Genomic DNA, 72,089 nt, shown 5'->3' with positions numbered 1-72,089 from the left:
TATTTTGTTCTGTTATTTGAGGAAGCCAACATCTTGAGAGGCTTAAACATCAACATCAAAACCATGAACACCTGTACTGGAATTCATATCTACTGCAATTTAGCCCTTAAGAAATTAGGAGCTCAGTCTAAGTTCTATGTCTGGGATCTGACTATGCTCAATAAAGAGAGATACGCACTTCCACAGACTGACCCATCTAATGTACATTAAGTACAACAGGGAAGGATTCTTTCTGTGGATTAACTGCAATTTAGGTTTTTACATATCACTGATGACAAGTGGACCAAATGTCTAAATTCTCATTATAAACAATGGACATCATGTTAACGCAGTTAATGGAATAGAAAGAGCTATTCAGCTGACCCGGAAACAGGAATACTATCCAGTTCCCTAAACAGAGATGTCTAGTGCCATTCCGGTGCCCTAGAGAGATGTGTGGGCTGGCAAATATGACACAATCAGAGGAGATCTACCCCCTAATGAAGACTGTGTGGGATGTCCTATAATGCCTAGAACACCAGTAAATTCCCATGGTTGGAGAACTAAATGTGCCACAGATGTCTCTAGAGTGAAATCAGAGTTTTGTAACCCAATGCACATGAAGACATCCCCATTTAGGCATTTTCCCCTGGAGCTGATTTTCATCCTGGTTTACGATTGCATGAATGGAGTTCTGAAAGTGTTTCATTCCTTGCACCAGCTAAGACTTAGATGACTATCTTAGATTAGGTGTCTAATTTTTACATAGTTGAAATTAGGTGACATAAATTTCTCTTTTAATTTAGGGCTTAAGAGAAAAACTTTACTTTCAATGCTGGAAATACTGTAGAGCGATTACATTTTACGAGCCAGGCACTAAGCAAGGAAATGTGATGTACCCTTAATAGCAGTTTACATTTGCATGTTTAAAAGCCTCAAAAGCCTGGTTATACTTTCACAAGTTTTTGTGTGACCGGTGCAAAAACAGGCAGATGAATGAAATAATATGCAATTTTCAGGGTCACGGATGGAGAAAGATAGCAATTCGTTATGCCTTGAAACAAAGGGGTTTCACGAAGCAGTTTTTCAAATGTGACTTGGGTAAGAATTGTGACACTTGTTTGTAATACACAAAATCGTAGCAAGTTAAGAAACGATCCTCCTGAAATTTCTACCCTAACCCCAGCGTTGTGCTGAAGACCTTCTCTGAATTCATGCCAAAGGTTCAGATCTTTTCTGGATCTGCTTGTTGCTTCAACACAGCCATGCCCTGCAATAATAGCTTTACTCTGATTTGGTGATTATGTCCCTAATTCAGAATCCACTGAAGTCAGCAAGAACCTTTCCATCAAATACATACGATGACTACAGAGTAAGTGCAGGGTGCTTAGTCCCACTGTACATGCTGTTTTGGTGCTATTTCCATGGGGTTTGGTGTTTTTATTAACAACTTAAAATAGTCCAAGAGTTGCATTTGTAGGTGAAAACGATGGTGGCAGGGACCCTCAAGGTTCTTCAGACACTTTCATTTTGGGTTGGAATAATCATCTGCATCTTGTAGCAGAAAGCACCAAGCTCCATTTGACTTTGGAAGCAACGGAGTTAGCTGTGATTGGGCCATAGAGATTTGCATTAAATTTCTTATGGTGCCTAGTCTGGCTCGCTACCCAACTGCAGCCCCCTGTAAATGTGCTTGTTTGTTCTTTTTATTGCAGCCATCTCCTGCAGACACGTAAATGGCTGTTATCAAACACCCCATTGTATTCTTGCTGGCCAGATGGCTAAAGGGGCATTACTGTTCTCTCACCATAAACTGTATGCTTTGCTGCAGGCATTAACAAGGCAATATATTTTTTAGGAATCATTAAATACTTGAGATTTAGGTAGTAGCAGGTATTACAGTTGTGGGTTTAAAGATGCTTTTAAAGTCCTTCACTTTGTCCTTAAAAACTCTACTCAAATGAGGTTGCCTCAGGAGATGAATTAAAATAAAAATAACCCTCTAAACGCGAAGTTTGGTGGTGCTCCTGAGATCTGTGCGTCTGTTAGGAGTGGAATCTTGCAAGTTGCAAAATGCCTTTTAACTGTTCTTGAGAGACGCAGATCCAGATTTCCATGGGTGCAGTAATGATCTCTTTATTTTTAAATTGTTAGCCTGCTTCCTTTTCAGGTGTGTCTGTTCCTCAGAACCTCAGAAAGGAGCACCCTGAGCCTGGAAAATCCAATTAATGAAACAAAGCAAAGCAACCTGTGACCCTGTCATATTTCTTGTGAGAGGCCAGGCTGTCAAATCTTTAGTGAACATTTACTCTATCACATACTCTGTGCTGGGTAATAACAGAAGAGGACTCTCTGCTTGTAAAACTAAACTGCTCTGTAGTTAGGGAGCCATTTACAGCTGTACTGTAACCATCCGGCCATTCTCACACTTACTGTCAGCGCCAAAGTATTCCCCCCTTTTCCTCCTCCAGTATTTGCATTTTTCCTTCCAAGCGATGTGTTTCTCCAGCTGAGGTTCACTTCTGTGAGCGGTAAGGCCACAACCCATGAAGTGTTCAACCCCAAAGAGCCTACCTGATTTAATATGCATGGGCGAACAGATCTCCAAATAAAATGCTGCAAAATGTGGAGATTTCCTAAGCAGAGCTCTTTTTTCCTGGAAGCCAGTGAGTGAAGAGCCAAATACTAGTTTCTCTGGCCACCTCATCTTCTTCTGATTACTCACTTGTTAGTGTCCGGGCTTCCCACTCACAACATCCTTCTAAGGAAAATATCATTATCCCAATGGAACTAATGAGACTCTGGAGCAATTAAATTATTAGCTCTGTGGTACCTAACTCCTTTTTAATATACCTGTGAACGAGCCTTGGTTTTGCTTTCAAAATCTGTTAGGGCTGTTTCCAACCCCTCAGGTCTCAGAGCTATCAGGAAACTTCTGCTTTCCTTCGGTCTGTGAGATCAGTGTTGCTCCTGCTGCCTGTTTTTCAGGTTCCTTGAAGGCAATTTCATATCTTCTCCCAAATGTCTTGCCCTTGGAAGGAGATGTCTGTAAATGGACATGGAGCTACCTTGCTGATCTTTTCTGATCCTTCCTAGGTCTCTGCTGGACGAGGCCAGTGGTGCGCGGATTTGGCCAAGCCATGGTTATCACCTCCTCATTTCCATCCTTATGCACCCATCTGCTGGGGCTTCTATGTGAAGTTGCTTGAGGAAGACTCTATTCTTGACCTGGGCTTATACAGCTCATGACGCAGAAGGAATAAGGACTTTAGTCAGTGATGGGGTTCTGACACACAACAATAATAAAAATGCTAATCATCATGAATTTTTAATGCTGTGGCATCATCATTACTCCCCTAGCTCTGTTTGCCTTTGCAGACCACTGGTACCCTCACACTCTCAGTCTTGGGTGGAGATGATACCCTATATATTCCAACTGGAGGAGAATAAAGTGAATCTAGGGGTTTGGTCATCATCCTGTACCTTGATAGACCTGCACGCAGTTCACTAACAGACTTCTTGTGCTTCTTCTCACCACACCTTGCCTTACTGCACACCCTATTGGAATACTCGCACTGCCTTGCACTGGGGGAACGGGGTAAAATAGTAAAGCTTTTGGAATACATTAGTCAGGAAGCTAAAGAGAAGCTGCTTGTTCTTACTCTCAGTGCGTCACCTCCTTTATTCTAATGAGATGACAAGTCCATAAGCTGCTGTCCTCTGATAACACCTACCCTCTTTGCCCAATTTTCAACAATTTCTGTGCTATTTCTTTGTGCATATGAAGGTGCTAGCAGTAAGCAACCAAAAAAATTCCACACTGTTCTTCGTCACATCCTCGAAAATCCTTAAGATTTTCTTTATTACCTAGAACTACAGTCAGCTCCTTGGGATGACTTCTTACCATGTTTGTGACTGCGCTTTTCACTTTTCCTGTATTTGGAGTAGGCACTAAGGTGTTTTATTGTTTTTCTGTATTACGTAGAGGACACCAGAGTGAAGTCTTCATACCTCCTTTTTGACATAATAAATCAACCACAGTAATTAAGATTACATAGATACTATTGATATACCTGCTGTGCCTGCCCTGGTTGATCTCACATTTTATGAATGTCAATTTAGATGGAAAATATTTGCAAAACAAACCCGAAAGCTTCATGGCATCATAAGTATTGTTCCATAATGTATGTTGACCAAATACACAATGAAATAGGTAAATTTACAAACTACAAGGCCATTACTAATTTCTGAGAAGTATGCCAGAAACTGTTAGCCCATGTTTGCATCAAATAATTTCCAGTCATGATGGAATGTGAAAAAATCAAAAGCTGTTAAATGCATAGTTTGCACATATGAACAATAAGCTAAACCCTGTTAATAAATTACTCAAGAAATAGTTTGCTTGGCCTTTTACCAGAATCATAACAATGGGAACAGGAAAATTTGCAGGCAAATTTAATCAATTTCTCTAAGGTATAGTCATTCTATTTCAAGATTATGCAAATGCAAAATTATTTTTTCTTTTCAAAAACAAATTACTGCTTGGATTTTGATAGCTTCTATTGTCTTTGCTTTTCAGTGTGCCATTGATGTCACCTTATTTCATTTATATGGACGTTTTCTGTTCATTAGGGCAACTCAATCAAAATTCAGATTTTGGTCCTGGACTTTCTTTGAGCCTGACAACAGCCAGAAGGTCAAGTCAGGGCATCAGGGCATTAGAGTAGAGTCATAATTGTTGTCTGTAATGCTAAGAGTTCATTTTTCTCCAGAGAATCTGTTTTCATACTGCCTAATGATTTCTCAGTTCCATTATCTATTTCATCTAGTGTTTGTTGTTACAATGGTGATATTGCTTTTGGCTGATGATGTTTTAATATAATTTTTCTTTCAACCTGCTACTAATTTCCAGACTTATGCATCGCTTTTGTCCAAACCTTAATGAGTCAATATATTCATACTCATACAAATTTCTCCATCTGCCCTTAGAAGCGTTTCAGTCTGAAGGGCTGGCATTGACTGAAGGTGGCTTTTGAGTGTCATACACAATAAGGCATCTTTGTGGACTCTGACCCCACGAGCCTCCATCCCTAATGGGAATATCTTGTTCATGCACAAATCTCAAGCTCTTTCTTGGAGTCAGTAACTGTGAGCAGTTCGGGAGCACTCCTTGGTTTTTCCTGCTCAACACGAGTGGTCACTCTGAGGTTTTGTCTGCACTGCTGGTCTAATTTGGGGCTTTATCTGTCCATCCTATGTTACCTTTAGAGAAAAAGTGGTTTCCATAATGCAAAATGTTTTTATGTTTTTTATCCCACTCCATTTGAAGCTTTTATAGGGCAGAATGAAAGAGACAACAGAAGAAAAGAGGGTGCAGAAAAATGAACTAGCTTGGGCACACACCTCAGCATCCACCTCTATGTCCTGGTCCTGCTGAGCTAGCTCAGTCATTGCCAATCGTGTGGTGTTGCACTGTATGAGAGAGATAAACCTCCTTCTCCACCTCTGATCTCTCTCATAGATTTACTTCAGACCTTAAATAACTCACTTCATCACTGTTGGGCATAGTGCAACTATATTTCAACTTAAGGCTTTCACCTGAAGACCCTGTGCTTTGCCAGCAAAGAGAGGAAGGCTGAAGAACAGTCCCTAGCTATGTGTTCTTTAATACAGTAAAGACACAGCTTTTCCTACCCACACCATCTTCTACTGAGCATCCAAGTCAGCAGTGTACACAAGGGATGACTCAGAGAGCTACGGGATTTACTCATCCAGTTCGAGCAGTAAAAACTGCTCGTGCATTCAGCAGAAAAAGGGCTCCTGTGTCAAATTTTCCTCAAAGGAGACACACGTCCCCACTGTTTATATTTCAGAAAAATATCAGTTATTTGTCAAGCTTCATCCATACCTTTGCACCAAAAGTAACAGTGTGATGCAAGAGGAAATTAGGGAGAAATTCCAAGCAAGGCTGAAAAACAGATGCTCCCTCATTGTCTGTTTTTTCTAGGGTCACAATTTGCTTTTCCAAACGGGGCAGATCTAGGAGGATGCAATAAACTATTTCAGCACAGGAGCTGAACTCACTCGATGCTGTGAACTGACAAGAATATAGCTAATCCTTGAAAACAGGTATTTCTTGCGATAATGGAGGATTTTTTCCAATTAAATAAATTGGACTTGACTTTTTCTCAGCTATGGTGAATAGCAGAGTGCAGAAAACAAGCAACAGTAGAAAAGGTGTTCATATTTTAGTTTAAGCAGTAGTCCCCATATTAATAAATGCTACTAATTTCTTAATTCCTAGATGTTTTAGAAATAAATGAAGCTGTCTCTCCTGAAGGCACTAGGGGTTATGTCACTAATTTTTGATGTCTTGAGACTTACACTAGGGACGTGACTGATCTTCCCCAGCATGACATGTCAAGAGTGTTTTTTTTATATGAGAGTTAGCTGTCTAGACTGATGCTGCAGACAACAGAAATCTTGGCAGTGGAGTCAAAGGCATTTATATCTCAGTTCATCTGTCCAAATGTAGGCTTGCTTTAAAGCCCTTTGACTATGCTGAGTAGACTTCCTTGAGTTCTAAAAGCTCCACATAAAAGTCTCCTGTGTCTAGGGCATGGCATTGGATTCTATGCTGGTGCAACTGAAGTTAGCCTTGATGTGATATGTAATTTGAAATTGAAACTACCTAATTAAGTGCCTCTGTGCACTAAGCATCTCAGGTCCCCTAACAGTCAGTGAAGATAAGGCTTTCTTGAGCTGCCTAAGAGGAAGAATCCAGCGCACGCTGAGATGCTGTAAGGTATCCCACCTGCACCTCAGCTGCTGGTCCAAGCCAGCACTGGCCTCTTTTAGGCCCTGCATTGTACCTGCAAGCTGTGTGCAGATGTCTCAAACTGGGCTCCCAGTAAATACAAGAGGAACTAGGGTGCAGCTCAGTTCACAGAGAAGTAGACAACGAGGAGCTGAATATCTATGAATGAATAGCATGGCCAGCAGGTCAAGAGAGGTCATCCTTCCCCTCTATTCTGCCCTGGTGAGGCCGCATCTGGAGTACTGTGTCCAATTCTGGGCTCCCCAGTTCAAGAAGGACAGGGAACTGCTGGATATAGTCCAGCAAAGGGCTGCAAAGATGATCAAAGGAATGGAGCACCTCTCTTATGAGGAAAGGCTGAGAGACCTGGGGCTGTTCAGCCTGCAGAAGAGAAGGCTGAGAGGGGATCTCATCAATGTTTATCAATATCGAAAGGGCAGGTGTCAAGAGGATGGGGCCAGACTCTTTTCAGTGGTGCCCAGCGACAAGACGAGGTTCAACAGGCACAAACTGGAACACAGGAAATTCCATCAAAACATGAGGAAACACTTCCTTACTTTGAGGGTGGCAGAGCACTGGCACAGGCTGCCCAGAGAGGCTGTGGAGCCTCCTCTGAAGATAATCAAAACCCACCTGGATGCATTTCTGTCCAACCTGCTCTAGGTGACTCGGTTTTGGCAGGGTCCCTACCAACCCCTACTATACTGTGCTCTCTTTGTACTTTTTTAGGAGGGACTCAGTTGCCAACACAGAGAAATCTAGTTTGAATTTAGGAGCTGTGAGAAAATCTGTCTTTCTCAGGCAGCTGAAACCCATCTCACTGACTGTTAGCTAGATCTCTGTTGACTACATCAGGAGCTCAGGCACTCAAGGCTCAACCCTGTTGCACACACACAGACGTTATCTAACATCACTCCAGTTTTCATAGGGTGTCCAAAGCACCCTTATGGGGCTGCTTGATTTGTAGAGATTACCATGCCCTTCTGCAGCAACATCTGGAATTCAGAAAGGATAGTCGAGAACATCTTAATGTGCAGGCAGGTTATTAAACTGAGCATCTTGTGTACATATACACATCTACACGTGGATGCATAAATTCAGATTTGTCAGTTTAAATGTGTATGTCTACAGTAAATTGCTTTATAGCACAGGCCAGATGAGAGGAAATGCTTTCATTCCTTATATTAATACTGGATTGTATGTATGCTAGAGAAGTATATGGTAAGTAAATTGTAAGTATGTTAGAGAACACCCAACATCACTCTCTGTGATACTACTTTCTTTGCACCAGCCCAATTATTTTAAAACCAGCCTGACATCAAGAACTGCAAGATCCACATTTGAAACACTGTCTGCAGGATAACTCCGTAAAAGAAAAGGCCAATATTTTTCTCTCTGCTCCCAGAGAAATTTTGAAATGGCTGCTGGTGCGATTACTGAAACTTAATATTCCATAAAGTTTTTTAGTGACAGGGACTCATGATCTACAATTCAGATTAACAGAAGAAGATTGCAAATAGGGTCAGGTCAACTCAAACAGGTTAGAAGTATTTAGTATCAATTTAATGAATAAAAATATTTAAAAATATTTATATCTGAGAGTGGAGATATTTTTTTAATAAAAAAATTTCAAATAAGCAATTGTGAATAGCAATTACCAGAATTTCCATTGTTAAACAAATATTCCTTCTGTTCTAAGCCTCATGCTGAGGCAGAAAAATATTTCAAAATGTTCAGTACTGCAGAAATCTCATTTTTTATCTCTTCCAGTTATAAATCCTACTATCCACAGTTAGTCTCATAGTATATACACATTTTTCTTGCTCTTGGATGACTTGTCTATCTTCAGTGGTTTATTTACTTGCAGTCAAGTTAAGTAACTATCAGTCTAAAAAAGCTAGAAAAAATGGGTAAAACCTTCGTTTTTTTCCACATGTGGTTGCCAACAGCTTTGACAAAAGATAGTATTTTTTGTTGTGAGATGCCTAGAATGACACACGAGGTAGTCATCAGTGGTAATTATGATCAGGCATCTGTTTAGTGAACTTTTACTTTTCTAATCTTCCATGGAAGCTCCTTCAGTCAAGATCAAATTCCTCCCATCTTTTCATCTTCAAGGAGTGAAGGCACAATGCGCCTCCTCTCCCTCCCTGAATGTGCAAAGACAATTGGTATTGTCACTTTTCTGAGCAACCTTCTGAAATGTGTGCGTGTGGTGGAAGGAAACAACCACAAAGAAAAGAACTTTTACATTCAGAGGAGAACAACATGTCAAAATTCCTTAAACCATGATAAATGTACCAAAATCATCCAGCTCTTTCCAAACAGCAGTGAGTGATGGTGATTTATGAGTGTGGAGATTTTTCTTAAGCTAGTAGTTTTTGCAGAAGAAAGGTCACTGTAAGTTAGGGTGTACATAGCTTATCTTGTTCTCTGCAGTCTGCTATTCCCTTTGAACTAGCCCGTAGCAGATTAGAGACCCGCACTAGGGGGCTACCATTAATAATCATCATTATAGTCATAACCAAAAGAAAATAAAGGACACATACACACACACACACACACAAATACTTTACAAGTATTGTGTTTGTGAACCTTTTGACACCACCACAAAAATAAAGCCAGTAGTTCACAGATGAGAAAAACAAATCCTAACAGGAGAAAAAATAGCTAATCCCTAAATTGAGCAACAAAAACCAAAACAAAGAAGCTGAATGGAAAAAAATTCAGCAATTTGCGCTGTGTCAAAGAGACTGGCCAATCATTTATAGGTAACAGCAGTGCAATCCAACAAATGATGATGGAAACTATTGCATGGGTAGGAAAGTGGAAAAAATATTCTCCAGCAATTCCTGTCTCTTTGCTATAGGTAATATAACAGCAAGCCTTGCTTTTCCATTGTTCGCCTTAGAGATTGCCTAGTTGCAATAGGCAAAGGGATGAAAACACTTGCATAAAGTCTGAGACCAAGACTTTGTTTCACAAAGGTCTCTGGTAGAACACATCAAAGAAGGCCTTAAGCATCCTCAAAGTTGCTGGTACAGAAATTAAATATGTGAGTACCATCCACGCACCACGGGTCTGTCCACCCCTTGTTCTGCCTTTGATGGGACCGTAACAAGAAAAGGTGAGCAATCAGAAAAACCTGCAGTGAGACTTCCTGAGAACACTCACTTTCCAGTAACTTGTAACTTCCTAAGCAAGAGGTAATCTCATATGGAGGATTCAACCAGAATTCAGTGCAATTTTCTCTCTTGCCGTCTTAGTGCCAAATGGAAAGAGTAAAAATAGAGTTAGAAGGAAGGTATGACTGCGAAGAGATTTAACAGATGCCTTTATGAAGCCTGGGAGGGATGACTGGTTAGAAATCTATAAACCTCTGGCTAAGACCTGAGTACACAAATCCTGTTAGTTTTAAAGGTAAGTGAATAACCATGGCTTGGAGGTTATTTGGAGATGCTCAGCAGGAGGACTAAAGTCACTTCGTACAGCAGATAGTACAAGAAGCTGATAATAAAACTTAATTGGCACCTCCTTCTTGCTTTGATTTTTTGATGTGGTTTCTGTAAAGAAGTGGATTTCACCCAGCAGAATTAAACTGACTGATATTTCCTTGATGCTGGTTAAAAAATAAGCCAGCTGATCTCAGATGGCAGCAAGAGCAACGAGGCAGACAGAAGATACCAGGTGACATCCCACTGGTTAACCCACACTGTCTGTTAGTATGCCAGGTGAAAAAAACAGGAGTGTGTTTGGAGCTAAATAATTGGGCTAGGAAGACCTGGAAATGTAAGAAGTTTTTAGAGTGATCCTGACAGAAGTGTTGTCAGAACAATGTGCCGTGGAGACAAATAGTGGACACCAGGTCAGAATAGTGCAAAATAAGGCTGGCAGTTTATCTGTCTTAATCCCCTGACCCAAAATATTATCAAACCCACAAATATCACCTTCTGAATGATCTAATATTTTCTTTAAAATCTCCAGTGATGGAGATTCCACAGCCCCCTCAGGCACCTGGTTCCGGTTTCAGCTTGCACTGACAATCCTATAGCAGGTCTTACAGAAGATGGAAAGAGTAGGAAGATGCATCCCAGAGAACTGTGAATAAGTTAAGGAAAGAGCAGAATGTGAGAAGAGGTTGTAAACAATGCCCAGTGCACTGTTTTCAGAAAAACAAATGTCTGGGACAAACTCCTTGGAAAAAGAATGAGTGAGTTTGGATTCACACAAACAAGCAAGCAACTAGAAAGAAAATAAAAATACTTTCTAGATGATGAATTAAACCACCTAAAAAAACGTTGTACAGCATCTATTGGCCTAAGCTTTGTTACTGTCTTTTAGCTCACATACAAACCTAATTAAGACATTACACCGGATGAACCCAAAGTTTACTTCAGGACTTTTGGAATAAATTAAATTTCTTTGCCTCTGGACGCGTGTCTTGTAGTAGATTTGCTTTGGCTTTAAGCAAGGCTTACACTATGGCTGAAGCTTTTCTAGTGCTTGGGGCACCTGTAGAAGGCTCTCTCCCATGTGGATTTTCCCGTATATGCCAAGATTTATGCTTATTTATTTTCCTGTAATGTCAGTGTCTGTAAGATCTGCCTTGTGCATTCAGCATCCTATTTGCATGAAATGTAATTATCTATGAGGCTTCAGGCTTTTCTATTGTTTTGGTTAATGAGCTTAGAAGTTATTGACGGTGTACATGCAGACACGCACAAGGTGACTAAGACCACCTAGGCTTCATTTCCATGGGAAAGCAGCATAAAAATAGAACAGTTAACCAGAAACCAGATAGATGGTCATTGAGAAAAGCAAGGTCAGTTTGAGGAGGCGGGTTTAAAAGGATATTTTCAAAGACAAAGAGAGCACTTGAGGGCAGAGTTTGAGGCAAGGTATTTCATACTGTTCAGTCAACATGAAGCATGGGGTGATATATGAAAGAGAGTGAAAATGGAGGCAAAGGACAAGATACACGAGGTTTGTGGGGGCAGATGAAGAGCCATGGAGCATCCACCTGCCCCAGGAGACATATCTTCTGTGGAGACATTTTCTCTTCAATGTAATGTGTGCGTGGTGAGCTGTGCTGCACGTGGGCTCTCCCCCCATCACAGCACGGTGGCAGGGGCTTTGGATCAGCATATGGGTGAGCAGAAAGCACAAAGAGGGACCCATCCTGTTGTCCATCCTCAAATAGTAGAGCTGACACTTCAACAGCATTATACGTGGAGGATTAAAATAGGCAGCACTCAGGAGATTTAATTCTTTTTGTTGTGAGATTTTGGGTTTTCCCATGAAAGTCACAAATGAATAATGTTTGCTTCATTCCCTTTTCAAATCTTTGGCAGAAGAAACAAACAGATAAACAAAGAACCATGGGTTTATCACCTTCAGTTCCAATGTATTGGAGAATCTAACATACAGAAGCAGTATTTCCCTATCTTTTCACTGCTGTAAACAATTCTCATCGGTTCAGACATTTAGAAGCATATATGAAGACATCGAGACCCCTCCAAACTCATCCAATCTTTGTACATGAGAAGCCCGGCCACTCAAGTATAAATAAACTTACAAATTAGGATCTGAACTCCTGATCCTCACCAGGAGAGGGCAATGCTTGACATACATACATTATCCAGACACAATGGTGAATATAACAAAAATGTCCTCAGCTCCACAAATACATGTCCTTAATCAGCCTTGTGTAAGAGTAGGATCAAGACAAGCACTGTCCATGCCCAGAACCATGTTTTCATAGAAAAGGGCAGGATGAAATCTGTGTTATTTCAAGATTGGGATTTTCAAAGCAGTCTGCAGATGGTATGAACACAGAGGAATCAGTCAGTCTGCATTTAAATAGTTAATTACAGATACTAATGTCTACTTAGCTGCATTAGAAAAATAAATGTAACGGCTTTTCCTGCCAGGAGGGTGCTTCACATAATGGATCACTGCTGATGTGACTAAATACCTTTCTGATATTGATCCACACAGAGAAGGAGAGAAAACCTAAGAACACTCTTCAGGGTGCTATAAAACAGCCAGAGAGGCAGCTCAGGGATGTGGCAATGTAGAACAGAATTTGTGCCTTCAGAACTGACACAAAAAGCACTTCTGAAATTGCCATGTCTTTTTGGGAAGAGCTGACAGACAAAGAAAAGGAGCTGCTGCTTCATCTTGTAGGTGTCTGCAGCTGCACATGCCCTTCTGGAACAGACAGCTGATTCTTGACATGCTGAGACCAAGGAGAGACCTGCTCTAATATTTGGACGTTGGGTGCACGTGGCAGTTATCCCTCACCTGGACACTCTTGCTGTTAGGTGGTGCTAAGTCTCCAGTCTATATTCGCAGAAGAGGAGGCTGTAGCCTGGATGCACCCGCCTTTGCTCACACACCCCACCTGCACCCCAGGTAAGTCTTTTCTTGGCCTGTGTGATGGTCTGTTGGCAGGTAGGATGCAGGAGTGGGATTCATTCAGTTACGTTGGTTACTGCAACATAGTGGGTTTTCAGATGTGTTTCATCTCACTCTAAAATAGATAGGTACATTTTTACGCTCTAAAACTCCTCAACTTTATTAACTTGATCTTAATTAATTCCAAGGAAGTCCAGGGTCACTCACTAAGAAGTCTACCCTGAAGTCATCTTAAGTTAGATAAGGTGACTCCTGCCATAGACTTCAAATGTCTTTAGTGTTTCAGCAGATATTTAATAGCCTTGGTAACTCACTGGCCAGTGACTGAAAGCACAAAATTGAGTTGCAGGATAACCGGAGTGGGATAGAGTCAGGTACAGTTTCTAAGGAACTGAGGTTTTTTGGGTGGTTTTATTTATTTTTTTTTTTTTCAGGGGACATGGTTTCTGGTCCTGACTATGCCACTGCTTGAGAACATGGTCTGTTGCTGGTTGCTTTTCATCTTTATGCCTCAGTCTCCTCTCTTGACCACCTTGTCACTGTTTGGACTGTAAACCTGTTAAGCTAAGAACATTTTGTAGAGCAGGAGGTTCACTCATTATCTGATGCTATCATGACAAGCTTATTGCATACCTCCTTATGGCTTGTTTCTGGTGCATTGTTCTGCAGGTAAAGAGCTTCATGCTCCTTGTGACAAGCTGTGATGTCCTTAAAGCAAATCTTGCCCTAAGTGGTGGAAATAAGGCAGCACTGATTCCTATGAACTGCACAGAGAACAGGGGTGGGAGGTCCTGTTTGCGTTCTCAGGTAGTTAACATTAAGCTACAAGCTCTGAAGCTTTAGGGACATTTACATCTCTTTCTTGTATGGATTTCCAAGTGTCTGATAGGTGATGTGCTCAGATGCAGTTTCCATTAAACTTTTGAGAACTTGATATCTTTGAGATCTCTCTCTCTGTATCAAATTGGATTGATGCTGTTCAAGCAAGGGAAGGTCCAGCAGAGACATGGACCCACCGAGCGTGATAATGTAAGGTTTGCTTCCTCAAGAAACCATGCAAAAACTGTCAGTCCTATTCAGAGACATTACATTCTTGGGCAGTGCCTATCCCAGTCCTTTTTCTCTTTTGTACTTTTTCTGGTTTAAAACAGCATATCTTTATGAAAGTGCACTTAAGAGGTCTGGAAAAATCCACTACCCTGGGCAAAAGAAGTTGATATAATTTATAATCCTCTCAGGATCATAATTCTCATCTTTTAGATGAGTAGAAGAAGGTACCTTGCCTGTCAGGTGAAGAATGCATTAGCTATTATCATGCCTCTGGCTTTAGATCAAGCAGACTTCAAATAAAGCAAATGCGGTATATAGAAAGTACACTTCCTTTTTAGGTTGTTTTGGCTTCTATTAGGTAAAGCTCTCGGGAGCTGAGGGAATATTTGCCAAGATGTCTCTTGGGGACCAATTTGCAAATCAGTGAGGATGCTGGTGACATACTCCTGCATGCTTTTCTTATCCAAGACCTGGAGCACAGGTCTGCTCAGCAGAATGTAATTTGAGTGCCACAGGTTTGCAATGCATCAACAGAATAAAATAGATTGTTATGCACTAATTTTTCAAGTCCAAGTTATCTGACCCCAGTGGACTGAAAAAAAAAACAAAAAGAGACTGAGAAAGAGACACACAAAGAGGTATACAGAGAATAGATGAATATGCACAAAAATGTATTTTTATATAAGAGTATGAAATGAGGTGGTAGTAGGGGTGGGATTTGGAGGTTGGGGGCTTCTTTACCTTTAAGGGGATGATAGTAATGTGGCTTTCATCCACATAATGATTCAGGCAGCTGCCCATCATCTGAGAACATTGATTTCAGGGCTGAAATTATATTTTACAGTGAAAATGCTGCCTAAAAATTGTGTGGAAACGAAATCCTAAATCCCTCTGTTCTGTGTAAGTAGTAAGGGGATTGCGGCCTTTCAGTATGTACAGGAGGCTTATAAGAAAGATAGGGAAAACATTTTAGCATGGCCTGTTGCAATAGGACAAGGGGTAATGCTTTTAAACTAAAAGAGGGGAGATTTAGACTAGATATAAGGAAGAAATTTTTTACAATGAGGGTGGTGAAACACAGGAACAAGTTGCCCAGGGAGGTGGTAGGTGCCCCATCCCTGGAAACATTCCATGTGAAGTTAGACAGGGATCTGAGCAACCTGATCTAGTTGAAGATGTCCCTTCTCATTGCAGGGGGATTGGACTAGATGGCCTTTAAGGGTCCTTTCCAAACTAAACCATTCTATGATTCTACGATTTGCAGCCCCACCTGCCCTAGTATCCCTAAAATTTTGTAATACCTGGGAGGCCCAATATACAGTGGGAAAAAATGGGAGTAGAGTTTCACTGAGATCGCTGAACAGTGGAGGTGTCATGTGAGATCAGTTTTAATACTGTCCTTTTTCACCGAGGTTCACCATCTTGTCCCTCTGAATACCTTTTAAACGTGCTGGTGAATTTCAACCAAATTTGGGATATGCATAGAGGTAATTTCAGAGGTAATTAAATTCCTATGAGGTTCATAAAAGCCTGGTAGAGATGAGATATCCAAATGAATGTTTTGCCTGGAAGACTGGCAGGACTCCGTTGTCTGTCTTTTCCAACAGCAGCCAGGAGAGATGATCAGGGCATGTTGACTCACCAGCCTGCCAGCACATATGTAGCTATAACCACACTGTTTCCTTCTAGTGTGGGCGTCATGTAGGGTAGGATACGGGAGGGGGGGGGATCAAGGGAAAAGCGAACACATCAGAAAGACAGACTTCATTATTTCTACTGCTCACATAAAAGGTTGCTCATGCTGATGGTAGTGGTGGTCCATAGTGACCTTTTTATGGAGCAGCCAGGAAGGTGCAATCCATTTGGGTAATTACTGTGACTTCTTAAAAAAAATACCTTAATGGAATCCAGATGTCTTTCTTATCACCATCATTATTACTATTTATAGTGTGGGTTTATATTAATCTATTTTGGTTTGGGACCCAATTATTCTAGGCAGTATTTCAACACACAAAGCAGAGACAGACCCTAACCAAGACTCTTGAATTCACTGGCTTTGCCCATAAGTTTCAAAGCTGATGGGTACCCCACTTAACATATAACTTTCTTCTAAGATTGTGTTACTAACCCCTTTTGCAAATATAACGGTTGAGAGACCAAGGTTTTCTTAGGAGGATTAAAGAAAATTATATATAGATCTTAAACCCCCTTCTGACGTATCTGCTTATCACTACTCAGAGACCCACCGTCCACAAAAATAATTTTTGAGTGACTGAGAAATATTTTTGGTTTATAAAGAATAGCTGATTCTTGTTCTTTGCTTTATATTTCTATTGATCATAAAATGTCTGTGACCAGAGCTTATTAAAAAAATTCAGAAGTCTGCATTCACAGACACCAAGACTATTCTTTGTATTTTGAAGTCTCTGAATTACCTTCCCATGAAATTTGGATACAGGTCTACGTTTCTTTTGTTCCCATTCAAACGCTGGAACAACTGTTGTTCTTGGAGATATCTCATTTTACGCTCACAGATGAATAATCCACTCTAAATCAATGTGTTTGCTCTAAACCTGAAACCAAAGAGAGAAAGTGTCTTTCTATGAGACAACCCCAGCCACGTAGTGTGGCAGCCAAATGCCATTAGATGTGCTCTGTATGCCCTCTCCCATTAATCATGGCCAGCAGAATGGGAATTATCTCCTCAACTAACAGCTAAGACCTAGTATTGACCAAAGATTTACATCTAAGTCACTGTGCTTGAGAGCTTTTGGACACAGATTTTTATTTTTTTTTTTTTTCTCAGCCTTGCAGAGGAATGTAGTACTACCTTGGTTGCTAGGCTATGCAAGGACATGGTATTCTGCCCCTCTGCTCTGCTCTTGTGAGATCCCACCTGGAGTCCCATGTCCAGCTCTGGAACCCCCAACATAAGGAGGACATGGACCTGTTGGAATCAGTCCAGAGGAGGGCCATGAAGATGATCAGAGGACTGGAGCACCTATGAGGACAGACTGAGAGAGTTGGGGTTGTTCAGCCTGGAGAAGAGAAAGCTCCGGGGAGACCTTATAGCCCCTTCCAGTACCTAAAGGGTGCAGGAAAGATGGGGAGGGACTCTTGATCAGGGAGTGTAGCCATAGGATGAGGGGTAATGTTCTGAAACTGAAATAGAGTAGATTTAGATTAGATATTAGGAAGAAATTCTTTACTGTGAGGGTGGTGAGATATCGGCCCAGGTTGCCCAGGGAAGTTGTGGCTGCCCCATCCCTGGAGGTGTTCAAGGCCAGGTTGGAGGTGCTTTGGGCAACCAGGTCTAGTGGGAGGTGTCCCTGCCATGGCAGGGGGGTTGGAACTAGATGAGGTCCCTTCCAACCTAAACCATTCTATGATTTTATGATGTACAGATAGGACAGAAACAAACAGACTACATAGAGGATTCTGTTATAATTTGAAGCCCTTTGGAGGATCCATGCTAATCTTCAACTCCATGCACTAGATGCACTTAGTTGTTTAAGAGACCTGTGTGGACCTGCAGGTATGCTACAGGACATGTGGGAAACATGCTGTCTGGAATGGCAAGTGGAAGGAGGAAAAATCCCTTACAGCATCCGCAATGATGCTGCATGTATATGTTTAGGCCATTGAATTCCATCTATGAGGTCTGAGCCGGTCACTGTCTCTGGATCTAATTCCAAAGCCAAACTCCTCCAATGTGTGGCAGCTGTTTTTAGCTCAACTTTGCTGAAACTTTTCACCAGCCTGTGGTTTCAAGACCTCAGTAGGTGAAATATGTCTGCCTGTCTTCTGTAGGTAGTAGCCAGAAAAATCCCACCTGATTGTGGCATAAATTTTTAATTCCCTAAGCTCTCTAAAGATGACTTTTATTAACTTCCAAGATTACAAAGATTCTTGTTTTCTTTATAGGCTGATTCCTAATGGGTGATATAATGACAATAATACGGGCAGGCCTGATCTTATGCAACACAGACCGTAACAATAGATTGTGGCTGTGTTGGTAGTTGGCAAGAGTACCACCGGTCAACTGTAACTGAAATTAAAGAGCACCGATAGAAGCCCATATTATATTTAGAACAACAGATTATGAAGCTAAAGGATGTGCCTGCAAAAATGGTTTAAAATGCAAGTGAAATCTTAATATCTCAGCAATTCAGATACCGAGGTGATAAGCATGGCATAAAAATCAAACAAGAACACAACAAAGTGTAGCTTTGCGTGAATCACTGAAGTCTCCTATTAAACTTGCAAGCAAAACACATATTAAGCTGCATTACAAAAGCATCATTTGCAGTAAAAAGTACTTGATGAATTTGGCTGTGAGTTGTTCTAGATGCACTACCGTGTACCAATTTCCCTTATTTGTCGAAACTAAAAAAATGTTAATCTTTGAATCTCCTGGCATTTTTATTTTGTAGCCTGCAATGTGTGTTAACAAATACTTATTCTGTCGATTTTTACCCCCCAACGTAGAAACATCAACACCCAGCCATTAGGTTCTCAGATGAGAGTTATATATATTTTTTTTCTCTTTTTCTGCTGTAGAAGGATTTTTCTTGTTTTCCTTCCATGAAGGTTGTAGTTATAGCTTAGTCCTTTTATGCTTGTGCCGGCACTTCTAATGTGTGTCCTCTGGATTTATGTGGATCTAAATGAACAACTGCACTGAAGCATCTCATAAGCTTCTATATTTTCATTTTAGATTTACAACTTGTAATTACATGCTGTGCCTATAACAGAGGATCTAAAATCAATTGTGCACTTTACATTTTACTGGGTACTTATTAATTTCAATATCTATCTCAATTTAATCGACATTCCATGCATAAATAAAAGTAGCTTTTTTTCAGGATGCAGTGATAATCCATTAGTGACATTTATGAATACTTTTTAAATGGCTGGTGATGCTGTGACCTGAAAGAAATAAGAAAATATGAGATGATTGATGAGGCACTCCATCTTCTCCTTGGAGAAGTGACCTGTCACCTAAATTTGTTACTTCCACTTTTTTGCATTACAAGTCCCAGAAAAACGTGTTTGTGAAATGCACAGTTGATGTTACTTTATCGGATTTGCACGCCACAGCTTATACAGCAATGCTATTGCAGCAAGAGTACAGCCTTCTGTGGTGGACAGTCCCCTCTTTATTTTCCCTTCACCATGGCTGAAGAGTTTCATTTGTGAACATTGGTGCTACATGGGGATGGAGATTTCTCAAGGTCTTGATAAGTCAGGAGGAGGACAATGTGTTTCACCACATGTCCAGATGCTTTCCATAGCAGTGGGTAAGGGACATCTGAGGCATATCACACTGCTGACCACATGCATTTTGCTTGATTTCCAAAGTGTTCAAAGCTTGGACTGTCCTTCCTCTGAACCTGCACAAAGCTTTATATGGTGCTAACATCAGCTGGTAGCAGTAGATGAGAACAACATTTCCCATCTCATTGCTTAGCTATGTCCCTGTTTACTGTCTTTGGGGGGATGGATGAATCTATTTCAGCATAGGTTTGGATTCATCTTTAAAATAGAGTGAGGACATAAACGTGATCCTTTAAGTCCCAGTTAAAAGAGAAGTGTGACTTCTTGGGCAGTAGGCATTGTAAATCATGGATATCTGTGGACTCCAAGGACTCCTGCAGGAAAGTTCATGTTCCTATTTGGGCACATTTCTCCTAGGAACTCTTCAGCTATGGCCATGGATAGGTGTGACTCATCTTGCCAACGTCTTCCCCAAATCCCTCCTTTTTTGCATAGCTCGAGGCTAGTCCACAGCACTTCTGAAACACAGGCAGTGTCCAGCCATGTGGTGCGTGGGAGGGTTGTGTCTCATGGCAAACCACATTGTGCTTGTCACACTGTATGACCAATTGTCCCTTCCTTTCAAGAGTGGAGGTTTAGGAGCAAGAGATTTGGCTCATCTACTTTAACATGCGTACAGTGTAAAAATGCATGTTTTCTCAGACTCTCTTCCCAACCACAGGTGAGGGAAAGACTCTGCGAGGTATTATTAACCTGTCCCATTTTAGACAACCACTTCTGATAAAAAGCATTTCACACTGTGCTCCCCTGTGGGAGTTGGGTACCTGTTCCTTGTCTGCAAAGAGAGTCTGTGCAGATAAGTCAGTTGTAGATTTCTGTATTTGGTCAGATATACCCTAGTACAAATGATGTAAACAAGCATACCCATAAGTCTGTAGCAGAGTTAGGAACTGAAACCATTAGTGCTGGGGAGGAACAAAAATCACGAATTTATGTTTTATTCCCATGCCAGTAGTTAATAGATACATTGACTACGTAAATAATACTGGCATTTTTAGTTAAGCTGTCACAAATGGCCTTCCTCTGCCTTAACTCTGCCCTCTCTGCTCTCAGCAAGGTCAGTGACATGATCTTTAACTACTCTTTTCCAAAATCATTATTGCTTAGAAATGTTCCTGGTTACATGCTGTAACCAGGAGCGAGGTATAGAGCCTGTGATTTTTGTGACGGATGGAAATTCAAGCACTCAGATGCTGGAGTGGTTATTCTCAGCCAATTATGTATAATTTAGGGCTCTTATCTCTTGTGTGTTTGTATTTTCATTTATCAAATGCTTGAACTCAGTTACTTTAATGGCTGCAGAAAACTTGCCACATGCATTCTGAGGACTGCTGTCCCCAAAGAAAATTGAGAAATGACTGGCAATTCAAGCAAGTTCAGCTGAGGAATTATTAACTCACATCTCAATTAGTCACTCATTAACAAGCTGTCCTTTCCTCTCAGTTAGCACAATTAACAGAAATCATTAGTTTCTATCAGATGTGACAATATTTCCCAACATATGTGGACGATATGCAGTTAGTTAAAAGGGAACTCGGCAATATGGAAGTCAGTTTTGTAGCTGATCATGAGAAAGACAATTTTTTCTGGGAAATATGAAGAGGCAGCATCACACACCAGACAGGTCACATTTCCACTGACAGCAAATAAAAGACTGAGAGAAACATGAAATTTATGTCTGCAAATTCCCCCTTCCCCCATCCTGTTTGACCCTTCTTCCCAGTCAAAGTCCAGTTTGGGAAGTCTTCAGTCAGGTGGCGGAGAGTTGGAGAGCAGCAGCACTTCAAACATAGCAAGTATGAAGCCAAATGCTTTCTTTGTGCAATGTTCATTAGCCCATTATCCAAGTGCTCCAAGTGGGAGACTTGTTCTTTTGTTCCTGCTGCTGGCACCGTTTCGTGGGGGTACCCCGTATGCCGGGGCAGGGAGGTGGCAGAACCGCACCCAATATCTGGGAACCTCAAGGCCTGATACAGGTAGCCATTTACTGCCACATCTGCTTCCCAGCATGGGAGAAAACCACAGGGAACTGTACATCCCAAAAGCCATCACTGCCTGGGCCACAGGGAATGGACATGTGATAATCTGAAGTACTTAAGCAATTTGTCTGTGCAAAGTCCAGGTATCCAGCTTGAAGCTCAATAGATGCAATGAAGGCCTGATGTTGATAATGAAGGCATTCCAGTCCCCTAGACATAACCTCAAATGTTTTTTGGAGAGCAGGATTAATCTCCCAAATCTAAATGATGCTTTAGACAACTTCTCCTTAAAATTGCTTCCACACACAGCTTGTCTGTCTGTTTGTCTCCCAGGCTTTGATCTTAGCTGGAGCATCTCAATGTTATCATCACAGAAATCATAATCAAGAATGCTTCACTCTAAGCCAAAACGTCATGGTCTGGTCCTTCATTGGTAGTCTCCAGGTGGTACCAGTGAGTTTCTTGGGGTATGACAAATACCACTGTTACCTAGCTAGCTGAGAACCCATTTATTTCAATTTACTGCCTGGATCCTGAAGATCAGATACTGCATGACTCTCTTCACTTTGTTAGACAGCTTCTCTACTTGACATTCTTCAGTGGGAATTGCCATAAGGTTGTCCAAAAAGCACTCTCTGAGGCTTTCATTTTGCTCTTAATTCAGACAGAGAGACAGAGAATTGTCTGTGACCCACTTTGCTGATCTGGAGGTACCCTTCACTGTGGAGGGAAATACGAAGTGAATATGGGAAAGTAGATAATGTACTACACACCTATTGCTCTGCCACAGGCCTGAAAAGTGAATGACACTGGTTTAAAGTTGTCTCTGTTGGTGCTTGGAGCTGTCACTGAACAGGAAATTGTTTTCCACTCAGAGGGGGTAGAGTGACTTCTTATTTGAAAACAGAGCATCAAGTGAGATCTTCCCCTGTGTATAATGAGTTTTGTCTTTGTAAAGCAGCTTGCTTTTTCTGTCCTTGGGTATTCTCCTGGTCGATCTGGAAGCCAACAGTATCTTATCTTCCCTTTTGGAGGTCTGATGAATGGCCCAGACCAAAGATGTACAGTCAAGGGCCAGAAACCAGAATACATGATCTCTGCTCCTCAGTGATCTCTGGAAGCACAATAGACACAAAACCAACCCAAGTCATTGAAGAAGGGACTTTGAATAACATGTCACAGCTTGGGACGTAGCACTGGAATGTTTCCACTTTGCAAGCTTCTGGAGCTGTGACACAGCACGTCACAATTGCCAATGGAGACAAAAGCTACAAGGGGAATGTAGAAGTCCCAGAGTGCAAGTTGCTCTGGTATGACTTCTGTTGGTGGGCACCACATGCTTGACTCTTCAGGACTTGCCACCAGTTTTGACCCTTTCTACTTCCCTCCTTGGGTATAGCCCCAAACCTTGGCAGTAACCAGATTCGATTTTGCTTGTACTGCTGAGAAACTTTGAACTGTGTCTGCTGACTACTGTGAACAGTAGCATTTGGAGAGAAACTAAGCTTGGCTATGGTACCAGCCAGCCAAACCTCAGTCAAAGTGAAGTGGCAGGTACTGACTAAAGCTCACAACAGCAGGATAGTGGAGGAAAGGTTGTTTGGCAGTGGCTGTGAGTAGGTCAACACTGTGGGACTAACAAATCTTTAGGCATATGCTGACTTACAGACTTGTAATTTTACAACGTCTATTAGTTGCTCTCATCACTCCCACTTCAAAGAGATTCATGGATTTGTCCTCGCAAGCTTCCAGTGAAGGTTGTGGTGTATGTTGCTATCCCTATTTAGCACTTGCATCAGGAGAGGCATTTTGTGATGGAGAGATTTATCCGAGGTCACAAAATCCATTGAAGCCAAGCCCAGAGACAGAACTTGACCTTTTTGTATCCCTTTGAAATGGTTCCTTACAGCTACCTGCTATGGCATCAGTTCTCAAGGCTGTAAGACTTAACATATTTAAGCCTTGCACTGAAATGTTCCTTAAAGAAGAGAATTGTGGCTCGTAGCTGAAGTGTCTTTCACATCAAGACATGCAAGGCTGAAGACATGGAAGTAATGTAAATGTTAGCTGCCCAGATTTTTTGCAAATGTAAGTACTTATTTAATAAACACTCAGAAAAATGTCCTCATCACGGACCTAGGTTTCTAATTTCAGAGTTCAAGTGTTTATTTCTTTTGGGCCAGACTGTAGGAATACCGTGGACAAAAATCTTCCTGTTTTCAAGGTGGAGACTGCTACACTTATGAGCAGTATGAAATGATCTGGTGATGGATTCAGAGAGCAAGGGAAACTTTTCCATTGGTAATGGTTCCTGTTTCTGTGTGTGCTTCCTTCTGTTTCAGTGCAGAATAATCAAGAGCAGTACTTAGCTATCAGCACCTCAGTTTCTTCATTCTTAAAGCAGAAATGGGAGAGAACTCTCAGAACCTATGAGAAATGTGTTGTGAAAGAGATATTTACTACTGTCTAATTTTTCATGCAGTTTAGAAAGTCGGCTGAAATTTCAGAGGAAATAAGCACTTGCATGTGAGTCCTGTCCTAAAAGAAAGTGAGGAATAGGGCACTTATTTCTTTATTTAAAAATATATATTTTTTAAACTCAGTGTTTCAATTTTTTGTATCAGCTTGAAGATGAGAAATGGAGAAATCTTGCTCTTTTTTTCAGTTGGGTGGTATGGAAACCCAACTCAGCAAGATTGAGCTCAGTTCTCAGCTTTGTGCATCTTTTGACTTCTCTCTTAACACTTCTGGGTATCGTTTCCCCATATATGACGTCAGAAAACAAGAACAACCCACCCTTTTGCTCCTTGATGTATTTTATCTGTAATCACCTCTGGGCAGGCACTGACACAGGCTGCCCAGAGAGGTTGTGGAGTCTCCCACTCTGGAGACATTCAAAACCCGCCTGGATGCTGTCCTGTGCAACCTGTTGTAGGTGACCCTGATCTGGTGGGGGGGTTGGACTAGATGATCTCCAGAGGTCCCTTCCAACCCTAACCATTCTGTGATTCTGTGATGATTCTGTTTTCTTATTGCAGATTTGTTCTGTAAGTCAGAAAAGGGTGGAGTTGAACCCCTAAACAGACATTTACAAATAAGATATTTACCTTAGTCTATTTAATAATTCATTTGGTCACATAATTCAAATATAAGTCAATGGGACGAAAAGTCTGTGGCGGATGAACCAGGCTGTAGCTAACATTTGTGGATATTATATAACAGTCTGTCCCAATCTGGTGGTACCACATTTCTCCCTGTCCAAGATGGGAAGGATGAAATGTGCATAATATTTTGAAGATGAAAAGTAGGCTGAGCGAGCCAGCAATAAATGTGAAATTAATATGGAGCAGCCTGGTTATACTCTGGACTGGTTTTAAGATTTTATCTGCTTTTCAATGTTCATGAAGTTAAGCTGCTTTGGTAGCAATCAGGAGTGACATAGAGAGAACGTGTCATATTTGTCTGGAAAATCAAGGCCAGATTGCATTTTCTGACCACAACAAATTATTTTCTGATCACAAAAGAATGTTTCTCCATAGAGCTTTGGTGCTGATGGGACCCAGTTATCCTCTACAGATGATGGGGATGCTGTATGTTTCACAACAAGAGGTTCTGAGCGCAATGATTTCCCACTGACACACCATTTGCCTCTTGCCACACTGTGACTTATGGAGGGATTTCCACTCATCAGTCCTGGTTTGTTTCACATCCATCTCTGGATGGAGGAGGGAAGAATCCCTCTGACAGGTTGATTTTGAATTGCTTTCACAGCTTAGGCTGACACCCAGTTTCAGAGGTGATTTATACAGTAGCTTGGTGGCAGCTTGTTTATAATGCAATATAGTCTAAAATGATTTTGCTTGCATCTTAAAGTGAGCATTCATCCATCAATGCACTCATAGGCAGTCTCCTGGCCCCTACAGGTAAATCTGGAAGGTGTCTTTGCTGTGAGGTTGGTCTACCTTGTTCACACATATTAATTAAAATAATGAATAGAATTAGTTAGAATGCTAGATTTTCAGATGGTATAACTCTGACGGAGTTCATTGCAGTGGCATAGGCAAGGACTTAGGTCTCAGAATCCTTCTGGAATTCCTCTTTGCTGGGGAAATCACTTGAATCCTGGTTTTGTAAAATGTTGTAGAGTATCAAGGTGCCTCACCTTGGTACTAATTTCTCAGATGTGCTCACAGTGAGAGACAGGTGGGTATCTAGACACACAGATTGACAGTGAGGAGGGACCTGGCTGTCAGAAATATTAAAACTTCTTCAAAGTCCACTGAATGTTAAACTTTTGAGTCCACACTACATCTGTACACATTTTTACAGACTTTTTTTTCTTTCTTTCTTCTTCCAAAAAACCCGATAAAGATTGAATCAATACATCTGAGCATCAAGACTGTAAGGTTATTTCAAAATCAACCAATTTAGCGTGTGGTTGTTCTGCAAAGATTACTGCTTAGTGGAGTTCTTGTTTGCTATTGCTTAAGAGTCAGCCTTACAAATTCAGAGCTTTCAAGTAATTCACGAGCATTTTCAGACTGAGTTGTTTCTGGGCAGGCATTGTCAAGACAGACCATCATCCTAGCATGAAATGACTTATACTTACAGATTAAAGAAAATTAGCAAAGGACATGGATAAAAAAAAAAAAAATTCTCACAGTAAGAGCATGCTGTTTCTCTTCTTGTAGCTGGCCACCGACTACAAAGAGCAGCTGCTTGGCACAAAACAGGACCTGGAAGCTGTGCTTTCCCCCATCAAACTACACACAGCATTTCCATGAGATACCTGCCCTGCAAATGCTCATCTCAGCTGGGATGGGATGCGACGGGCTTTCTCTTACCATCACCGAGATCTTTATGTGGTTCCAAGCACAAAATACCACAAACTCCCATAACCCTCATGGGGTGTATCGTACCCACTAAAGGCTGGCTCGACTCTTTTAGTCTGTGGGACCAAAGTGCCACCCTAGACTTGTCACTGAACTCACTGAAACTCCACATTTTACCTTATTCCTTCAGTTTAAAATGTGATGGTCTGAAGGAGAAAAGGTGCTTGGACAGTGGGAGGTGAGTGGGGAAAAAAAGTGTAGTGAAAATGGGAGGAAATACAGGTTAAAGCAAATTTTTTTTCCGACACTTGTGAAATGTGGAAACCCTGTGGTGAGGCAGGACATAATTTGCTGTGCCAGGCTCTAGTTAGGGCAGAATTACATCTTCTGACTATACAGAGAAGAAAGTCACTTTTCATGCTCATGCATCAAGAGTCTCAGGCTTCTCTCAGTAAGTGCAGGAGCTTTGCCTCTCTCAGAGAGCTCATTGTACACACAGAGCTCCTCAGCTGGGACACTGTACCTCCCTCCATTTTTACCTTGACAGGAAAAATCAGGGAAACATCCTTGTTTCCCATTTTGCAGAGACCAAGACCACCAGTTTGTAAGAAAACCCTGCGCAGATCCTTTCTGAGCAGGAAAGAAGGTCCCTGTTGCTGTTCACAGGGTTGCTATTTTTCTTTGACAGAGGCTGCTCTGTTTGTTTTGAAGATGGGTGGAATGTCATCTTTTTTATCTTTCACATAATAATGAAGAAGCAAGAAGAAGTTGCCCACTTATAGAGGGTAGTTTAATCAATTCTTATTGGCCAGGTAGATAATGCTATCACAGAATCACAGAATTGTTTTGGTTGGAAAGGACCTTTAAGATCATCAAGCCCAACCTAGCACTGCCACCACTAAACTATGTCCCTCGGCACAACATCTACCCATCTTTTAAATACCTCCAGGGACGGCGACTCCACCTCTTCCCTGGGCAGCCTGTTCCAGTGCTTGACACCCTTTTTGGGGAAGAAATTTTTCCTAACATCCAATCTAAACCTCCCTTGGCACAACTTGAGGCTGTTTCCTCTTGTCCTATTGCTTGTTACTTGGGAGAAGTGACCGACCCCCATCTCTCTACAACCTCCTTTCAGGTAATTGTAGGGAGTGATAAGGTCTCCCCTCAGCCTCCTTTTCTCCAGGCTGAACAACCCCAGTTCCCTCCGCTGCTTCTCATAACTCTTGTTCTTTAGACCCCTCACCAGCTTCATCACCTTTCTCTGGACATGCTCCAGCACTTCAATGTCTTTCTTGTAGTGAGCGGCCCAAAACTGAACACAGTACTAGACCTGTGGCCTCACCAGTGCCAAGTACAGGGGTGTCTGTATGTCTTTACCCAAATAAACTGGGGTCTAGTGTAGTACGTGGTCCCCCTCATACTTTCTCACTTCAGTGTTTCTGTATATAAACTTATTAACCCCTTGAATTCATCTGCTTTCTCCAAGGTGGTTAACTCCAGGGACCTGTTGTGACTTCCCACATGTGGGAACATACAAAATACATAAAACAGAATTGCAGTGAAAATTAAGTCTTTTTCTCCCTTGTGGATGTCTGAAAGGGCCATTTCAGCACAAATGTCTTTTCAGGATCTGTAACTCATCCTGTCCCCAGTCCCTCTGTGGACCCAGCTGGGAGAAAGCTGTGCTCATTCTAGTCCCAAGGCAGAAAGGGCAGTTGTCACTGGCAATGATGCCTACAGTAAGACTTTCACAATTATCCCTACCTTCATATCTCTGGTCTTCCATAAACAACTCGCTTTAAAAATCATTTGTAATTCTTCTCCTGGCTGCGAGTGCTATAATTGTTAATCAATCTTCATTTTTATATGGTGATCTGTACTTGCTTTCTGGCTAATATTTTAAATTGATATTGTGTTGTTTTGTAATTATTAATAACAATATTGTTATTTGAGCATGATGATTGTGATTAGAGGTAAATGCAATTTCCCAATGGAAAATTATTAAGATAAAAATACCAGCTTCATCAATTTCTATAATTTATGGGGACATCTTTGCAATTAATTCAGAAAGCAATACTTCAAATTAAAATATAGAACTTATTCCAGCATTTTGCCAAGCACAAACCTCCTTTTATTTCATAAAATCTGGAGAAATAACTAGGTGAGCTGTTTTAAGAACAATTCATTGGTCATACTTTGGATCACTCTTGCTAACTGAATCATGTTTCTTCTTGAACAAAGTATGTTTCTAAAAGAAGACAACTGTCAGTAAGGTGAGCAGAAAACATGGGTCCACACAGCTCGTGCTCCACCTTCTCTCAATTTGTTTACCATACTCCAGACCACCTCTGCAATACTCTGCATCGTGCAGTGACATCTGGTGTCTGGACTACATACTGCAAATAAATATATAATCAAAGTCTTTGCCTAGGACATCAGGCAAAGACCAGAAAAACACTTCAGTTTGCATCAAATGTGCCATGAAAAAAGAGAAATGCTAATAGCTCAATGGTCTAAATTAATGTTGGCTCCTAATCTTTTAAGGCTTTGTGGAAAATACCTCTGAACCATGGCAGAGACTGTTTCAGTCTCTATGGCTGATTCAACTTAATTCTCAGAGATATGAATGCTTCCCATTTTTTGGCTCAAAATTTCATGAGCTTTGGACAGCCTATATTGGGCAAGCCTTTAAAAGGCATTTTGAAGATCCCTTCTATGTTGCAGGAGAATATGTCTCTGAAGAGGGAAGGAGAGATGTAATATATACTTCTCAATACCATTTAAATATTTAGAAACTAGCGAAGACATCTGGCTGTTCTTAATATTATTGAGTAGTTCTACTGCAGTATTAAACAAGGATGACGACCCATTTGGGACCTATTGCAGAGACAGCTATACAAGCATAGTATGCAGCTTTAGACCTTCTCAAAGGAGTTTGGAATGGAAATGATAAAACTTAATTGGTAGACAAAGTAAATCAACAATAGAACATGGTGCATAGAATAAATTCTCTATTGCAGAGCAGCAGCAGGTAAATAGATAGGACAGGCAGATTTATTTTATCAAGAATGTCAGCACTTGTATGAAAGGAACAAAGTTTACATGATGTATACCAGCAATCACATGTGGAAAGTTCTTAGATATACCAGATTCATAATGACTTTCATAATTTCCAGGCTCTGAATTGCTATTTGGGCCGATTCCAGAGATCTGATTCACTTGAATATAATCTTTCTTCTCCCCTCCTTCTACTTCCACATGTGTGTTTAATATTTTATAACAATTGACTGAGAGCAAGTTTAATATTTCCCTCTGCCACCAGCAGAATATTAAGTTTTCATTAAATGTGTCAATTAGTCAATTCTTTGCTTCATCAATATGCATTTGTCACCAGAGGCATTCACTAAGCCAGACCAAAACACAATGAGGACACTAACTGTCTAGAGAAAGTCTTTCAGCCTTGCAGCTGTTTGGGTTTTTTCAATTCCCCTGTAGGAAGCTTAGACAACATATTAGAGAAATTGGTTAATTAAAACATAATTCCCAGATACACAGCAATAGATACTCAGGCTTGCTGTGTTACTTCTGCTTGTTGGGTTAATAAATCACTGAAATGATATAATTGTTTTCCTCAGCGTGCGTGGAGGTGAAATGATTTTTGTAGTAGATTTCTTGAGACATATTGCAGCAGGATGCAACTTGCTCTCTTCAAATCCCTGTAACTTCAGTTTCCAGGCACTGAACCTGACTGAAACAAGTTCTGAATCCCATTTGGTCTTGTGAATGGACGTAGTTATTTGGCCAGGGGCTTAGGTTTAATTTATTGATCAACTGCATATAACAAATTATGTGATGCAATTACTGACACTCACAATTGCCTTTGTCAGGAGAGGGTGGTCTGGTTTTGTTCACCTACACTTCATTCAGAAACGTTCCTTAAGAATCCTCAGAACGAATAAGTAGTTACTTATACGTCACTTTAAACATCTCAATAACTGTCATGCGTAATATCTCATCTCCAAAGCCCCACAGAAGAAATGGGTAAACATCATGACCACCAACTGTTTTACAGATGAAAGAAATGAAGGGTTAGAAGGTAAAGCAAGGACCCTAAAGTTGTCTACCAATTAAGCAGGAGAGAGGAGGCAACTTATTTTTCTTGCTTAAAAAAAGTAAATTCTCTAAAAAATTAACTTTCACAGTGACCATTATTATTAGTGAATCGTTGGCGTTCAGCAAAGGTTGCCACTTTAAAAATGAGCAAGGAGCAAAATGGAAAAAAAACATGTAATTTTTCAAGTTCCCAAAAGTACATTTTTTTTTTTTATGTTTAAGCCAAAAATTATGTTTTCATTTAGGAATTGATTATTTTCTTTTAGGAAGAAAGGAAAATAGTTAAAAATAGTCTGAAAACAAAATGCCATATCCCAATTTTCATCAGAAAGAACATTTTGTTCATTCTGGCACAAGAACATGTCATTTCATTTAGATTTTGTTAAGAAACAAAACAGAACAAAATGAAACCTTTCTTATGCCTAAACACCAGTTGGCCCCTGAAACAAGATTTCATTATTTTTTCTGCTTTTAACAACTCTTGTTCCATCAAAAGGGTTGCTGAATGACAGGTTCAATGTTTGCTGCTCACAGTTGAAACAATAGGCAGTTTTCTTTCTGTCGGGAAGTTCTTCTTGCATCAGGCTGATGCTTTCCTGACTTTTCCCATTCTGAAATTCAGGTATGTGTAAATTATTTCCAACTCTGTCCTGTCCAGGTAGCAGTTTATAGAGGTGGGTAATTTCAAGTCCTTTCTCTCTACTTGCTGATCCGATAATTGCAAGCCATGTGTTTTCAGTGTGATGCCCTCACCAACACCACTCCAGCCCTCATGTGCAGCAGGGTTTGTAATTTATATATAAAAGTGTTCAGCTGAAAGTTAATATCTGTGAAGGAGCCACCGGACAGCTATTCATCTTGGCAGTGCCCAAGCATGCAGTCTGGCCTGGCTGGTCCAGCAACTCGACACTTTATTTTTATAGATGCTACGTAAATTACCTATCTAGTCCTCTTTCTTCTGGTTCACAAAGCAGTAAGGGCTCGTATTATTTGCATGACCAGAAGCCTTAATAGCCTTGGGTGCACCTGCCTGGATTTTATGTTCTTCCTCTTTTCTCTGTGGGCCTCAGATCAGCTCTTGGGTATTGACCTAAAAAAAAAAAAATTGCTTCATCTGATTTTCACCCTTTGTTTCCTCATGTCCTTGGTTGTGCAAGAAAGTGACTACACAGGGGAATCTTCCCTGTATAAGGTTAACAGAAAAGTATTGTATTTCCGACATGCCTATGACAAGAAGTTTCACAGATTAATCAGGCACCATGTGAAGAACTATGCCTTTTTGTTTTAAATCTGCCTTGTACTATCTTAGATTGATGCTTCCTGGTGCTTTTACTGGAAAAAAGTGAACATCTGATCGTTACTCCCTCTTCCCTTGTAATTTCTGATTTTATGGACCTCTACTTTGTGATTGTGATGCCTATGCATGTAAGTAGGTATGAATGATCTATGCCTTGCAAGCTGAAGTCCATCTAGTAGCTTATTATCTGAAGAACTCTACCTTTCTAAGTTCCCCGCCTTTCCTTTCTACCTATTGGACTGTTTGCAAGTTGAGTGATTAATAAAACAGTACCAAATCTGTGTGTTTGCACAGCGGCATGCAATAGACACTCCATCCCATGCGTGTGCATCTTGCACTGCAAAACATCCTTTTAAATATTAGCATAAATCATCAAAAGCCACAGAAACTGCAGCCTGCTGAAGGAATAGCATGAGAGACTGTAAATACATTAATTACTGAGCTATTTTACTGATATTATTCTTGACAGTAGTTTTTTGTTTGGGAATTACCAGACGTGTGTGGCTGTGGCAGGGAGCTGTGCTGATTCTCTGCCAACCTTATTAATTTACAATGATTTTGGGGACGTGAGGTTTTTTAATGTGTTTGTTTTAGCATTCTTCTTTTCTATTCTCCAAAATGATAAATGCAGAACTAACCCCACAGACTGATGGATGCTGAAGCAATGGAGTCAGAGTTGTCCATTTTGACAGACTTATTCTCAGACTATTTTTCTGAACTCATACTTCAAACCCGTCAATTACAAACTGCTCTACTTAGGGAGCCCAGATGCAGTACTGTGAGTCCATGCACTCAAGCCGTGCATAAGAAGTTGCAAGATGAGAAAAACGGTCCACAGATGAACAGTGGTTTTGTGTGCACAGCAGTTACAGCAACCTTTCAGCAGCCAAGCAAAATAGACCTCATTCTCAAAGGTAAATCATTATAAAAAACTCATGACAGTGCTACAGATTACTGGTGGACAGGAGACCTTTGACCATTTATCCAGTCCTACCATATAAAAGATGGGCTCTGATTGTCATTTACTCCCTTCTTGCATTTGGGGATCACTTTTATCTTCCTTACAGGCTCTTTTTATTTGTCAGAAGTGTTAATCAAAACAGTTTCAGTACCACTTTGGTGTTATATACCCCTTGCTTGCAGTTTGACTGAGAGATAAAATAATGTCCACGGCATAAGGCAATGGTTGTTAGAGGCTGAGTGATGGGAGAATGGCCAATGTGGAGCCTTCATCTTGAATATGCATAGGTGTGGGGGAAGCACTATTGCATTACACCTTGCTATAAAGAGTTCAGAAGAACAGCAAAAATCTTTCTGAAATGACAGAAATATAGCAAATAGATTTGTTGGGGTTAGGCAACATTTTCCGAAACAATGAGAAGCTTTATTTCCATGTTGTATAACTAAACCTATGTAGTGTTTCACTCTGAAACAGCATTTTTCTCATGTGCAAATTGACTGAGAGAAAGGAAAAAAGGAAAATAAAGAAATAAAGAAAGAGAGAGAAAGAGAGAATAAAAAGGTTAGATGAGAAGGTGAAAAATTTGAAAGAGGATTGAATGACCTGAAACAGAAAGTTTGGCTGTGGATGAATCAAAAATAAAAGAAAGATAAATCAGGTAGCTAGTTATCTGTCCATTATCACTTATTCTCCATGAGACTCAGTGAATTGCCCTTTGTCCTCTCCCATTTCAGCTGTCATGCCACTGTGTCTGCATTATGCTATGTTCTTGGCCAAGGACCATGACATTGTTCCCACTCCAGCATGGTAGTGTGAGGACCCAGAGCAGGACAGCGAAGGCAATCTGCTACCAAGCAAGACCCTATGCATGATTTTGAGCTACAGACTTCTGGCTCCAGCTGACTACCAGCCTTTCTCCCCATTGTAACTAAATGAGATGCTAAAGCATCTGATACCCAATATCAACATATGATATGACATTTGGCATCCTACCCACTGGGACTTCAGGAAGCTGAGAGGCATTTCCAGCTCTTCTTCATTCTCAAAAAGAAGTGCTAAAATTCTAGTAAGGATATTCCAAGGTCAGGGGAAATAGACCATTAAATGGCTGGGTTTAGTTCTGGAGGAGGAGTCATAGCTTAATCCTGAAGATGCGTGTAGCATTTTAGAAGATCCCCCAGATCCATTAGCAGAAAAGCACTTAAAGTGATAATACACTTGTGTTTTCTCCTTGTCAGCGTGGCTTTGCTGAAACCAACAGCAAGGGCTGTGGATCTCCATTTGTAGTGTATAATAAGGGGGTGTTGCACATTGGACAAACAATATGATTTATGTCCAAAAGGAGAGAGGTACCACAGATCTTTGTGCTCTCAGGGACTCTCATTTATTGCCTAATTAAACATTTGTTCCCAAATTGTCCACCCTGTCATTTTTAATTCCTGGTCTAATATTCCAGACAACAGAACACTTAAGGAGGCTACCTTCTACAAGTGAGGCTTAAATGAAGAAAGATGTTAATGTGTGTTTCCTAATCAAAGTCAATAGTCTATCAGGAGCAATTATTCTTTAGCAGATCTGTTCTTCTGGCACCATGCAATGTCTGTGAATCTGCCTACGTCTGCTGACACTTTATCCCCTTGCTGTAGAAGCAGAAGGCAAGGCCAGCTACTCAAAACTGAGCAAAACCCTTGGGAAGACATCCCAGACAAACAGAACATGTTTCTATTTACCCTAAAACTAGATTTTCTTCCTTTCAACAAGTCTTGTTGGGAATCAATGCCAAGGGGTTCTGAGGAAGGGATACTTTAAGACATAACATCTTAGGATACCAAGTGCTCTCACTCTCTTGGATGTATTTAATCTTGCCTCATTCCTCTGAGATGGGGTCATGGGGCCCCAGACCTGGTAAAATAGGGCCTAGTCTTGAGCTTTACAAAGTCCAAGTTCTTCTGTGGGTCTGCTCTGGAGGTCTCACAGAAGGCTGCAAACTAGATAGAAATTCAGACTGACTCTCTTGATTGGAGTCACAACTTCTGGTCTGACACAAGTGAGCTGTTTTTTGGCTGTATTTGCTTTTGCTGGAGTGACACACAGGAACATTGTTTAAAGAGGAACATCTCAACAGTTGTCTCCAGATTAGATGAAACGTGATATTGCATCTCTCTGAGGCTAAGTGTTTTGCTGTCATTGCTTTCCATCTCCGTAGATTTAACATCAGTACACCTTATTTTCTAGGCCAGGAGAGGTGAGGGAAGACAGTGAGAAGGGAATGCTGTGAGACCATAAGAGAAAAGCTCTTGAGTAGTTCAGAATTGACTCTGCCTACTGACTGCTGTCTCTTGTCCTTCCACTGTGCACCTCCAAGAATAGTATGACACAGTTCTCTCCATAGCCATGCTTGACAGAATTGAAGACAGATGTTGAATCCCCTTAGCCTACTCATGTTCACACTGGAGAAACTCAGCTCTCTCGGCCTCAGCTTGTGTGTCTTGTGCTCCAGCACCCAAACGTCATAGTGTTCCTCCTTTGTACGCCCTCCACTTTATCTGTTTGGTTTTGTTTTTTTTTTTTTTTTTTACGTTGAGAAGGAGGAGCCCCAAGCTGGACACAGTTCTCCTAGTGCAGTTCCACAACTGTAGACAGAGGAGACAAATTGCTTTCTCAACCTGCCGGCTACAAACTTGCTAATGCAACCCAGTATGTGGTGGGCCTGATGTTGTGCTATATTGGGGCAGGAATTTTTCCAGCTGTATAAGGTTGCCGTCGGCACATTTTCACAGCCTGTCCTCTTAAGGTACCTCTTAATGACAGCCCTGACCTCCAGTGTATCACTCACTCCCCACAATCTGGCGTCAAGCACAGACTTGCTGAGGGTACATCCCATTGACAATTTTGGTGATGGAGATACAAAATAGTTTCACCCTCAGCACTGGCCCCAGAGGAATGACATTCCTAACAAACTGCTAGATAGACTTTGAACTGCTGACTGCTCCCCTGTGAGCCTCACAGTCCAGTTAACTTTTCGTGCATCTTGTTGTTTATCTTGTGCCCATCTTGCAGACTTTCTTAATATCCAGGCTAACAGGGTATTATGGGACCACACTGAAAGTCTTGCATCCTTAGTTTGCCTCTCACCCACACATCTGGTCATCACATCACTGAAGGTGATCACGTTGACCAGGCACTCTGCTTTTGGTAAATCTGTGCTGATTGTTTCCAGTCACAGCTGAAAAGATTCTTTAAGGTTGGACGGGACCTTAAGAAGTCTCTAGTCTGATGTTCTACTCAAAGGTGGGGGTCAACACAGAACTCAGATCAGGTTGCTTAGGACTTTGTCCGGTGGGGCTCAAACCCTATGGAGCTCTCCATGCTCCTGTTCCAGTGCTTAATTATCATTGGAGTAAATATATTTTCCCTGATATCCAAAATGAACCTCCCCTGTTTCAATTTTTGATTATTGTCTCTCACTTTCCCACCATTCACCACTGTGAAGAGCCTGTCTGTGTCTTCTTAATGACCTCCCCATAGGTATTAGCATGCTGCTATTATGTCCCTTCAAAGTCTTCATTTCTCCAGGGTAAGCAAACCCAGTTCTCTCACCCTCTCCTCACACAGCATGTGATCACCTTCTTGTCCTTCAAGTGTCTGGGAATAGGTTATATGAGGCTTTGCTCTGTAATCGCCCCAGGAAATAAGGTGAGGCTGACCATCTTGTAGTTCCCTGCATGCTCCTTCTCGTCTGTTTTGAAGATGGACTTATTACTTCTTTGCTCCAAGCATCAGCAGGGCTGATAGCATCTTGTCCTGGCTTTCCCTTTGCTGCATATCCCTTTACCCAGGGTCTCTATGGATACTGTATGTCAGCAAATGCATGCTCAATTTCTGCGCCTCTTGAGTTTTGAGGTTGGTTACCCATTGTGAAGCCCTCCTCACAGATTCTCCCACCTGAACAGGAAGGAGTCTGAAATGGTCATGGCCATGGCCTCACTTCTCTTTGGATCCAGCAAATCACAGAGGCAGCAAAAAAGAGTATGCAATGCCTATGAAACTGTCTCCAGGTTCAGGGACAGCACAGCTGCAGGTAACTACCCATAATTAGGTTTTTGTGGGGCATCCATCTCCTCTGTGTCTCTTTCCTTATTCATTCCTCCTTCCCCATTTAGCTTTTGTTATTTCATCCCTCAAATTAATGAAATTATGTTTCCTGCCTCTGTTTTGTTTGACAAGCCAGCATGAAAGCTGGGAATACGTAGATCTGGTGTATGCTGTTCTAATTAGCACCCTCGGATAAACCCAGTATTACCATATGACAGAATTTATACCCCTGCTATAACCAATCCCTATTCATAGTGCCTCTTAGCAATTGCTGCCTGTTGACTTTTTGTCAAAAAGCTAAGCAAAGGCATATACATTTGTGTCTGTGCGTGAATGTGTGTATGTGCACATAAATACATGTTTTTTATCAGGATTTTCTTTCCTGTAACTTCATTTGTCAAATGACATTTCAATAATATAAAATAAATTTTCCCCCACTATTTATATTATTCTTTGTGACTTTCACAATCAAAAACATGTTTCTTTTTTTTCATCCTTTCTAAAGCAGCAGCAGAAAAAGCCAATACCACCATTACCTTCCCTACTAATGCTGTAGAAGGGCTTTCTGAAACAATGCTTTGTTTTGTGGAAAGCTTTGAATATCCCTTTAGGTTGGCAGTCTTGGTGGTCTCTTTCTGGAGCAGAACTCTTCAGAATGTCCTGATCCATCCTTTTACCTGAGCAAACGCAGGTCTCTGCTTAGGGTGAACTAAACACTTACTGACTGGGTCTCAAGTCTATTGCCCAAACAATGGCAATTAGGTTCATTTGAGATGATGGAGAGTATCATCCCTCTCCACCAGCTCTGATGCCTCCTGCAGGTACTTTGTCCTGTCTATCAGCTCTATGCCAGCTCTTAGATACTTTAAGGTGTCTCGTATCACAACGGGCACCTATGCGTGGTTGGCTGAGTCTCCACTCGTATAATGTTGAGACATCTAACACACTTGCAGATCCTTGTGTTTAGGCAGCTGTTTTATAGGACTCAATGTGAATCCCGTTTAGATATTTAGCAGCAAAAAATACTGTTCCCTCAGTTCCTGTGGTACCCCTTTTCGCTGGTCCTATATCTGTCTTAACTCTATAGGATAAACTTTTCAGATCAGGATGTTCTACTCTGTACTGAACAGTCCGTATATAGCTATGGCACAACAGAGCCTTGACTTCAGCTGACCTTACTGTAATAGAGACAGTTCTTCCCAATACAGTCTTTGTTCTACCCTTTGTATTCTCCGTTTTAGTGCAAGCTCCTCCATTTACAATAAGAAGCTTATGAAACAAGACTTGACTTGTTTACCTTGGGGACAACAAGGTGCTATTGAATGAAAAATAGATTTTCACAGGGAATGAGTTTTACCTTTTTGCCTTTGCTGGGTCAATAAAAAAAAATAAAATTCTTTCCCCTCAGCCCTGAGAACCTCATCCAGGAGGCTACAGAGAGAAACCAGCTCTAAGGACTTGCAGAGGAATTAACTGGGGAACTGTAGAGGACAAGGTAAAACAAGAGATGCCATGGGATTGGAGCTGTAATAACCAGAAGAAAGAAACTGTGTGACTTTGCAGAAACGTCTCCCTTTAGGCCAACTTCCTATTCATTGTAGGTCCAGTAGCTGAGTGCTGTTGTATGGATGGGGCAAGATTTGATTGACTCGCTGCCTGTGGGTCCAAACCAACCTTCTCATAAATCTGTTTCTCAAGACGTCTGTGAAGTTCAGATGTTTCCTCATCACTTCTTCTGCATGACTGTTGCTCACACATGCAATGAACAGACACAGTGTTCCAACTCTACCGTGGATGGATGGATGCAAGACTTTTGTGACAGTTTTGAGTTGTGCATCTGGAGATACTTGTCATCTTGCTGAAATTCTAAGTTGTCTTTAAAATATTGTTTTTGCCCATATGGTTAGCTTTGTGTTTCTACCTCCTGTGAACACACTGCACCTGGTTTTGAGGTAAGATTATTAGAGCAAACTCATCTATATCTGAATGGTGTTATGTTACACTATATACACAGACACAAAGATTTGCATGGAATAACATTTATGTTTCCTAAGTTTAGGTGTCTACAATGTGTAAATTACATCTGACTGAATTATATAGGCTCCTGTTCTAGTCGACAGAGAACCACTTAACGTACTGAGTGGAGTTGGGTTCAGTTCAGTTTACCAAAAAATGTGTGTGTGTTAGGATGATGTGATGTGATGTCACTCACTCTGCTGTTTTGCTTTGCTGTCTGACCCCTTCAGATGTTGATACCAACATTGCAACACTGCATGTAATCAGCTCAGTCACACCTTTCATAATGAATACACTTTGGGGGTTGCTTTAGAAGGCAATGAAGACGTGAATTCACCAGGAAATTCCAAATTCATTTTCCTGATACCAGACTAAACACTAATGCGAGGACTTTTTTCCCCTTTTTCGCCAACTTGTGCTGGAAGGCTAAGAAGCTCTGTTCCTGTTGTGCAATCCCTAGAGGAAGAAGAAATCTTTTTAGTGCTCTGAGAAAAAAACCCCAACAACTATCTTTCTTCAATTTTGCAAGCCCTTTATGGGCTACTTTTCTTTTTTTTCGTCATCATTCAGATGCAACAGCTGGTAAAGAATGCCGAAATTGCCACTATATTTTGAGATTTTTTGTTGTCTGTAGTACTGAGATAGGTAATGTTGCAGGCACCAGCTTCACTCACTTATAAATGACCAGTATTGAGAACTACACATTTTCCCTTGATATTTTTATCTAAATGGTGTTCCAAGCATAGACACAACAGGTAATATTTTGCTCTGTTCCTCTCACCACTGAAATGATGCTCCACAGACTTACAAGGAACAGGATAATAGGGATCTTAGAAAACAGACAGAGTGCATGAAAGAACTGTGAAAATAAGTGTATTAGGACTTGTGAGGTACTCAGAAAAATAAAGTGGCTAGAGAAAGCCCCAAAGAACGGAGGAGGAGACTAAACTAAAATTGTGGTGCAAAGATGACACAACACAAAGTCTTTGTTTTCCTCTGGAATACAACTGCGTAACAGTGAGAAGATTAGACTTATTAGTTTAATTTACTTTTGTTTTAATTGTCCAGAGGAAATTCTTTTGTGCTAACAGACAATTTTTGTTCAGGGCTGCTAGAATAATTCATATAAGTTTTGAGTATTAAAAAGTGATGTTGTGAATAAGATAATCAGAAATATTGATGGGATCTAGAGACCACAATGTAAAAACAAGGAGGAAAACACCAAGACACAATAATATGACACTGGAGAAGTAAAACAAGCATATGGGAGTTTGAAGAAAATGTAGAAAAGGAATTTGAAGCACTTGGCTTAAACCTGACCATGTGCAGCAAGCACAGTTTTTAAAAAATGTCCCTAATTGATCATCTTCCTAGGGAAATGCTGCTTCTCTGAACCATCCAAGAGACTTTCTCTGCAGCTCTCTGAAGCACATCAAATCTTCCCCACCCCGACCTGAGTTGCTCTTTTATGATTTCCTTCCCACGTTGTTGCTCCCCAACCGGTTGAATCCCTTGGCTTCAACACATGCTGCAAAACTTAGTTCCATCAAGACTTTGGGATGATTTTTTATAGATGTAAGAATGAGAGTTTCACATAGTTCACATCTTTGCAGTAGATGCAGAGACATTGTGAGCATAGTATCATCTCCAGGAACTTGGCAAGACTTACTTGCAGGAGTAATTAGCTGATATCCAGGTATAATAGCTCAGGTGCAGTGGTGTGCTGACACAGCTTTACTACTTCCAGTCTGGAGTTAATTGGTCGGACCTTTCCCAGTGTTGTATGGATCCCCAAGTGCAGACATCCTTGCATTGAAAACTATTGCATGGTAAAGATCTCTTCTACTTTTTTGGCAGGAAACATCAGAGTGTAAGAAGTACCAGACTGGACTTAAGGCAATGCTGGTTTTGCGCTATGCTCTCTTTGGACATTTCTGAGGAAAGTATAAGAATCAGAGACACAGATTTCTTGCTAGTCACAACTAGGGGCTGACCTCATGTATGCTCTGGATTCATGGACATGAAGGATGACGGTTTTCATTAATTGGCACTCTCCTGGAGTAACTCTTAGAGTGCTGCAAAGGCAACAAAGAAACTTATTGTTTGTAAATCTATGTAAACGAATTCATGATCTCTACTGATAAAGTTTGGAGAATCTCCTCACTGCAAGAGGACTGAAAGGACCTTCTCTCACTCTTCCTCCTGACTGAAAAGTGATTCTCTGTGATTCTCCACTCAATAACTGGCTACCTCCGGAGGGTCTAAAAGCTGGAGGAGGATTGAGGAGAGCAGCTCTTGCCACAGCGTGAGGATAGGGTTATGAACAGCTGGGAGAAGGCAGCAGAGAGCAGCAAAGGAAGCAAGAGCATCCTCAGAGCCTGAAAGACTTTTAAAAGATGTGTAGACATCGTGCTTAGGGACATGGTTTAGTGGTGGGCTTCACAGTGTTAGGTTTACAGTTGGACTCAATGATCTTAAGGGTCTTACCTAACCTAAATGATTCTATGATTTTATGATGCGAGAGAGAAAAGCAGTTGGGATTCAGCTGCTTGACAGTTCATCTTCAGTGCATGGGTGCCCTGTTCTCAGTTGGAGATCATTCCCTTTGTCCCTTTGGGTGGCTGAAGTCTCTCCCTCTGTGACTCATGCTCATTCCCCACCTGAGGAACAGCAACAGGGTTAAGTTCATGTCTTCTCTGCTGGCCTCAGATCCAATACCCAAATCGGTTAAGGAAAGAGGGGCCCTGGAGAAGTATATTAGTGTCAGTCCAGGGATAGAAATGGATCTTGCCATAGCTAAAATTTTAAAGCATGAGCTAAAGAACTAAAATTTGGTATCTGGAGATTAAAAAATCCTACCTCTAAGGTATGGTTGGAAAAGTCCTTTCATGTGCACTTACAAGTGGATGCCCTACATAAGCAGGAGGGGAAGAATAGAAGGCTATAACGCTAGACTGCTTTTGGATCTGGATTTCTCAGCTTTAGTAAATTGTCAGTGAGATCTCCTTTTACACTGTGTATCTTTGTGGACCACTCTTGAGCAGTGTTAGATGAAGGCTCTGGTTCAAGAAATAGTCTCTTCATGAGTCTCTTATAGAAGGAAAGCAGGTTTTGTTACAAAGTCACACCATGTCTGTGGATTCAGATGAAACCCTGACTTTACTTGAAAGCCACATTTGGGAAAGCACCAGCTTGCCTCCCAGCAGCACTGACAGGGTGCAAGCAGTCATTTGAACCTAGTCTGACAAGTGGAGGAGAGCAGCTTTTCAGCCCCAAACCCCATTCCTCTGCAATTACTGACATGACAGCTCTGTGATTATTGACATGATGGCTAAAACCCTTTATGCCATGAAAATGCCATTCATTACGCTCTACCAACTTCAATTTTGTGCCTTGTTCTCAGAGGCACGATGTACCAGGGTGCATCTCTGTTGTGAAGAGCAAACAGTGCCATTACCTCCTGGGTAACAATGAGAAGAAAATGAATAGAGGCTGAAATATGAAGTGCCATTATAGGAAATTGTTTGACTATTAGCCTGTATTTGCTAGCACAGTTACAGAGCTTAGTGCCGTACAAAAACAAAAAAAACCCAGAAAACCAGAAATACAGTTTGTGGCTCAAATTTCAGATGCATGCTGGCAGCCTTTGGTACCCGTGTAATTGTCAGTGGAGTCCCTGTGGACCTCCAGCTTTGGACTTCCTTGGCAATAACTTGCTTGATCTGGAGGCAGTGGGTTGACTTTGATTTATGTGACTCTGGTTCAATTCTTAACTTTGTAAAATAAACATTTTTGTCTGCAAAGCTGAAAAGAAGCTACCTGTTTCGATCAGAAGTTTTTTGGGACAAAGAGTGTTTCTTACTGTGTACCTAGCACAATAAGCATTGATCTCAGATGGAGTCTTGCTTTAATACAGTAATTAATGAAACAGTAATGATATTTCCTTTGTGCTAAGATCCGTGAGCAGGTTTCCGTGGCAACAGTCCATGCACAAGCTTCTTGCCTGTAGCAAATGTGAAGTTATTTGAATCATTTAAATTCTTCTAAAGAAAGAGGACTGGTGTAACTCAAATTAACTCAGATTTACTGCAAGATGAAAGTACACACAAGGGCAGTTACCTCAGGTCTGCTGATGCACAGAAACTTTTTACCCTGCATTAACTCACTGGTGTGTTTGAACCCTCCAAGCTACCATAGGAGCTTTCATCTCAGAAATGTATGTATTTTCACCACATTTACTTTTTCTCTCTCTAGCCCTTTTCTGTCAACAGAATCCATGCTCATTTTATACTAGGATTGCAGTCTGTGTCAGATCTTCATCTTTATACTCCTGAGAGGGAAGAAGAACGTATTCTTGCCTGACTTCTTCAGCAGTGATAATGAATGAGCAGACAAACCCCAGGCTGGGTAAGAGGCAGAATAAACAGCACGAGGAACTCACTGCTGTTTCATCATCTCTTTGCTTCTTGGGGAACCAAGGTCTACCCTAGAAATAAAATCATACTGACTCCAGGTTGCTGGGGTGGAACATGTCAGTTGGGTCCTTGGCACAAACCATGCTGGGTATATGAAGCCTCAGACAATTAAGTAGGTTTGTTTAATTTGAATGTGTGGAGGTGAAAGGAAAATAACCAAAATAATTTTATATTTATGGGTAACAAATGAGTGGAATAGGAGACCTGCCATTCTGACATACTAGTAAAACCTCTCCACCCATTTTTGTTGGCCCACTGCAAGGTCAAAGAAGGATGAGGGACATGGGATCTCATGCAACATGATCCTTTTTGGCTGCTGATCCCTGTATGTTTCCTCTGCCAAAAGAGATGTTCCTTGGGAGCAGATGGTGAGGCAGTTCTAAACGAGAAAGTTTGGGATGGGGAGAAGTATTTAAAACCCAAAGCTTTTTATAATTTATTTGCTGTATCAGTGAGTACTTTCATAGCCAAAGAGAGGCAAAGAAGCAAACAGCTTCTGGAGAAAAAAGAAAAGTATTAATTATAATGCAGATCTTCTAGGCATGTTCTTTCTAATGCATGAGAAAGTGCCTCAGCAGATCAAGAGACAGACAATATCAATAATCACTTGATTTTCCTTCCAGTGGGAAATTCTGAATACATCATTGTGAATTCATCTTTAATAGGCATCACTACCAATTTTTAAGGGAAAAAAACAGCAAATATTTTCTTCCACTAGTTTTGTTCTTGTATTCATCCAGCATCATGGCCCAGAACTGTTGCTTGCCTATATGTATGGACCTGATTCTTTGGGCAAATCTGTACTGCAGGGATGTGAAACATATTGAACTAATTGGGACATCAACAAAATTCATGATGAGGACCTGGTCTGGGATGGAATATTAGATTTGGATAATCTCATATTATCAGTTGGTATTTAAAATAAAAACAGAGGTTTAACACCTCGGCAACTTGGTGGGAGAAGGTTCTTGGCCTTTCCAAAATATAAGGACATCTTCAGCTGAATGTTGAATTTAAAGCTAGACTTAGTAGAGATCAGAGTGAGGCTTTTGAGAATATCAGTCAATTTCTAACCCGTGAACCACGAATGTCTTACACCACTGTTGTTCCAATGTTTTAGTTCAGATCACTCCTAGAGACAAGACATTGGGCTAGAAGGACCATGGAACCAAACTTTTACACTCATTCTTCACCCACACGAAGTCTGGAAGCGTGGCCCACTAAATTTAGGCCTGGAAAAGCTCTACATGTCAGAGTCTCTGAAGAAAAGAGAAACCTGAGTTATTCAAAAGCTCCCGCATTCTTTGTTTTTCAGGTCTAAAAATACTTTTATGTAAGAGACTTCAAACCGCTTTTTGTGCTAAACACACATATGGAAATCTCACTGCACTACACACATTATTTCACTAAAATAAATATTGTTGCCTTTAATATTTAAAGAGATTTTTGAAACAGTCACAGAGGATGAAAAATACAAGACAGCAAAAACAGTCTCTGTCTCGGAGCCCTACAGAGGCGTATTTCAACTCTCCTGCTTTAATTTCTTTAGCTCTCAAGGAATTCCAGGGTCTCTGAAATGGCTTGCTGGGCAGGAAAAACAGAGCTGTTGTCCCCGGGGCTTCTTTGGCTCTTTATTATTCACGATCAGGATTTTTTCTTCAGTATAGGCTGAGGAACTGCATAATGTACTGTATTATTAATCATAATACATAATCCACTGTATCCCAAACACCAGCAGGCACTATCTAATCCTTAAGGTAGGACAGAGGACATGGGATTGCCTTTATTCTGTTTATGCCACCAAAGCAGAGTTCAGTATCTGTTGAAGTTAATAGGAACTTTACTGTTGGCTTTACTGGGATGATGAGAATTAGCATGAGCAAAGAGACTCTTGTCCTTCACAGGCTGATTTCAGATGAGTTTCCTTGCCTTAACCCCATCCCAGAGCTGCATGGCTGATCCTGCTAGACCTGTAACAACTGAGTTTGTCCCTGCATGACGCTGAGGACACAGCCAGGGGGCCATGCAGTAAACAGCAAACCTGTACTCCAAACAGCTATCCCTCCAGGTGTGTTCCCTGGAACACTCAAATTTTACGTGTGACAAATTATACAGATGGATGATAAGCTGTGAGGGAAGCCCGTGGGTGAATTCTCAAGCGGTGCATGGCAGGCCAAATCCAGAGTAATACTGAATGTAACTAGTCAGAGTTGCTGGGACCAGAATTGCTTGCAAAAATGCAGCCATCAGTTCTTTGTTGGATGCCCCTAATTCCTTTAATGTTGCAAATAGTAAAGGGAGGCAGAGACAACCCATTGCTGATTCATTCATTCATGACCCTGGTGAAGGGTCTGGAGCACAAATGTTATGAGGAGTGGCTGAGGGAACTGGGGTTGTTTAGCCTGGAGAAAAGGAGGCTGAGGGGAGACCTTATCGCTCTCTACAACTACCTGAAAGGAGGTTGTAGCAAGGGGGGATCGGTCTCTTCTCCCAAGTAGCAAACCATAGGACAAGAGGAAACAGTCTCAAGTTGCGCCAAGGGAGGTTTAGGACGGATGTTAGGAAAAATTTCTTCCCCGAAAGGGTTGTTAAGCATTGGAACAGGCTGCCCAGGGAAGTGGTTGAGTCACCATCCCTGGTGGTATTTAAAAAGTGCAGTGTTGAGGGACATGGTTCAGTGGTGGACTTGGCAGTGTTAAAGGTTGGACTCAATGATCTTAAAGGCCTTTTCCAGCCTAAGTGATTCTGTGGTTCCATGATTCTATGATTCTGAATAGGTCAACTATGAGAGCTGCTGCTGCTGTCAGAAAAAATACCTATTACTTTGGAGACTAGTAAAATTAGGAGTACACATATGGCTCAAGTACATGGATGCATACATGTCTGTATATGTGCTTGGCCATTTTTGAATTCTGTATTTCTGGATTAATATTCTGGGATCTGATTTTTCTCCTGGAGTTATCCCAGTGTAACACTGGAGTCATACCGTGATGAATCAGATCCTTTCAGTGCACAACATGCACAGCCAAATATAATGCAGGCAGCATAGCCAGTGAACTTAGGGCTGCATTGCAATGGCCATTTAAAGCAGAATTCAAATGCCTTTGCTTCCTCAGTCTGTTTCCCAATTATTGCATTTCATTGTAACAGCGATTATGTATATTCCCCACATCTGGCATAACAGTCCTTCCCAAGGATCATTTTGTACTGCCCTCTCCCATTTAACTGGAAAATTTCCACTCTGTTAAGAAGAGGAAGGATTGTCAACAAAGGCTCATTTGGGGACTGTTCTTCTCCTTTATTTTCTATGGACTTACACTTTCACAAAGTCTTATCTTACAAGCAGTCAGAGAAAAGAGGATTGAAAGGCTCCTGGCAAGGTTATCTGCTCCAGCTGCCTGCCTTAGGGTAGGGTAGACTATGGACCATTTAACCGTTCTTTTATAGAAATTTCTCAGACAGTTTCATCCAATAGTGCCAAGCACACACTCAAGAAGACATTCGAGTGAGATTTTAACTGAAAAACTCCTCTTCTTCCTCAGCAATTTGTAGATGCTCCATGCTACTTGGAGCTCACACTTACCCAGGACCCTTCCTGGGCACTGAGCTCACCAGGCAGAGGATGACCTCATCACTGAACTCTATTGCTGCCCAAAACAGGACAGTTGAGTCCAAGCTGCCTGTTGGGAGCAGTCCCTGTCTTGTGCCAGTGCTTCTACTTGGTGCAGAAATTGTGCAGGACAGAGTTAGCTAGTCCAGGCTGCAACAGTGCCAGGGAATAGACTTTAGCAGAAGAAATAATTGTGTTTAACTCTGTGTCTGCCACTGTTTATTGCTAGCATAGGTCCAGCTTTGGAGTTTTCCTTCACTACATGCTGAGCGGTCTGATCTTGGTCCACGCATCATCACTGTAAGCAGTGCTGAGCACACCCATTTTAAGTCAGTGTGTGGCTAGGAAATACTCAGGTTTAGTGACTTCTCAGCTAATTTAAGTTGCAAAATGTTAGTTTTCTATTCAGTTCTGATCACATTTCACTGCTCTGAGTTTGCTGTGGAACAAAGGAGAGATGTTCACTACAGAGCACTGCTCAAAAGGAGATTCTGGGGTTAAAAAGGATGCTATTTCTTGGGACAGATGTGGCTGCCTCTGCCCTGTACAATGATGAAACGCAGGGTCTGAACTGATTGCATTGTAAGGGAATATTGTCTGACATTGATGTGACGGAAGACCTGGGCTCTTTGGGGACAGGGATGTCCAGGCTTTATCCCTTGTGCTTCTGCAGCAGCCACCAAGCGCTGGCATGCAGGGCGCATACTGACGCATTTCTCAGTGCTTGCTGCATTACTATTTATATAGCAGGCATGTCCCCGTCTGCTTGCTGTTCTTCAATCCTGCTGTCACGAAACGATGCCGGAGAAGGGCTCAGCTGGTTATTAAGAATCTACTTCCCAGCTTTGCTTTCCCAGCCTTCGCCTTTCCTGCTAAGGGGGACTCTGCTCTTGGTGAAATGATGCAATTAAATCTCCTCAGCCATCTCCTTACCAGCCTCTTGGTGGTAGTCTTAACCCAGCATATTCACTATCTGCTCTGGCTGCCTTTAACTAAAGGCATTGATCTCCACTCTACTCTAGGAGAACTAACGTTTATAAGTAGATACTAAATATATACAAAGTTTATGGACAGAAAGCAAGATTTTTAAAGGATTTGCCAGAGATACAGAAGCTCTGCATCGCTGATCCATGCTGACCTACTTCAGGGCTTCACCTGTTGTGCAAAGCCCGGCGCTGAGATCTGTCAGATATCCCTGGAGCACAGATGTTTGGATCCAGTGCGTACAGTGAGGTAACAAAGGCAAAATGAATAGGGAGGCTGTCATTTGCATACTTAGCAGTTTGTTTAGTGCCAGGCAAAAAAAAATAAAGAGTGTTTTGCCATACTGCTGTCAGGAACGTTCTCTGGTGAATACAGTGGCAGGTTTAAATCAGTGTCTCCTTTCTAATGGAGACCCAAACGGCCAAGGAACAGCCTAACGGTGTGGAGGAAATACTGTGTGGAGGAATTCAGGGGGCATGAGATTTGTTAGAGCCTTCCTGCAAACATCAATCCTGTGTGCTGTAATAGGGTTAAGACCCATGTATGTATTTAGAAAATCCCCGAGGAGCATCTAGATCAGCGTGAAAATAAGGACAGTTTCAACTAGTCGTTAGAGTCAAAGTCTAAGCATAGGAATATAATCTTGTGTTACGAACAACTTAAAACAACTCCCCCAGGCTCAGCTCTTGATTACCAAGAAGCCGTTGGCAGATAAAAATGACCTCAAAGTTTGGGACATGTGATTGGAATAAGTAGAATTATGCATTTCAAGTTAAATTACTCGAACTGACTTAATCTTCCCACTGTGGATCAGTCATAACATGCAATTTTTTTTTTTTTTATTTGCTAAACATTTGTCGATTGATTTAAAGCCTGATTGATACCATGGATCTGCTCGCAGTTCTCTTTGGTGGCTGCCTTGGCCACTCAAACTACTACAGCTTCTGCCCTGTGATGAGTTGAATGAAGGCTTTGCTAACGCAGAAAATAGATACTAAGGAGATAATACATAACAATATATATAAAGACATTTGCTAAATACATACTATATGCTGAAGATATTTTTTGGGGATGACTTTAGGCTGAGGGGGTTGCTGCCCCTTTCAAATCAGGCTGAGCAGGTGTGAAGCTGGATGCACCTCAGTGCAGGGTTGATATGTTCCTCTGGCGATTGATATGTTGAACCTCTGGTGATTGATATGTTCTTGTGGTAGCAGCTCTTTTGGCAGATCTTCAGTCTCTCCCCATATTCCAGCAAGTTGCTTTTTACAGGTAAAAGGTAACACCAGATGAGGGTCAACATCTTTTACACTGGTGTCAGGTATTCAAAGCTGTCAGATTCCCCAAGACTTCCTGAAGATGCAACTCAGTTTTCCCATTTTGAGGTATTGGGGAATAACTTCACACAAGGTAGCTTTTCCTATTTACCCTGTGAAGAAGAATAAAAAGACAAGGTGGAGATAAGGGGGAAAGGAAGAACGTCAGACATGACTATCATGAGATAAAGGCTTCACAATTACAGAATTAGAAACAAACGGCATTATAAATATACTTCAGAGTTATGTCTAACCCCTTCTCTTCTCCTTCTAGCCCCATCAGGTAATGGTTTAAACGAAGATAAGGGGTTCTCATATCCTTTGCCAGTCTCTGAGACCACTGAAATAGAAAGCTTCTAACACCTGCTGCAAGCATATTAATAATCAGATGAAAAATTAATGCCTACAAATCCTCAGAGTTAACTCTCCCCTTCAGCCATTCTCAATTAATAAGAAAGAAGAATGCCTGCAGAAAGGAAGCAGACCCTAAATATCCTCCCTAGGAGGTCCCTTTAGAGATCATAATTGCTGGCAGGGTAACGATTAGAACATGGGGATTTCGCTGGCTCTGCAATGAAGCATGGAGTGCTATGTGTGAAAACACTACTCCTGTCACTACTAGAGCTATGAGGCGTGCAAAGGGTAGGCAAAGTCCCCTTCTTCCTTGCGCATTGTGGGATAGGCCACCTTAGTGGCCCAAGCATCATATACGGGAGCCAGGAGATCTGGTTTCTGTCCTCATTTTGTCACTGTCTGTGTCAAGTTGGCCAGTTGTGACAGAATCACAGAATGGTGGGGGTCGGATGGGACCTTTGGAGATCATCTAGTCCAACCCCCCTGACAAAGCAGGTTCACCTAGAGCAGGTTGCACAGGAATGCATCCAGGCAAGTTTTGAATATTTCCAGAGGAGACTCCACAACCTCTCTCCGCAGCCTGTGCCAGTGCTCTGGCATGCATAAAGTAGTTTTTCCTCATGTTGAGATGGAATTTTCTGTGTTCCAGGTTGTGTCCATTGCTTCTTGTTCCATCACTGGGCACCACTGAAAAGAGTCTGGCCCCATCCTCTTCACACCTGCCCTTTAGATATTGACAAGCATTGATGAGTTCTCTTCCCATTGATCATTGATCAGCTGTCATCCTATGTTTGTGCCTCAATTTCCCTTACTGTAAATACCTTGAGTAAAACATCATTTTCTGTAAATGTCTTGAGTAGAACAGATTAAAACTGCCCTCTCTGTTTGAGGTTTCACCTCCATTATTTACCATAATCTAAAAAAATCAACGTTTTTGGTGGTCTCCTGTTATTGCTTCAATTCCTTAGCCTTTTTGAGCTCAGCCTTTAAACTGGCAGCCTTTTGGCTTGACACCTGCCCACGGCGTGGCTGCACTGACTCCAGGGATGCTCAGGCACTGTCCCCCATGTCTGTGTTGCTGTGGCCTCCTTAGACACAGTGTAACCCCAAACCCCAAATGCCAGCTCCATTCTCAGGATCCTCTTTCCTTTCTCATCCACTGTTGCTGGCTCCATGCATCTCCCCTTGGAGATATGAAGAACTGTGGTGAAGGCAGGAACAAAGCCACCAGGTTTAGCACAACCTCTCCCGGGGTCCTTTCCTTATCTGCTGCTTGCAGTCTGCCGCTGTCGCCTTGGCACACCTCTCGCTGCCCAAATATGTACAATGTCAGCAATACCCCACTGGAGCCAACAAATAATTTTTACTCCATTTCTCTGGGGAAAAAACTCTTATTACACAGTGGCTGTCCCTTCCCTTCTATGTCTCTGCAGCATGGAAACAGCTCAGAGTGGAGCTTGAAAGCAAAACCTCCGTGCTGCCCCTCAACACTCCCGGCTTTACCCTTGCACTGAAATGGGGCAACAACTCTCTTGGGTCTCACTGGGAATGGAGAAAGGCCTTTTTCAAAATTGGATTGTGAGCAGTGTGGGGATAGGATGAAATCCAGCGATTTCGTGCATGCCCAGCTGAGCTGGTGTGGAAATGAAAAAGTTGATCACGCTTCTTTCCTTGTGCTCTCTCTCTTCGCTCTCTGCTGCTGGAACCTTGGAGCTCAAGAAAATGGGTGCTATTATGTGCTCCAGGTGATTTACAGTGGCAGAAACGAAGGAAACTGCCCATTAAGGGTTACAATTGCTAGAATAACAGAATCAAAATATTATCTTGCTCAAGTACCTGCTATCCCTCACTTCGTGGCAGCGGCAATGTGAATAAGTCCCTGCAGACTACCACATTGGGCAGCCTTCCTCCTGCAAGGGCTGCAGAGGTTGTGGCAGAGGGGAGCTCTCAGGGAAGTCCTGGGCTGCCTTGTGGTGCTGCTGACAGTTGCCATGTTGCATCTGCCCAATGTTAATGGGAGTGAAGAGCTTCTTTAATCAGTGGATGGCTACTTTGCCATCTGCACGTGCGGTCCACTTTCAGTTCATGGCTCTCCTACAAAAATCCTCATGTGAACTTGGTAAAGGAAAGTGCCTTAGTTTCTCTTCTGTGCCACGGATACTGTGCCTCAGTTTCTCTGCTGCAAAAAAAGGGGGAGTAGCATTGCCCATACTTCACTGGAATGCTTTAAAAATGCTTCCAGAGTATGAGATGTGACTGTGTATTATTTTTGGGACTCTCTGTGGTTAAGGATTTTTTGGTTGTTTGGTTGTTTGGTTACTCTGTATTAAATTTTGGCTTCAACAGTAGGAAATTCATATGAAACCGCATTCTGAGAAAAATATTATCTCCTATTTCATAGGATCATAGAATTGTCTAGGTTGGAAGGGGTCTTTAAGATCATCAAGTCCAACCGTAAACGTAGCACTGCCAAGTCCACCACTAAACCATGTCCCTCAGTACCACATCTACCTGTCTTTTAAATACCTCCAGGGATGGTGACTCCACTACTTCCCTGGGCAGCCTCTTCCAATGTTTGACAACCCATTTGGGGAAGAAATTTTTCCTAAGATCCATCCTAAACCTCCCCTGGCACAACTTGAGACTGTTTCCTCTTGTCCTATGGCTTGTTACTTGGGAGAAGAGACCGACTTCCACCTGGCTAAAAACTCCTTCCAGGTGGTTGCAGAGAGCAATAAGGTCTCCCCTCAGCCTCCTTTTCTCCAGGCTAAACAACTCCAGTTCCCTCAGCTGGTCCCCATAAGACTTGTTCTCCAGACCCTTCACCAGCTTCATTGCCCTTCTCCGGACACACTCCAGCACCTCCATGTCTTTCCTGACTCATCTTGGCTGGGAAAGATAGCCTTGGAAGGGTTTTTCTGCACTGGACACTCTCCAAGTATTGGACATTTGGATAAATGAAAAGTTTGCCCAAGCTAGGTACATCTCGGCCAGCAAGGTAGGGCACATAAACATTGCAACACTGTTGTATTTCATTATTCCTGTTGCTCCATTTTTCATGTGAGCTTGGGCTTCTATAGATTTCTGTCTTGAGGGCTAGCTCTTGTGTGGATTCTCTAATATACAGTAAGAACTGAGCTCACAGTTTACCTTTTTCTGCAGTGCAGGAGTTAAGGACTATTTTTCTCTACCTGGCTGCTTATTTTCATGAAACTTGTAAGACCGTATCTTTGAAGGCTCCTTCCCTGTGCCAAACTTGATTTAGATTGCTCACCAGATGAAAACAAAAGTAAGACATATGTGTGCACAGGGGCGGAGGGTTCACGCGTTCAAAACCTGATGTATGTAAAGAAATCCTTTTTTGCCAGATTGCATAGGAGGTAGGAAGGGGAAATGTCCTTTTCAGGCAAAAGAAATTTGGTCTGCAGCACAGCTGTCTAGGAAAATGGAGCCAAAGTCTTGTCCCAATTCACAAAGCCACGCTTCCTGAAATAGCTGTTGTGTTGCCTGAGTGGCAGGAGCGTGTGTTGTTGGCTGGGAGAGGCAGCCAAGCAGAACAGAACAGGAAGGTTTAAAATGAAGTTGACTTACCTGCTCCTGTGGCCACACAGGCGTCTCCTTGGTGGCACTGAGAACTTCTCGAACATCTGTTTTTTAAGGTTTTTCTACCCAATTTCGTCCAGCAAGGACAGAGATCTGTCCCTGGAGATGCTCTTAGAAGCATGCTGAGGTGAGTGCATCGTATTTGCTTTTCCAGTTGGACTTTCATCCCAAACTGGGTAAATAGCTTATTTAAATATTGGCTTAATATAGTGTACCTCCAAACCTTAAAGAAGAGAGACTTAGAATAATCTGACAAGGCACCACTAAGGCAGCTGGTGGAGAAATGTTTGGTGATACAGCTACTGTGACCGAGGGTATGGTTTTGGCTCATAACATTGCTTGCTCCTACAGTAACAAATTCTACACTGTTGTTTTCTGAACATGCCTAATTGAGCTCCCAGGAATTTATGAAGCTCTTATTGGTTTGATAAGAACACCAGTTTGTCTGGTTTATTTTTTTGCTTGTAGTACCATTTCTTGGTGAATATTTCACACTACCATAGCTGATGTGATAAGCCAAATACCATCTGATCATACCCTATGGCAGACCATAGCATGCTGTGGCTGGATGTTCAGCCTGTGTCCATAAACCAATTGTGTAACTGGTCCACCAAAACACCTGGTAATATTATGATCAGAGTCCTTCTTTGGTAAAGATTAGTCTTAATTTGTTGGTCTTCTTTCCTAAATAAAAATACTTAATAATGATTGCTGATAACATATAATCATTGCAGACAAAGGTGTTACTCGGATTCAGCTATGACCCTCTCTATCATTAATTTTCTTCTACTACTTACTTCAGAGCAACTTGATAAGAAATGTGTAATCCAGTTATGAACTCTTCCTCCATTTTGCATTAATAATAAAATGCCCTTTGTGAGCAGTTTGATAAAGTTAATAAAGGCTTGGTTGTGGACATCTGTAGCTTTTGCAAAACCACATGTTATGAAACTTGCACAAAAGCCTTTAGGGAGCACACCAGTGTAAATGAAATTCTTGAGCACGAATGAGTGTTTTAGAGCAGTGGGGCAATGTCTATGCCCAGGAGTGTCCATTCATGGGCAGGTGAGGGAGACTTATGGAAAGAAATGAGGCTGATGAGGACCAGATGAATGACCCTATGTCAGACAAGAAGATTTGGGGACTGCACATTGATCTTTGGAGCCCTTGGTTAATCCCCAGCCCTGCTTGCTTTCATAGTTCTTTTGTATTTGCACAAATGGATTTCTACATGTACCGTTATCCACATTTTCACAATTAAAAATTCTTTGTCCAAACTTGACCAAATCGAACAAACAGGTCTCTAAGAGCAAACTCTCACAATACCTGATAGGGATGGAGCTGACTGAACTTTGCATTATTATAGACTCGTTCGTTATTTCAAGGATAACACCTACCTTCCTCAGGGTTTTCTTTTTAAAAAAAAATTGTAAGATTTCAAAAAGGATATTATTACATGTCAAGATCTTTTCCAAGGATTCTTTAGAGAAAACATTCATAGAATTGTTATAATTTTCTATTAAAACCTTCTATTAAACTATTTTTTTCTAGCCTGGATTGTAACAAAGCATGTATATGTGCACTGCAAGCTGTATTGCAGTTCCTAGTGAAAGTGTTTATGAATAGTATTAACTAAATCCTACGTAGATCAATGGTACATACTTGTGTGTGCTTGTACACATTGTACACACTTGTAGACATTGTGTATGTGTGTGAACATGCATTAAGTAAGCTCAGCAGCTTCTAAAATTTGCATTTCGTGAACTTGGTTATTAGCTGCCCATTTGAAAAGCAAAAAAGAAATGTTCTTATTTGTGAAAATAACAAAATAAGATACAACAAAATACAATAAATAAAATACAGTAAAATAAAATAATAAACAAAATGAAACAGGGCAAAACAAAACATTCAACATCATCCCTGTTGAGTGATCAGCAAAGAAATCTTAATAAGGATAAGTCTTCCTTTTATGTTTGGTCTACTGCACTTTTTGTATATACATATATACCTATTACCATCTAATTATAATCCATTAAATCAAGTAAATCACCTTCTCTGATCTTTCCCATTCAGGGAAGTAAACCAGTTAATCTGCAGGTGATAACTGTTGAGAATACCAATCATCATTTGCATGGAAGATGTTCCCTGACTTGAAAGGTGGAAAGATCGTCACACTTCTGGGACTCGCTGGCTTCTTTATCACATTAATTTGCCTACTAATTGTGTCTCCAGAAGGGAAAGGATGAGTCCTTCCAACGCCTAGGAAGGAAGATATCAGAAGGGAGACTGCCCCTGAGGTTCATGCTTTTCAGGTGAAAGGAGCCCAGGCTCAGCTGCCCTGCTGGTGTTGGCCAGCCCAGCTCAAGCAGTGCTCTCAGCAGAGCCATGCTGGCTGATGTCATCTGAGGGCCGGAGGGAAAAGCAACATCCTTTGGCAATTTAAGAGTAACAGCATCAAATATTGTTCAAGTTTATAGTGTTTTACCCAGAGTGGGGAGCAGCCAACCTTTCTTTCCCCATGCACTTTCTGGTGACATTAACCTTTTGCTTTTGCAGAGAGCCTCTGATGCCCAAACCTGCCCAATGCAAGATATGCCTTAATAGTTCCTGGCACACTCAGTGACATTTTTGTCCGTCTTGTCTTTGACTGCAGTCAGGAGTTCTTCTTTTAGATGTGGGACTCCTGGATGAGCTAGAAAAATGTTTTACTTTTCATTACCAATGTCGTTAGCTACTGCTGTGTCACAGCACAATGAAGGGTGTCCAAGTCCTGTGCTCTCTTCTGCCTCATCTCTTTCTCTATGTACTTGCATGGTATTAAAGTCATGTGTGGGTGAACCAGGATAAGAGTTTTCCTGCAGAATTGATGACCAGTGTATTGGAGAAGAGTCATTAATGACACAATATCTCCTGTCTGTACAGGTCCTGGAAAATTCAGGGCAGGAGGCAACTGGCATTCAATTTGAATGTTCTACGTCCTGTATGAGACTTCTAACCCTAAGAAATAGAGGTGACCTTTCTAGACTGATGGTAAAGAAGATTACAAAGTAGCCCAAGTCCAGCATGAGAGACCGAATGCAACTTGCTCCAGAAAACATTGTAATGCATTTCCCCGTGAATTGTTTCTTAGGGTGGGTGAGGTCTCCAGATAGGTGCTGAGCTTTATGCTCATCCCTTGTCCTGCTTACATGATGGACACTACCTGTTTTAAGTGATGAGGGCTGCTGGGATCTCAGTTCCACGTATTTATCTATAAAACCATCCCTTGGCTGTGAAGAGCCCCTGATTTGGGCCAGGACATGCAAAAGGAAGGGAAATTCTTCATTTAGGAGGGCTGCTTGGGCACAGAGCTGTGCTGGCACCAACCAACTCGTGATCACAGAATCACAGAATGGTTAGGGTTGGAAGGGCCCTCTGGAGATCATCTAGTCCAACCCCCCTGCCAGAGCAGGGTCACCTACAGCACGTTGCACAGGACAGCGTCCAGGCGGGTTTTGAATGTCTCCAGAGTGGGAGACTCCACCACCTCTCTGGGCAGCCTGTTCCAGTGCTCCACTACCCTCAAAGTAAAGAAGTTCCTTCTCATGTTAAGATGGAACTTCCTATGTTCAAGTTTATGCCCATTACCCCTCGTCCTATCACTGGGCGCCACTGAAAAAAGACTGCTCCCATCCCCCTGGCATCCTCCCGTTAAGTATTTATAAGTATTAATAAGATCCCCCCTCAATCTTCTTTTCTCTAGACTAAAGAGACCAAGTCCCTAAGCCTTTCTCCATAGGAGAGATGCTCCAATCCCCTCGGAGCCCAGAACTGGATGCAGGACTCCAGATGCGGCCTCACCAGGGCAGAGTAGAGAGGGAGGATGACCTCCCTCGACCTGCTGGCCACACTCTTCTTGATGCACCCCAGGATGCCATTCGCCTTCTTGGCCGCCGGGGCACATTGCTGGCTCATGGTCATCCTGTTGTCCACCAGGACTCCCAGGTCCCTCTCCACAGAGCTGCTCTCCAGGAGGTCAGCCCCCAACCTGTACTGGTGCATGGGGTTATTCCTCCCCAGGTGCAGTACCCTACACTTACCCTTGTTGAACTTCATAAGGTTTCTTTCTGCCCAACTCTCCAGCCTGGCAAGGTCACGCTGTAAGGCAGCACAGCCTTCTGGCGTGTCAGCCACTCCTCCCAGTTTTGTGTCATCAGCAAACTTGCTGATGGTACACTCTGTCCCTTCATCCAGATCATTGATGAATATGTTGAACAAGACTGGGCCCAGTACTGACCCCTGAGGGACACCACTTGTTACTAACCTCCAACTAGACTCTGCACCACTAACCACAACCCTCTGAGCTCTATCTGTAAGCCAGTTCTCAGTGATGTTGAACACAGGAAGTCTGTGGTCACTACTGGCGGATCAGATGCTTTTGTTGACATTTAATATATTTCTATGGTTAATGGGGAAAAAAAAGATGTCTTCACCCAAAGACTGATAGAAATTTTAGGATGGAATAAACTTCCCTTTGGAGACACCTATTTGTCTCACTGACCATGGCAGGAGCTGAGGATAACTTTTCAGATTCTGGTGTCAGGTGAATCCACCCCTGATGACAGGGTTAGATATGCGCTAAAAAACAGTTTTTAAAGTCTTATGGTCCATAATTGTTGGGGGCTGGTACTTAGGGTCATGTTCAGATTGTATTTTGAAGATAATATCTAGTTCTTCAGCTCCATTTTTCAGGGTTTAGATAGTACTGTTTTGTTCCCTCTGCCAATATTTAGATTTTCTCTTGGGTCAAGAAAAGCCTCCTACTACGAGGAGTCGGGGCAGTGTCTCTGCAGTGCCCATGGTTGCAGAGCGGAGCCAGCCATATTGGGGCGAAAGAAGAAAAAAAAAAAAAGAAAGCAGCAAATCCTTACTCTTGGCAAAACTACAAAACCTGCAAGAGCAGGATTAGATCTGTGCTAAATAATTTAGGCCTGGGTCCAGCTGTCTCTCATAGGCGTTGCTTTAGGAGGGTGGCTGTTCTTGTCTAGTCCTGACATACTGCCTTTAGGTGGCATGCTGATAAAGGTTTATAGTGTCAGCAATGAGCAAAACTTCCACAATTTTTTGGTGCTTGGGTTTGAGGCATTACCAACCCCTGCTCATGAGTGTATGCTACTGTCGTCTTCTTCTTTTTTTTTTTTTTTTGGGGGGGGAGGGGGAATATTTCTTCAACCATTGATGAAGCTCTCTTTTTATAGAAGAAACCAGTGATTTCTGTGATGCATGTGTTTCCTATTTTCCACTTTGCAGAACACCAGGCAGTCATGAAGAGTGGTTACAATAAGTTGGCCATGTAACCCATATGCAGAAAAACTGGCCTGCCTTTCAGGACAGCCAGGGAAAGATTGTGTAATTTAAAGGAAAGTCTAAAGTTACCTGTAAACCCAAATAGATGCAATAATCATCTGCTAAAAGTTCATGCGTTATTTGCACCAGGGAATTGTCAGTCACCAGGGACCGGTCGTGGGGTCACGTGTAAGAGTACTGTTTATGTGCTATTTTCTTTTTGTAGTTTAAATCAATAAGCAGATTGAGCTGAGCTGGATCGATCCTTCTGAGTTTTATTTACAATTATACTTTAATGGTTAATACAGTAGTGCTCTATAACTGAACATACTACAGCAATCCTTTCTGAGGCAATGTATCTTCAGTCTGCTGAAATAAATGTGTTTATAGCAGCATCGCCGTGCTTAAACCCTTTGCTAAGTGGGGACCTGTGCACGGCTTTGCAAGATGATGAAGGATAGCAGCAAAGGCTAGTTAGTCAAAGGCTAGTTAGTCAAAGGAGGACAGACACACAATGTTCCCTCATTAGCAGGTGGAGAAAGAGCCTCCTGCAGAGGGCGAGGCAGTGCAAGGGTAATATTCTGAAGGGACTTCCATTTGTTATTGGGTGAATTGAAGAAGAATCTGCTGCACCCAAGCTTAGTCTTTCGTGAACACCTTTCTTAGAGGGTAGTCTCTCCTTAATGAGTAACCTTGCTTCACTTTCCATGAGCGCGTTCCCTATTTACCCAAAGCCACACAGGCCTGGAGTCCTGTGCTGATGTACCAGCAGTTGGGGATGAGAACTGCTTGTGAGAAAAGGAAAGCAAGAAATTGCAAGCAAGTATGAAGTATCTCGTCTTTCCAAAGGTCCCCACTGCTCTTGCCACCCCAGAAGAAGCTGTTCAGGATGTTTCTGGGAAAGGGTTGTTAATCATCCCATCACAGATCTCTCTTTTTAGAATGGTCCTAGTGCAACCTTTACTAATTAAAATGCTAGGCTAGCAATATTCCAAAAATAAAAAATTAGATTCTGATCTCTGTTCTGTGCATATAAATCTGGGTTATGTCCACAGGTCTCAGTTCCATAAATGTCCATTACTGAAGATGAGACTCTTGTTTATGTTCTCTAGTTATGCAAGGAAGGTGATAGCCTGAAGAAGTTAATTAATATACACCTACTACTGAGAAGCCTCAAACTTCTCTGTAAATTTAAATCAGTTTATTCACACATAGTATAAATGGAAGAGGCACAACATCAAGTTTCATGAATCACAACCAGAAGGTTCCCATTTCATGGAGAATGAAATTTCAGTGTAATGAAAATCAGAGACAAACCTCCTCAAGCTTCCAGCTGGACTCTTGTTCCCTCTTCTGGATACTTTAAGCACTTTGCCAAGTACAACTTGTAAACTATCTACAGCCAAGAAGAGACTCAGAAGGCCTAAACACCTGTTCTTTTCTTTTTCTATTAAATCCGATATTTCTTGGTAGAGGTGAAACCATTCTTTATTTTCACAGAGTGGCAAGAGAGATGAGTCCCAACCACAGTTAAATCAAAAAGAGAGCTATGCTTCTTGGTAAAGCCCATTCAAAACAACACAGAGGGTGGCCACAGTGGCTAATGTCTCTTGGCAAGTGTAAGGCCAATACCAATCACCCTTCATGCCTTTGTATAGGGGAGGACTAAAAGATAATCGACCTTGGTCACACTCCTGATGAATCCCGTGAGGAAAAAAAAAAAAAAAATCCCACAAAGGAGGAGTTTTCCTTCAATTTCTAGAAAATGGAGAATCCTTCATAGGAACATCTCAATTGCATTAAATTTGACAGGATATTAGTAAAATATTACAATAAAAGAGATATATTTCATTTTGACTTCATCATACTATATAATAATTGAAACTACAAAGTCAGGGCTAGAAAACAGCAATTCCTTTCTTTTTTAAATAGTTGAAGCTTCACAGTTTGTTCTCATTTTGCATGTGAACAGATGGCAACTTTTGCTGTTATAATTTTTCATCACAAAAGACTGATTGATTCTCTAGTTGTTAGGGCATTTATCTCTTATGGGGAAAACTTAAGTTCAGGTTCCTGCTTTGAATCAAATAAGGCAGGTTTTTCAACCTGTGCCTCTTTCTGTGCTAACCTCTAAGCTATCATTTTTTAAAATACTATTGATTTTTTTTTTTTTTTTTACTGAGCTGGCATCCATTGCTATTTAAATTCTGTCCTGTATGTAAGAAACCTTTCTTGAGAAAAGTTTAACTGAATGATGTCGTATACAATCTAACATTTCAATGCTGGCTTTTTCTGATTGGAAGATTCTATTTTGATGAATGGGTATGATCATGTAGACCTCTGCCTCTGTTTAATAAAAAAAAAAAAAAGAAAAAAAAAGAAAGACCAAAACCCCAGCCAACTTTATCCCTCTTTTCTTTTTCCAATGCCCACAAAAATACTGCTTTCATTAAAAATGAATATAAACATGAGAATTATCTGGGAGGATTTCTGGACAACAAGTAAGTTCCAACCTGTAATTTGGTCCTCCAGTTTCTAAACCAAAGTCCAAAACTCATTAAAGCCACTACTTCAGGAGCTGAAACAAAAAGGGAAATGGAAAGAGCATAAGCAGGAAAATCTACATGCGTGACTTTCATTTTACTTGCTATAACAGTTTCTTTACTGCCATTTTGTTTTTACCAAATGAAATATTTGACATTTAAGAGTTAGCATTACAGGAATTCTTCTCTCTTATATTATCACAAATATTGTCTGTCCTGCTGATGTTATACCAAGATCCATCTACCTTTTTTTCTAATTCTTCCTCAGTAACTACAAAATTTTCAATTATTATTAGGTAGGTGTGTGCATTTAGTGACACTTCTGCACCTAAATATCAGAAATTTACCTCAGCTCTTCCTTCCCCATATACCAGGGAACTATTAAAACAATTTCCTCTTTTTATCTGCTGTCAATTTAAGCAATTGTGAATTCATTTTCTGGCTTTATTTCTAATCAGGAGGACTAGAAATATCTTTTTTTTCTATTTTTAAAAGAAAACTGAGATTCTTATATGGTAATTTGGTTCATGGGAACTGGAAATTTCTGAAAACAATAAAACTAAAGCCAGATAAAAATTCATCAGCAATGGTAAGTCTCTCTCCTGAGTTGGGATAGCTACTAAAGCTGCATGAATCTTTTCTTAACTACAAGGAATTCCATGATATGCTCAAGATGTCCCCTTTCTGAGAGGAACTACTTGCTGTCTCTGTGGATGCCTTTTACATAAATTGTCTAAAAATCTGGACTATTGAGGAAGTCTCATTAGAAAGGTCATTGGCAAAATTAATCTCTAAGGTCTGTTGTTTTCTTTGGTTTTTGGTTTTTTTCCTTCTTCTTTTTTCCTCTCCCTTTGCTTTCTGATGGTCCTGCTAGGACAGGGTAAGTAAATAAGATGTGAACTTTCCTTCTAGAAACTTGCATTTAAATCTCAACTTATGTTTCTAAAACACAGGGACCTGGTCTGACACATAGTGAAGTCAGGTTTTTCTTTGACTGAGAAAGCTTTGAATTATCCTTCATCGATGTACAATTGCTCAGATGTTGAGTAAAGCAGAGTGTCTGCCCCAGAGCAACTTCAACGGGATCCCTTTTCCTGAGAGTCTTTCAGGAGACTCTGGAGGAAACAGTTTGCTTTCTGGTCTCACAACTCTCTGATATTTTCAACACCTTGAATAAATTGCCATTTGATGACTTGTTTATTTTGGAGATCTGTTGATGCAGGTACATAAAATGGGGTAAAGCATAGGGTCCTAGCTGTAGATAGGAATGCAAGTGGGTAAATAGTGAATTATTTTTGGCAAGTTTAGTGCATCTGGATTTTTAAGTGGCTTTTCAAATGATTTTACTGTTTCTGCAGTGTTGGTTCAATGGTTTTCATATTGTTTTACTTAAAAATAAAGATGGAAGAAAGAGCTGTGGACTCTGAAGTTGAGCATGGGTGCTTCTGCCCTGTTCAAAAACGAGCAAAGGAATCTTTTCACCTTGGGTTCCTATACTTTGATGAAATCTCCTTCCTTTAGCTGCAATTTTCCTATACGTGGAAACTGCCTCACCTCAAACAGGGTGAAGCAGCCTCTATTCCTCCTTTCCTGTTCTTGAGGAAATAATCTATATTCTTCTAATTCCAGGAGGAAGGAAATTTTGGATGAGCATGTACCTTCAATATGTAGAAACTTTGTGAAGAAGGCAGAGCAGTAGGTAGTAAGGTACCAAAAAGAGGACCTGAAACAGCACCAAAGAATGTGGGAAAAGAGTTGAATGCAGCATCAGGTGTTATTTGAAGACCTTTGACAGTCACCACACCATAGGTAACAAGGTCTTTGCTTCTTCTTGTGCCTTTAACGCTTCTCAGTCTCTCCTGCCTTGCACACCTAATTCTGCCCATGCAATGGCTTTTTGGAATGTCTTTTGGGATTAGAGCAATTCACCTGCTAAGGCGTTTGGTTCAATATAGATCTATCTCAAAACTGGAGGAATGAGAGGGACACTGTGTGGACCCACTTCTCTCTCCTCCTGTGCATGTTCTTGCAACCCCTAGGCTGCACAGACCTGCCTTCTCCAAGAAATATAGCCTGGAAATGCTGACAGCAGATTGAGGTTCACCCTTTTGGGAATCCCTTTTGTTCTAGTCTTCCTGATTTGTGTGTGAAGCCTGTCCCTGCTTGCCAGACCACACCTTTCAACCACAAATCTGCTGCCCCCACTGACAGGAGAACATTTCCTTCTGAAAATAAATGTGAAGAATTGAAGTCTAGGGTCATCTTTAATACAGTCAATAAATCCATCCCTAACTAACTTCCTTTATTCATCTTTACACACTTCTAGTGAAAGAGTTATAATCCCTGTTATAAATGTGCTCCTGGTTTTCTGTGGTTTTAGATCTTGGTGTATGAGGAAGCAACAGTGAATATAAGTGAATGTACTATTAAATAGCAGTATTTATTTTCCTCAGGTAATATCTCTGGAAATGGTCAAAATGGAAAAGCTGTACCAGTAAGTCACTGGAATTTATCACAACAGTCCTTTGACACGGATAATTGGAGATCTCACACCAACAGCTTTACCCAATCTAAGCTAAGATGTTTCTTGGTGTTAAAGAGTCTATTCCCTCTATTTTAATACTTTTTTTTTTTTTTTCCACATCAGTCTTTTCCAAAGTGAACCCATAGCTGAACTTCCCTCCTTGTCCTCTTCTTTATTATTTGTATTCAGCCTTTGATTTGGGTCTTTTCAGGTATAGTCCCACATCTGATCTCTTTCTACAATAATGATACGTCATCCTTGAGGAACTCCCGACTGCATTGGGACCAAGACTTTACCCTGCATACCCTGTTACTGGTAAAGCATGTGAACTCTTTTACCTACTCAACTCATTTCACTGCTATGTGTATGTGGCCAAGTTCTGACATTAAATGAGACAGAAATAAAAAAAGTTCTCTCTCTCTTGTTTCTTTTTCTTTTTAATTCCTCAATCTCTAGAAAAGATTTTTCTCTTTTACTTATCCTGTGGCAGATGCCTCATCTTTCCTCCTTGGCCTTTCTTCTTTGAGTTTCCCTATGCAGACCCATGAAGTGCCTTGTGCCATGTGCAGAATCATCAAGTATCATGTATTTAGCAGAAAGTGTCATAATTCTCACATTACTTGCTTGCTAACTTTGTGATTACAGATGGCTAAGTATAAAAAAGAGGAACCCTGCTAGTGCTTCCCAAAGAAAACTGCAAAGTGAATGCAATATGCATAAACCAGCACAGAATCAACACAAGAGATGCTCTGAACTCATACGCTCATTTTACAGGACATGAGAAAAAGGTAACCACAGGGCAGACATTTCTTGGTGAATCCCTTCCAATGAAGCTTCTAGATTCATTAAATATCTAAGGTTTTGTTTCCTTTTTCCCCCCAATGTTTCTTGCTCTTGAATGATGTAGCAGTATTGGTGTTGCTAAGTCTTTTACTTAAGTTGGTAGGGACATAGAATCCTAGAATGGTTAGAGTTGGAAGGGACCTTAAAGATAATCCAGTTCCAACCCCCCTGCCATGGGCAGGGACACCTCCCACCAGACCAGGTTGCTCAAAGCCCCGTCCAGCCTGGCCTTGAACTTCCAGGGATGGGGAACATTGTTCTTGGGCTCCAGCTGCACCAGCTGAAGAAGCTAGAGTTTTCAGCTGCCCCTTCCCAGAGTTTTCCATCTCCTCTTTTCTGCCAGACATGCTGTTTGAAAGTGATTTCCAATCCTTTTCTGTCAATGTGAGCCATGTTAGGAAAGATCTGTTAGCTACATGCTTTAAAATGGTCTAACTTTTTTTTTGACCAAAATTTGTAGAGAAACAATCAAGTGCACCACTCAGTTAGCAAGGGGTGGTTGGGACACAGTGTTCCATTGCCTTCGTGACACCACAAAACAAACAGGAGACAAAAGTATGAAACACATTTCAACATAATTTTTTGTGGATTAGACTGAGCTTATGGAGCGGTTCTGACTGAACGTGTACCAATATTGTGCTGAATGTCACTGCTGATTCCCATTCCTTTCGCTACTGCACCCAACTACAATAAAAAATTGAGGGTTTGGGTAGTGATAGTGGACTGGAAACCAGGACAAGGTGGGGTGCAGGAGAGACAGCTAAGGTCTGCCTCTCGTATCAAATCCAGGCTTCCACCCTATGCTGTTCTTAGAGCATCAGCAACAAGAAAATTGGGCCAGGTGAAGCTCCCATAGCTGTGAAAACTATTTTGTACATTGGCCCTCTGAGATCCCTCGCTGGAAAGCTCTACGTCTGCTTATCCTATTTTAAATCTATGGGAAGAAATTTTTCTGACCATTAAAATGGTGAAAAAATAAATATTTATAATGTACTCACTTGCTTTTCAGGCCCTTCAGGACGTGGCCTGCTTTTCATGCTGTGATGCTACCTTAGACTTTGGACGTTGAAATAAAGACTGTATGTTGCATGCTGGCACAGTCAGCTTGAAAGACTGATCAAGCTTATTTGCCTCCCGCTTAGAAACCTATCAAAAAATGCCAAGAATTAAACTATGGGATTAGGAAGCCTGCCATCTCTAAGATTTGTGGCACTAGCAATTGACTTAATGCCTTGGCAGGGAACAGGCTGTGCATGGATTCACTCATGTGGCTTCTCTAATTGTTTGTCAGGAAAAGGATTGCCTCAAATCCTTGTGAAAACTGGATAGAGTATCACAATGGACCTGAGCTTCAGGTTAAATCTGTGCCAAGCTCAGGAACACTTTAACACCAGGCACTGATTGTTGCATGCTTCTCATGCCTATGGTGGTGTACAAAGATCAGTTTAGTAGTCCTCATGCCACATTTGCAACATGTTTGACTGCAATTTTTGGGAACCCATTTCCAGAGGCAGCAGAGCACAGAGGTACAGGGTAAGGAAATGGTAGGCTTAGCTGTTTGACACCTGCCATTGATGCGATCCACAGCCCTGGTTGGGAATTTAACTGTCTTTCTTGCTAGGTCTTGGTAGGACAAGATACTCCCTATCAGTTTTTCATAGCAGCATTACAGAGTTCCTTTGGTCAACGTGGTTAGGAAGACACTGGCTAGGTGGAACTTAATACGTTCATGACTACAAAGTTGGGTCATGCAAGAAATCAGCTGTGTCATTAAAATAGAAGGGAGGAGATACCCTGAACACCTATCTAGCACTCTTCGGCTTTCTTCTACTCAACTCATGGTCCCCATGGATATCTCAGGCCAGCCTTATTGTTACCTTAGATTTAACTAGGGCTTGTTAGGGAAGGACATTTTGCCTACAATTCCTCAGAGAAACTTTTGTGCAGAGCTGACAAAGACACCATGTGTTTGATGGCCCTTAGGCAGTCTACTGAAAAGCTGGGAAGTAGTTAATTGAGAAGTTATTCTGCTCAGCCAAACAGCCCTGTTAAGACCACATCTAAATTTATAGGATGCATATAAGAAGATAGCCTGCCTAGGATTCGGCTACGTAAAAAGACTGACAAAGCTGAGCAACAAGACACCACCATGAGTATGGGTCTGGCTGCTATAACTGGCAGGTATTTCAGATATAGACATTAACCCACCACTCATAATGAAGATGGTGTGCTTATTTCTGTGAGACTATCTTACACGGAAATAATTTTTGGCTGCCTTGGTTTGGCCTCCTGAGTTCAATTCTACAGCAGAACCTCAGCAGATGAAAGTTAGTGTAGTCTCACCGCAATGTTGATTTACACCAACAGTGGTATAGCCCTTTGTGAGTGTCCTCAGGGAGATATTTCTCCAAGGACAACAGTGTTCCCTACCCTCAAGGCTAACGTGAGGTGGAAATCACAGATTATAAAACCCTTGATGCTGTAGGGTGGAATAGACAATGCCTGATTATACACTATTTACTATATCGTACATCCATTCTGTCTTGATCTGACACTTTTTACTTTTTCCAGTGAAAAGAAAAGCTGAAGAATGGGCTGGAGAGTGGGCTTGGGGGAGGTGGGGTGATAAATCAGATCAAAGTGAAGCAGAAGTGGACTTTAATAAATGATTTCAGTAAAAACCAGAGTAGGAAAGTTTGTTTTGTGATATATGTACCCACTGTAGCCAGACCTCTCTGTACATAACTGTAGATACACCAATCAATTTCTATTAATTTAGTCTCTTTCTTGCAGAAAATTGAACAACAGCAACAACAAAAAGAGTCAAAATGAAACAAACTACAAAGGAGGACAGAACAAATGTCTCCTAAACTGGGTGCCACTGAGAGTTTTTCTTTCTTCTTGGCTACACTGTGTGATATTTTTCTCCACGTTTTCTGCTCCGATTAAGAACACTTTCATCTTCTGTGATGCTAGTAGTGCGTGGGCCTGTACAAAAGCATGCACAGAAATGAAGACTAAAGCTTCATCTCTGCTCAGCAGTGCTGGCAATTTACCATCAATCTTGTCTCTCTATAACAGAGAAAGGGACAAGAAGGGATGTATCTTCTCAGCAATTCAGGGCATATGGTTTCAATGCTCAAGTTAAGAGAAAGGCAGAGGTGAAAAATCTGGATCTGAGGGAAAGAAAAAAAAAAAAAAAAAGAGGACAAATAGAGTTTCAATCCAAAATTTCGGCATTAAATACTCTTACTAAACTACAGCATCATTGCAGATTTTCCTGTCATCATGCGACAATGTCTAAAGCTACATAAGCACTTGAAATTTTAATGTATGGGCAGGCACTGAAACATTGCAGTATTGACTCTACTGTGTGCCTCTTCCATCTGCTCATACTCATAACAAGTGGGATCTGAAGAACAAGTGGTTTGCACTTTCATCTTGGGGGGGCTTACCCTGTTCTTAAGAGTCACTGAATAAACTGTGAAAATGACCCAGGCTTGTCTGGAAAGCTCTCATAAACGTCTGCTTTTAGAGTGCTTAACCATGAAGTAGAAAACCAGCTACCACCCTCGCTTCAACCTCCCAGGAGAGTACCTTCCCAACATCATAATTTAATTACTCTCCTCTTAGACACAGCTGATTAGAAGATACTAGGTTGTTTAGACTAAAATTCCCAAGTTGCACTGAACTTCTTGTATGCGTCTCTTTCGGAACACTAAGATTTACGTTAGACCTAACATGGTATAGTGGGAGATGTCCCTGCCCATGGCAGGGGGGTTGGAAATGAATGATCTTCAAGGTCCCTTCCAACCTAAACCATTCTATGATTCATGATTGCTAAAGGCACAGTTTTACATGTAGGGACAAAGAACACAACCTGATAACAGAGGGAAAAGCACTGGAAAGCACAGTAGGTGAGCCATGCAATTAGCGTTGCCGGGTCTGCAGCTCCAACAGGAAAACAGTGAGAATGAGGTCTTGGGCATACAAACAAGAGCTCTGTGACTAGAAACTGATGTTATTTCCAAACCCATAGTTGTTTGTGGCAATGAGGACACCAGCTCTGGAAGTGACCCACAGACAGGATTTACAGTCTGGATGTAAAACTGAATGGTGACCAACTTAAGGAACTCAATCTTTTCACTTTATAAAAGAGAAAGTGGTAAAAAAACAACAACAACAAAAAAAAACCCACCCACAAACCAGAAAGTGTTTTGATCGTAGTGTATAAAATGCTTTTGCAAAGAGAAAATACTGGGTAGTAAAGAGCTCTTTAACCTACAAAGGAAACACACTGCAAGAAGCAGCAGCAGGCAGCGAGAGCCAGGCAAACACTAATAACTGGCATGTTTTTAACAGTGGAGGCTATTAGTCACTGCTACAAACAAGCAAGGGAAGCTGCATATTCCCTATCTTTTGGTATTGTCAAATCAAGTCGGAACATTTTTGTGGAAACCATGCTTTTGTCACACAGAAATGTGAACCAGCTCAAGTCAGGAGAAAAAAAAAAAAAAAAAAAAAGAAAAAGCAGAGCTAAAAAAAGATACAGCGAAGGACAATTCACACTGGTGATGGAAAGAAGAAGCTGCCTTATGGAGAGAGAATAAATATAAAGTTGGGGTCGCTTCTGTTCAGAGAGGAAAAGGCTGCGGGGGATATGCTCAAGGTTATTGAAATAACAGTGGTGGTGGATAAGATCAATTTAATCCAGTGACTAGGGAAAATTCCCCGAAATTATAGGAGGCTGATTTAAAACAGAAAAAAAAAAAAAAAAGTAAATATATATATACACATATATTTAAACAGAGTAGCAACGATCTTTTGGAGTTTTGCTGCCACAGGAATTGTGAAAAGTGAAAATGTAAAAATATCATGGACAAAATCACGTAAGGGAATACAGTGAATAAGCAGGGGTTATATTCTTTACCATCCCTAATGCAAAAACTGTGGGAGCCATTACCCTACAAGAGGAAAGGCCTGCAGACAGTGGCCTCAAACAGTGGTTTGTGTGTCCTCCTTAAACAGCATCTCCTCTTGATAAAGATTGTTGGTCTAGCCACACCCAACCTAGCAGGATACGTTTTATTTTTAAAAAGAATAGAATCATAGAATTGTCTAGGTTTGAAAGGACTTAAATTCTTATGTTCTTTACTACAACCCAAGGTAATAAGTGGGGACCAACTTATTTCTAGGTGTTATCAGATGATGTCAGGCCTCTTGAAGGGTTGGCTGTTGGACAGTTCAGGCGGAATTTTTTACTCGTCTCCTTAGGCTATGCCTTTGCGTTTTGTACTGGGAGAAATGATGTCATTACTGGTCCAGACTGTGTCCATTCAGACCAGAAGTGGGGGTCCCAAGTCCTACTTGCAGGCTTGATTTGGGAGAGACAGTTCTGCTCATGGCCCCTACTGCATGATGTAGATCTTCTAATGACAGCAGTACATCTTGTGTCAGCAGTAGAGCATAGTAGGCTCCATCCTCAGATGTTTTCCTTCCCTGCATCTGTCTCCTCTTCAGAGGTGTTGTGGATTGACTGAGCCTAAGGGTGGGACTCATTTGGCAGGAGACCACCCCATGATGAGGAATTCAGGAGAATAGTAGGAGGCCAAAGGAGGGGGGAGAGGCAGTCCAAAGCTCTATGAGGGACCATCCTTTGCTTTAGGTGCTGAAACATCTTGCTAATATCTCAGGCTGAGAAGCAACTTTTTGCCCTCATGTCAATCAGGGCAGCCTCTTGGCTCCTTGTTTTGGTAGCATATAAAAGCTGTATCCTTATGTGAGGGATTAAGGCTTCCTTCTGATTTTAGTCTCTATAGAGCTGAGGAATGGACAGCTTTGTAGTACATTGGGGTCAGACACAGTAGGGAACTTTTAAAGCATTCCAATTACTTTTCTCTTTTCCTTAAAATAAAAAAAAAAAAACACCATAAAAAAAGCAAGGTCATTCTAGAAACACACTTCTATCATCATATTAACTAAGGAAGGATAGGGCTGTCTTCTAGATGTCCATATTCCTGCCAAAGGGCTATTATTCCTGCAGGTCTTTCGCTCTGTTTTGTTTGCAGAATTTCAAGCACTGTTTCCTAACAACTTTCTCATAAGCACCCAAAACCATTTGCGTTTAGCTTCAAAGTCCATCAAGTCCAAGATTCACTGACTTTGTACCAACACTCTAATACATGAGGTTGGAGTTGTTTTCTTTTGTCTACCACAGAGCCATCATGTCACATTTTGCTTCACATTAAATCACTGAGATGAAAAAAGAATGTTCTTGTGGATTAGCACAGGACTTAGCCCTAGGAAATGTTGGTTCAATTCCCATCTTGGTCACATACACAGCAAACCCATCACAAGCCTCTTGATCTATCTGGAATCAAATTCACTAGCAGAAAGGCAATGAAACCTGCAGGTCTCATTTCTCTATTTGTATAATGAAATTGTCACGATATCCTAGTCCCTTGGGGAGTTTGAGGATTATTAACCCTAACACCCAGAATACCCTGATATTTCCCTATTGAGAGTTATATAAGAATCTGGAGGGAAAGACAAATCATACAGGAGGTAAACAAGTAGAAAATGGATTATATGAGAGTAATTCCATGTGCAGCATGTTCTAATAAAATTAACATTTGAGTGATGACAAATAGAGACCCTTTGGGGATCAGAGTACTGGAAACAAGGAAACAGTGAAGAGATTTCTAAGAGGTGAGAAATAAACCAAAATAAGCTCTATTTTTTCTCCCTGTCCCATGCTCTTACATTCAAGATTTTGCTTTCAGGTGCTGAATAATAAGTGATGCAGACAGAACAAAGAAAATCCATCTGTCTCTGCCAGGTTTCATTAAATGTTGGCCACAGAAGTAAATGGAGGCATGAAGAAGGCTGAATGGTAAACTAAATACAAAGCACTGAACAAGAAAAACGGCTTTTTATCATAAGGAGCATCACAGGAGGTAGTTTCCTGTCTGGAGTGGTAACAAGAGGACTGACATCTTGACTTCAGATGTTTCCGTGAGTACAAAAATCCTACAAATTGACTTGTAGCAGGAGGGAGAGATTTCCTGGAGTCAGGGACCAAACAGTGTGAGACTGAGAGGGACTTCATAGTGGAGGGATGCAAAAAAGACCTGTGGACGTCAGAAGGAAAAGCTCTCCAAGCTTGTGCTGCAAGCAGTGCAGAACTGACTGTCTTTTCAGTACAGCCCAGTGCTCAAGTTCATGTTGGAGGTTGCTGCACATAAGCCCACATGTAAAGATGTGGATTTCATGGGCATGGAAGGAGATGATGTCCCAGCACCTCTTGTAGCAATACCACATGATGATTATTGAAAAAAATTGCCTTACAGACCTTCCTGGAAGGTTATTGTCATGTAAAAATAATGGGAGACATGGAGAACCTGAAGTCAGTAGTAGTATAATTGCATTAAATCCATGCTCCCGCAGAAAGATGGGAGCATAGAATCATAGAATTGTCTATGTTGGAAGAGACCCTTGGGATCATCGAGTCCAACCATCTACCCTACTCTGCAAAGTTCTCCCCTATACCATATCCCTCAACACCACATCTAAATGGTTCTTAAACACATCCAGGGATGGTGACTCAACCACCTCCCTGG

This window comes from Charadrius vociferus, unplaced genomic scaffold (genome assembly GCF_000708025.1).
Source record: "Charadrius vociferus isolate BGI_N301 unplaced genomic scaffold, ASM70802v2 scaffold276, whole genome shotgun sequence".
Classification (NCBI taxonomy): Eukaryota; Metazoa; Chordata; class Aves; order Charadriiformes; family Charadriidae; genus Charadrius; species Charadrius vociferus.
This window is presented reverse-complemented; position numbering follows the sequence as displayed.